Below are 72,089 nucleotides of genomic sequence, written 5' to 3' on the forward strand. Positions count from 1 at the left end.
AGCCCTACACGGCCAAGTTCCAACATACATAAATTCATGAAGTTTATCCGTTCCTTCATATTACAACATGCTCAACTATCCGTAATACAACAATCCAAACATGCTAAGTAAATTAATTCTTCACTCCTATATCATATCATATACACACGGCTACACATCATATACCATAATTCCATGAGCTTCATTCATTTCTACATACTTCAACATGTACAAATCATCCTCAACACATGAAAAGAAGATTTACACTCACCTTTTCCCTTAAACTCCTCTTCTTGGCTAGAAGCGGTTATAGCGACAACGAGTGATTTTCTTGTTCCAACAACTACTCTACGTCGACGAGGGCCTTCCAATTTGTAGAGAAACAAGGAGAAAATAATTTTCCAAAATCAAAATTGAGGCTGGTTTCGGCACCCCCTTGGCCGTTCTCCTTCTTTTTTTTCTCTCCATTTTTCTTGAACTTTCTAAGTCACAAATGATGAGTTGCCTTGTATTTTTATCACACACACACACACACACACACACATATATATATATATATATATATATAAAGGGGGCACATGGCCGGTCATGTGCCCCTATTTTTCCTCCAATTTTTTCTCCAACTTTCTCAATTTTTCTAGAGTTTTCTTTAAGTCATCAAAGATGACTAAGTCTTGCATGGTCATGAATTTTGTCCACACATATATATACATATGGCTCCCACAAGTATATGATGTACACATGTGCATCTTCATGGCTTAAAATAATTGGCCAACCATGGATGGGACCCCACGGCTACTTGGCTTCTATAGTGTCATGAACTAATAACACTTTCCAAATTCCAAGTTCGCCCTTATCATTCCATGCCAATAATAATATTCATAAGTGGCTTGCGCATTAAAACAAAACTGGAAAACGGCCTTGCCCTTAACTTGTCGCAACTAACTCGGAATATCACAGCGTACAAAATGCGGGATATAACAAGAAAATAGACTGTTACAAAGCTTAATCAACGAAGACACAATCTCAGCTCTAACATGGGAATTACAAGGCATAAGAGAAGATATAGAAAGACTTACAAATAATATAGAACACCAGAAGAAAGTCTGTAAATTAAAGATTCCTTTAGGGTAATAAATAACGCCAGAAAAAATAGATACATTAAAAAATCTAGAATACTTAGACTTAAGAATATACCCAAAAAAGAAATATAGAGCATTAAAAGATCATAGCATTATAAAGTGTAATTTTAGTAACGGAGACCATATATTACATAGTGAAGACAAACAGTTAAATACACTAGTAGATTTAGTCATAAACTTTAGTGAAAAAATACAAGAAAATAATAAAGACATTATTAGAATATTAGAAGTAGTAGAAGCATCTCAGACTAAGCAAAAGAAAACTTTCAAAAAATTAGAACAAAATCTTGATTACTTAAAAACAGAAGAATTAGAATTAGAAAAGAAAGTTCAGACCCTAACTAACAAATTTAATCTAGAAAAAGTACTTACAAAGACGGAAATAGAAAAGTTAGTTAAAGTTATTACAGAAAAATCAAAAGAAATAGAACTAAAGACAACCCAAATAGTCTCTAAAATAACGCAACAGGTAGAACTTTTAACTAGTGACATTAAAGAATTAAAAAAGACAATAGAGGAACTAAAAGAAATCACTCTTTCATGAGTAGACCAACCTTAGCTCAAAAGAAGCCTCAAAATTAATAGAAAAGTCTATACCCTTCCAAAGACTATAAAGATAATATACCTAACGCTAAATCGGATCAAATAACACTACAACAAAATATTATGATAATTTCATTAATATTAGAAATAATAAAGAAGATAGAAATAATAGTGCCAAGGTTAGAATTAATAAGTGAACGCTTACAGTTGTTAAGTGAACAAAAAGAGAAAAATAAATAGATCTCTAAAAATAAAGAAGTTGAAGAATTAATAGACCAATTAAAAAAGGTAGAAATAACACCTCAAAAAGAAAAAGTCAAAATAACTAGAAAAGCCCAAAAATGGATCTTCTTTTAACTAGATCAAGAAACGAAGGAGAAAGACAAGAAAAACTAAGAGTAAGTTTTTCAGACAATAGAATAGGTAATAATTTCTTATCAAGAATTTTAAGTAGAAGAACGCCAGAAGAAAATAACCAACAACTAAGTGAGGTAATAGATGTAGACCGAGACATACAGATTTTCCAACAAAATCAATTAAAACTACTAAATCCAAAGACTTTATACAACATATGACAGTTCTCAAGAACATCACAATTATATAGACATTATAGAGAAGAGCAGTTGTCAGTCATAGGAACTAAAGTTACTACTATAAACCTAATAAATCCAGAAGCCTTAAGACAAATAAAAAATACTGGAAGGAACTTAATGCATATGGGATTAATATTAATAGGATTAACTAGAAAAAATTTAGGAACTAAAGTCCTAATAGTAATTTACGATGATAGATGGTCAGACATGAAGAAGTCAATAATCGGAATAACAGAAGTAGATATGACAAATAATGGAGGAATTTTTTATATTAGTCCGACTTTATAATGAATCTAGTAGAATTTGGAAGACATATAAAAATAGGAATACGTACTAAAGGATACGAAGAAATGTGTAATGGTAATAATTTATTAATGTGCGTGGGATTTTTAGGAAAAATGACTAATAATAGTAATACCAAGTTTAAAATTAAAGTAGAAGATGTCGTAGAATTAATGGGAAATAGAGGAATAAATTTAATTAAACCCATAAAAATAAATCCTGAAGAATATGCAGGGTTAGAATGAAAATTAGAAGACTTTAGTAGAAAGAAGATTCTACAGCCAGAGTCACACCTAATGTACACTAATTCTAAAGGAGAGACATCTATAAGATTTACCAATTATAATTATACACCACAAAGAGACATAGAAGAAGAAAGTACTCTAGATGAAAATAAAACTACTGAGTCAACCCTTATGAACATAGAATTAATACGAGAAGAATTTGAAGTAGACATAGCTATAGAAGAAGCAAAAAGACTTTATAAAGAAAATAAAAATATAAGTTTTAGATGTAAAGGATGTAAGTTAGGAGATCTAACAATAGAAGAAACTATAAGTCACTTTAAATTATGTGAAGCTAGAACCGATAATTGGGGATATAGAGTATAACATATATACCAAAAGAAATCGACGCTTTTGATAAAATATTAGAAGATATACAAGATAGTGATGAAGAAATAGACTCAATAATAAGCCAAAAAGAATTAATGGAGTCTAGTGCTTCTAGTTCTAATCCATTTCAAAGAACAACAGGAGAACAATACACAGTAGATACGAGCACAGGAAATGTACCTAGAAGAAGAGTTTTTAGATCAACAGGAGAACCTATAGAAAATATAAAACCATCAGGAAAAAGAATGCCTATAGAAAAACCTATTATTCTCCAAGAAGAAGGTAATAAAGGAAAGATATTAAATATAGCAGCTCATGATCCACAAAGATGGAATTCAGTAATAGACTATTGGAAAGGAATAGTAGTAGCAGACTATATAAAAACTTATAATGATACATATGCTGAAACTATGTATAAATACTTAGAGACATTTTTAGGAGAATCAGCTAAAGTTCTATGGGAGGCATATAAAGAAGATTTTCCGATGTAATTTCAATACTTAGTATCCATGGGAGCGAATCCATATAATTTTACTAATAAAATACATACTTTAATTACAGGAGAAGATCCAAATAGTGGATTAGTAATACTATAAAGAAATGCTTTAATTAAATTAGAGCGAAGTAAGTATAAGTAGCTGGTTTCATATTTAAATTTTTTTAAATGATTATTTTTATTATTGCACAATTAGTGGAAACGCTTTTGATCAAGAACTAGGAAAGAAATTATTTAATAAACTACCAGGAGCTCTAGGAAGAGAAATAGAAGACAGATGGAATAAAAGAGACGGAGTAGTACAAAATCCTAATTTAAAATGGTCAATAGGACATAGAATACAACATATAATGGATATACTACAAGAAAAATGCACGCATATACAAATACAAAAACAATTAAAACAAAATGAAATGAATTTCTGTAAAAGCGTGGTATACACTACTCAGAGTTACGATAAGACAATTATAAAAAGAAAAAGTATAAAAAATATAGAACTCAATATAATAGAAACTACCCTCAATACAATAGAAAGAAATATTATCTTAGAAAATCATTAGCTAGAAAACCCTTTTTAGACCGAAATAGACATATAAGAAAATACAAAACAGATAGAAATTACAAAAATAAACTGGAATGCTTTACTTGGGGAAGGGTAGAACACTTAGCAAATACATGTCCAAAAAGAATAAATAATAAGACACGAAATTCACAGCTAATTGAAGACTTTCAAGAAACCTTAATAAATGTAGATGAATATATGTCGGACACAAAAAGTATATATTCCATAATAAGTGTAGATACGGAAGAAAAAATTATAACAGACTCATCAGACTCAGAAGCAGAAGAATTAATTAATGAAATAGGATTAGAAAAACTAGATCTAGAACCAATTCAAATGGATAATTTGGCAAATATATCAGAAGACTGTAGCCACGACTTTGAAAGAAATAATGGTTTAGATAGTAATGCATATTTCTCTTGTAAATGGTTTCCTAGTAGAGATAAAAGGGCAAAATGTAAAAAAAAAATTATCGAAGGATGTATCATGTGTATAGAAAAAGAATTTAAGACAAATATACACAAAGAAGAAAGACATAAAAAAATAGAAGACCCTACTATTAGTATAAGAATAATGACATTAGAAACTAGAATGAACGAATTAGAAACCAGGTTATATAAATTAGAAAAAGGAAAAACAAAAAGAAGCAAATAGCGAAGATGAAGAAATAAGTTTATCTAATATACAACCGCTAAGAACAATACCAGAAGATTCAACAGCGGAACTAATGAGTATAGAAGACCATGGAGCCCTAGTATGCAATGAAGATACAAAATTAGGAACAATAAAAATACTTGCAAGAATTAAAATAGATGACTATGAAATAGAGACATTAGCATTAGTAGATTCGGGATGTACTAAATGTATAATAAATAAACGAATAGTTCCACCAAATTTAATAAAAGTTCTAGACAAACCAGTTGCAGCCATGCAAATGGATGGAACTCATAATATATATAAACATTATATTCATAAGGCATACATTAGCTTTATCAACACTTGTTCAGAATTTTATAAACCTAGTTATAAAATGGATAAAATATGGGTAAGAGACTTGAATATAAACATAGACTTTGTCATCGGATTAGACTTTATGTTACATAACAATAGAAGTTCCATGATTACAAGAGATGGAGTAATTTTTCTAAAATATATTACTCATACACCAAGAAAAGCTCATAAACCGAAACTAGAATCGGACATAAGAAGATCTCTACTCCGCATCAAATAAACCCGCAAAAGAAAGAAGAGAGTTGTTGTAAAGATTGTCAAGACAACAATACATGCTGTAAAAGCAAAAGAGAAATAAAGAATTTAATTCTAGAAGAAGAAGAAATACTAGACGACGATAATCTAATAGAAAAAAATTATACTTTAATAGACATAGAAATAGAATTATATGATTTTAAAACATGGATAGAAAGGATAGGAGTAATAAAAAAAAAAAAGATTTAGATAATATAATAAGAATACTAGATGAGATAGAAATTATAGGAGAAAAACCTTTAAAACATTGGAAAAATAACAAAATTGTATGTAAATTAGACATAATAAATTCAGAATATATAATTAAAACAGCCTCAATAGAAGCAACTAACCAAGATGTGAAAGATTTTAAAGTACAAATAAAAGAATTATTAAATTTAGGAGTAATAAGAAAATCTACTTCTAAACATAGATCTGCTGCATTTATGGTAAGAAATCATAGTGAGATAGTAAGAGTAAAAGGTAGAATGGTAATAAATTACAAAAGACTTAATGATAACACCAGAATAAATGGATATAAGTTACCGGACAAAACGAACTAATAAATAGAATACAAAGTAAAAAGATCTTTAGTAAATTTGATTGTAAATCGGGATATTGGCGGTACGAATGCATGAAGAAAGTATAGAATGGACTGCATTTACACGTCCCCGAAGGACATTTCGAATGGTTAGCAATGCCATTTGGATTAAAGACAGCTCCACCAATTTTTCAAAGAAAAATGGATAGTATATTTGGAGACTACAAAAGATTTGTCCTAGTATATGTAGACGATATATTAGTATTTAGTAAAGACATGAAAGAACATTTAGGACACCTACAAATAGTGTTTAGATTATTTGTAGAAAATGGAATATTAATTAGCAAGATAAAAATGGAATTATGTAAAAACCATATAAACTTTTTAGTAGTAGTGCTAGGAGATGGCAAAATAAAATTGCAATCTCATATAGCTAAAAAGGCCTTAGAAATGCCAGATAATTTAGATAATGTTAAAGAATTACAAAAATTATTAGGAATAGTAAATTATGCTAGAAGTTTTATAAAAGACTTAGGAAAAATAGCGGGACCATTATATTGGAAAACGGGATCAAATGGTTAAAAACACTTTAATACAGAAGATATTAGATTAGTACAAAAAATTAAAGAAAAAAATAAAAATATTCCGGACTTAAACATGCCCCTAGAAACGAGACTATTTAATTATAGAAACAGATGGAAGCTTCGAAGGATGGGGAGCAGTATTAAAGGCAAAACCAAATAAATATAGCAATAAAAGTGAAGAAAAGATATGTGCTTATCAAAGTGGTAAGTACCGAGAAAAAGGAAATATGAGTAGTATAGACGCCGAAATTTTAGCTGTAATATATGGCTTAAATAGTTTTAGACTGTATATACTAAATAAACCGAAATATTGGTAAGAACATTTGTGAAGCTATAATCAAATTCTATCAAAAATTAATGATAAAAGTAGCGAGTAGACGAAGATGGTTAAACTTTATGGATACTATTTCAATTTATAATTTAACATTCGAACATATAAAAGGAAAAGATAATAATCTAGCGGACCAATTAAGTAGATTAAAAATTACATCTAACTATTTTCTATTTGAACAAACATGAGACCATCAAGTTCTCAAACGAGCAAGGGAAAAGGATAGCCTCAACCCAAGACACTTACAGACAAAAGGTACTAGGTAACCTTCATTTTAGACCTACATCTGTATTAGACAAAAACGCTTTAGAAAGAATACATTTTGGAACCAATAATTTTGTAATTTTTTCGCCATCAAATTTAACTTTTAAGGTATTACCAGAATATGTAATAGACAAACAACAGACATGTTTAGTAGACAATTTGTGGATATCACATAACAAAAAAGACTCTAGTCATTTTGTAGCCACTCTAAATGCACTTTGTCAGTATTTTACAGATAAAAATCTAGATAAGAAATTTAAATTTTATGTTGTAATCCATGGTAGAACTAATGGTATTTTTCAAACACGGATATAAGTTTTAGATTCTATTAAAGATATAAGAAAACCTCTTTTTAAAGGCTTTAATTATTTCACCGAGGCATTAGACTATGCTAGAGGAGTATTGGGTCCAAACTATTATATTTCTCCAAATCTCGGACAAAATCCGATAGAACCCCTCGGTACAATATACAAAAAGACACAGAGACAGGTGATTTTTTGCGATCACTCTACTATGAACGAGACCGTCGAAGACTTAACCGCGAGAAAGAGACACTCATCCAAGAAAAAATGAAACTCTTGGAACAAGCAAGATCATAGAACAAAGACTACAAGCGGTTAAGTTTGAATTAGTACAATCCCGAGTTCTCCATCTCGGACAAAAATGGATGAGACGGGTGTGCATTCCCCAATGAATGCAAATAGATCCACTTGTATCAAATAAAGATACGGCTAGTCCGGTTCAAACGGTAGCCGGTAAAGACTCATCAAATCCGTTAATGGTCGTCACTTTGCCAAAAAGTGAAGATGAGGGATGTTCATCTCTCCGACAAGACGAAGACTACCAAAGACACTAACGCAAGGTGCTATTTCTACCAAGAAAAGCATACTTGCAAAAAAGAAAAAAATGACAACATAGAAAGTGTAGTTAAAGAGACTTTGGAAAAATTTTTCCAAACAAAAGCAGAACAAGACAAGTGTAATTAAGAATCCTAGTCCAGAATTATCTCCAAGTCCAAGGATGTCACCAGTCCATAGTTCAGATGAAGGAGATATGGTAAATTTCCAGAACAGTGCATTTCAAGATTCACAGGACCCAAACGACGACGATTCGGGAATGAGTTTTGATTCTATTGCACTACATAATTTAGACACATAAAAAAATAAAAAAAATAAAAATATATATATATATATGTGTGTGTGTGTGTGTGTGTGTGAAGGAGATAATCAGACAAAAGTAGTGGAGGAAATAGTTATGATAAGACAAAAGACTGAGAGATTCATTGAACAAAAGCAACGGCTAGAAGACATTTGCAGAAAAAGAGAGCTTTATTAAAAGTAGCTAGCCACAGTAAATGGACAGATCAGCAAATGGAGAAGCAAATAAAGTTTTCTTTTGAAAAAGTTCACGTGACAATGGGGCCCAAAGAGCACCCGACTGAACTCAAAAGATTCTTCAACATTTTAAAATCCGAGTTGAAGTCCGCCAAGACCCTATAAATAGCGACATTTGTGGAGAAACAAAGACATCACCAACAAGAGCAACAACCACCTCTCTCTCTTTCAGAAAACTCCAATCCCTTAATAAAAACCTAAAAACTCCTATTGTAAAATAGTATTAAGTTTTTTACTACCTACTCCCTAGTGTGAAGTAGTTTTTGGGGTTCCCCGAAAGGAAACCTCTCTCCTTCTTCAAATCATGTAAGTTTATTTACTATGTTTTACGTACTAATCTCCCTACTATGTAAATTATTTTGTGATTATTATGTTTAAGTAATTATGTTTAAATCCTTTTGTGATTATTATGTTTAAGTAATTACTTCCCCGTCATCATGAATTTGTTATTCTTAGTATATGGTTATTCTCTTAACTTCTTAATAACCTCGATGGATTAACTTTTTGTAAATTCCTAGGTTTAAAAGAGGTCGGTTTAATGTCCAAATGATAAAGGACGATGTTGGTCGTGGTTACCGGGGTGTGGTTAAAGAAGACTGTTATTAAGAACAAAGGTTAAGAGAAAGAGATGAACGGTATAACAAAATTCGTATCGACAAAAACCATAAAAAAAAAAAAAAAAGTTCTTGCTCAAAAATCTTTTAAAGTTCATTTTTTAACAAGATTCATTTTTACTATTCAAAAAAAAATTTAAAAGTTTGGGAGATAGACAGAAAATTAGTTATAACTACATAATAAGAAGAAATTTGGGAGAGAGGAAGTACCGAGTAGGATTGTTAAAAATTTATTTAAAAACAACTTTAATTTCCTGCTTTGTCCTTTGAACTTTTCTTATTGAAAGAACTTATTGAAAAAATTACTACCCTATATGTATATATATGTTTGAAGAACCAATGACCATAAGATGAGATTAACAACCATAAAACAAGATCAATAACCATGAGACAAGATCAAGAACGTCATAAGAACCTCAAGAACATAAGCTTCTAATATTTCTAAGAGTGGAGTCATTATGGATATCCTTTGTATAAGTTCGTATCAATATAATCATGCCAAAAGAAGGAAAAGGACAACCTTAACATACCTCGTCGTCTACTTAACCTCTTAATGTCTATCCTCCCAAGCTTGCAAATCTACATTCAAGATGATTCACACTAAAGTTAAGTCGTTGAACACTTATAAGGTCAAGCTAAACTAATAGGTGAGCTAACGAAAATTTGGACAGCATTTTCCCTATATCATATACTTCCTCCCAACTCCAAACCAACTGCAAAACATCAATAACAACATCAAAAATACCATAGACAAGATATTATATTCAAACTAGACTCAAATCAGTCCCAAAATTTCCTTTCATAACCAATCCAAAACCAATACTTCAACACAACACCTTATGACCTTTTCTCCATAACTATTTTCACTTTTAAGACTTGCTAAACCTTCAAATAAATTCAACATAAGAGATAGAATGAAAAACATACCTTATAGCTTGAAGAACTTCAACTCACACAACTTGCTTCAGGATCAATTCACTACAACTTCAACTAGAAGCAAGAACAATCACCTTCTATGACCTAACATAGGGTTTTAAAGCTTGATCTCCCTTGTGATGGCTTAAGATGGATGGAGAGCTTTTGAGAGAGTATGTAGGACCTTAGGTTCTGATTTTTGGGGGGAAAATGAGGTCCAAGTTAGGGACCATCCCAATAAAACTTAGCCAAAAAAATAACCGACATACATTTCACGATACCAATTCACGGCCGTGAAATATTTCACGGACGTGGATTGGTCCGTGAAATGATTACAGTGACTTCCACCCACTGCCACCATTCCACGGTGGCCCAACACCACTTTCACGGTCTGTGAAAGTGGCCGTGGAATTGCCTACGTCCAATTTTTCGGCGAAATGTATTCTTTCTGATTCATTTGACGTCTAACCTTTGTAATATTTTCCAAACATGTTTTAGGACTTATATAACTATGGGATACACCCATAGTCCCCGTACACAACTTCTAAAATGATTCCCAATACGAACCTTAGACAATTGACTTAAAACAATACTTTAATGTCTACGAAAAACGAGGCCTAACTGCTTCATAGTGGATTCCCCCTTTCTTTGTCACATCCAATCCTTCTTCAAACCGCTCTTTGACCCCTTCCACCAAAAATCACATGGCATTTTTTGACAAGGTCTTCTTCCGCTCTTCTACCAATATACGCTGTTCTTCATTGTTCGGGTCTAAGGAGTTGGCAGGGGCATTAGCAGTTGATTCACTTTCTTGTTCAAATCCCTCATCACCGGAGCTCGGTGATGCAGAAGATTCCTCCTCTTATGACTGGGAGGAATTATGTGGTGGTGATTTTCGGTGAGGTGCAACAGTCCTCATTCTTTTTAAAGGCCGAACATTAGCATCCTCCACCACTTGGTTGGAGGGGACATCGTTTGTGTGGTTCCCCTGCTCTACCCTGGCCCCTCTCTGTTGGTTGGGACCCACTATCTCTCCGGACAGTGTTCTTTGGTGGCTTACCTATTGAGGGACAATGTTAGTCACAAGAAAGTGTAAGGAAAGCAATAAAATAGTTGTTAGATTATTTGCTTGATTGTTGATTTGTTTACAATTGTGCAAGTCGTACAACAAAAGGATGGACCGTACAATATATATCAGGTCGTACAATTTATGAACCCTAATTCTAGTGAAAGGTATGGCCCGTACAAAAATGTACTATCCGTACTTTGTACCGGTCCTCGTAAATAGATTTTGGTGAAAATTGACCTCGAGGTACAAGGAAAAAGTACGGTCCGTACATATTTATACGGCTCATAGTCTCTTCCATACCTCAGGAACTGATAGTTTACCTAATTAATTGTTCCAAGTAGGGTCCAAGTGACGGCACATACATATTTGTACGGCCCGTACCCTGCACCGTACATGACTACTTTCCACAATTTAATTCAAGACCTGCACAACATCACTCCACCCTATATGATGCACAACATACCAATCCTTCCCCCAACTAAAATTTAATTTGAAATTTTCAACTAATGCAAACCTTAAGTTTAAATTTGTATAGACAACCCACAATAGTATTGTTTCATTCACAACCCTACCCTTGCGGGTGAAACAAGGGTAAACAAAATGTCAACATACCTGTGAGTGAAGAACTTAATGTATCAAAAGTGTGAACAATGGAAGATGTACTCCTTTTCAGACTTGTCTCCAACAATTATGTGCTAGGGTTGTAGTGATATATGTGTAGTAAATGAGGAGTAATGAGGTGATGGTATTTATGAGGAATTATGGGAATTATGCGAGTAATAGAAGTTGTATTTGGTCAGTTATGGGAGAAAATTTAGGAGAGGTTTTGATTTTGAGTTGAAATAGGGAGAGGGAAAGTCGGTTAAGGGTTTTTAATCTGTCCCAATTTTCCCTATAAAAGTACAGCCCGTACATTCATGTACGATCCATCCTTTATTGAATTTACCTAGTGTCATTAAATGATGTGGCATTGAATATGTACAGGCCATATTTCTAAACGTACAATTAAAATGGCTATATATTTATTACATTCATCTCGTACCTAGATTGTAAAAAACAGTGGCCATTTTCTCTTACCTTCAAAGTATGGTGCAAACGTATGATCCGGACAATTAAGTATGGCCACACTTTCCCTAGCGTACCTGGATGTCCAAATCCAGTTAGCAGCCTTTTCTTCCCCTCGAGGTACAGTAAAAAGTACGATCCGTACATTTTTGTACGGTGGCAAGTACGGCCCATACTTTTACTGATGAATTTTGCACTTCACCTATTTCACTCCCTTTTCCTGCACCTGCGAATCCTAACACACAAGAAAATGTCAGACAACACAAAAACTATGAAAACAACAAAAATAAACACCTTGGGTTGCCTCCCAAGCAACGCTTGATTTAACGTCGTGGGACGATGGTGGTACTGCTTTTACTTCGGGTCAGGAGTGTAGCCATGCTTCAAACGATGCCTATCAATAATTCTATCACCATCAATGTAGCCATGGTAATGCTTCATTTTTTATCCATTCACCTTAAAAGTTCAAGCCCCATCTCTGGACTTCAATTAAATTGCATCATTGGGTGAAACCCTTACCACTTGGAAAGGCCCGGACCATTTCGATTTTAGTTTGCCCACGAAAAGCTTTAGTTGTGAGTTGTACAGCAGGACATCATCTTTTGGTTGGAAGTCCCGCTTGAGGATCTTTTTATCATGGTAATTCTTCATCCTCTTCTTGTACAAGGTTGCACTCTCGTATGCTTGGTACTGAAATTCATCCATCTTATTAAGTTGAAACCACCGAAGCTTGGTTGCCTCCTTCCAATCCATATTCAGCTTCTTCAATGCCCACATGGCCTTGTGTTCAAGTTCAACTGGAAATTGGCATGCCTTACCAAACACCAGCCTATAAGGAGAATTTCCAGTGGGAGTTTTGAATGCCGTTCTGTAAGCCCAAAGTGCATCATCAAGTTTTCGGGAACAATCGGTCCTATTTGCATTGACCGTCTTGGCCAAAATGCTCTTTATCTCCCGATTGGAGACTTCCACCTAGCCACTAGTCTGAGGATGATATGGGGTGGCCACCCTATGTTTGACACCATATTTTTCGAGTAGTCCCGCAAAATGCTTGTTGCAGAAATGCGAACCACCGTCACTAATGATTGGCTCTTGGGGTGCCAAAACGGGTGAAAATGTTCTTCTTCAGAATGCTTATGACACTTTTCACCTCATTGTTGAGTAAAGCCAGTGCTTCTACCCATTTTGAAACATAGTCAACGGCCAACAAGATATATCTCATACCACATGAACTCACAAAGGGCTCCATAAAATCAATGCCCCAAACATCAAAGGTATCTACCTCTAATAAAAAATTCATATTATCTCGTGCCTTTTAGAAATCAATCCTTGGCGTTGACATTGATCACATGACTTTGCCATCATATTTGCATCATGATAGAGAGTTGGCCAGTAATACCCTCACTCGAGCACCTTAGCTGCCGTGCGATTGCCACTATGATGACCCCAAACAGGAGAGTCATGACATACCTTCAAGATATCCATCACCTCAGATTTGGGAACACAACGCCAAATAATATTGTCATCACACATTCGAAACAAGTAGGGTTCATCCCAATAATATTGCCGACAATCTCTCATGAACTTCCTTTCCTGATACGCCTTGATTTCATCAGGTATAAGGATAGTCACTAGGAAATTTGCTATGTCAGCATACCATGGTGCTACATCACATGACACTGCTAGAAGCCTCTCATCAGAGAACGCATCATTGATTTCAAGTTCTTCCATCAGTCTGGCGGCTTTCTCAAGCCTCGATGGATGATCTGCAACTTGGTTCTCTGATCTCTTCTGATCTTTGACCTCAAAGTCAAATTCTTCCAACAAGAGAACCCAAAGAATTAGCATCAGCTTATCGACTTTCTTCGCCATCAAGTACCGCAGTGCAGCGTGGTCAGTATACACCACCACTTGGGACCCCAACAAATAGGCCCTGAACTTCTCGAAAGCATAAACAATGGCAAGTAGTTCTTGTTCGGACACTGTGTAGTTCATTTGGGCACCGCTCAATGTCTTGCTAGCATAATAGATCGGGTGCATGATCTTGTTGTACCGTTGACCAAGCACCGCTCCGATAGCGAATCTGCTAGCATCACACATAAGCTCAAATGGAAGAGACCAATCAGGTCACACAATAACAGGAGCTGAAGTAAGTCGCTCCTTCAATTCCTCAAATGCCTTGCGGCACTTCTCATCGAACTCGAACTTGCACATGGGATTTGTTATCTTCAAAAAGTCTTTATTAAACCACCGATAGAACTCGGCGTGCCCCAAGAAACTATGAACCCCTTTGACTAAGATGGGTGGAGAAAGCTTTGTAATCACATCAATCTTGGCTTGATGAACCTCAATTCCCTTTTGAGAGATTTTGTGGCCAAGAACAATCCCTTCTTTCACCATGAAGTGACATTTCTCCCAGTTAAGAACAAGTTTGGTTTCCTCACACCTCTTCAACACCCGAACCAAATGGTTAAGACAATCATCGAATGAATCACTGACAACAGAAAAATCATCCATGAAGACTTCCAAAAAGTTCTCAACCATATCAGAAAACATAGCTATCATATAACGTTGGAAAGTGATCGGAGCATTGCATAAGTCGAATCGCATCCGGCTGAATGCAAAAGTCTCATAGGAATAAGTGAAAGTGGTCTTCTCCTAATCCTCTAGGGCAATATTTATCTGGTTATAGCTAGAATACCATCCAAGAAGCAATAGTATGACCTTCTCACTAGCCGATCAAGCATTTGATCAATAAAAGGCATAGGGAAATGTTCCTTGCATGTCGCAGAGTTGAGAGTTCGATAATCCATACACACCCTCCACTCTATAACTGTTCTTGTCAGAATCAGCTCATTCTTTGCATTGGGCACCACTGTGATGCCACCCTTCTTCGGAATACATTGCACCAGGCTAGCCTATTTGCTATCTGTAATAGGGTACACGACTCCAGTGTCTAACCATTTATAATTTCCTTCTTGACCACCTTTTGCATCGGTGGATTAAGTCTTCTCGGATGTTCAACACTCGGCGAACTACCCTTATCGAGTAGAATTTTATGCTCACATATTCCAGAGGGAATCCCCTGAATGTCAGCAATGGTCCACCCTATAGCTCATCGATATTCTCGCAAGATTTTAAGTAACCTCTTTGTCTGCTCATCATTCAGCACAGCAAAAAAAATAACTAGCAATGTTTTATCCGAACTGAGAAACTCATACCTCATATGTGATGGGAGCTGCTTGAGCTCAAGCTTTGGCATCTCAATAATAGATGGTTTAGCTGGAGGAGTTTTTCAATTCTCAAGATCAAGAGACAATGTCTTTGACTGATAAGAATAATATCCCAATCCTTCAAGCGAATTTACAGTCTCCACATATTCCTCCATATCATCTGTATAAAAATTAACCAGAATAGCCGCTAGTGTTTCCCCAAGGCACTCTTCCTCCATCTTGAATTTGACGGCCTCGTCTACCATATCTATAGTATCAATAACCAAAATGCTCTCACAAGCACTTGGTAGCTTCATGCCCTTGCTGGCCTGAAAGGTTACCTCTTCATCGTTCACACGAAAATTGATCTTGTTCTTCTTTGAAACGATGAGAGTCCTTCGTGTGGAAAGGAAGGGTATCCCCAAAATAATAGAAATATCTCTATCTACTGCAAAATCAAGAATCACGAAATTTGCCAGGAAAAAGAAATCACCAACTCGAACAAGCACGTTATCAACTACCCCAGCTGTCTTTTTATTGATCTATCAGCCATCTGCAATCACATGCAATTTGGACTAGGCATTTCCAAACCCGATTGCTTATAGATAGAAAGTAGAATTTGGTTAATTCTAGCCCAGTTATCATAAAGAGCACGTGCAAAATCATGATGGCCCACAATACAATGAACTGTAAAGGCCTCTGGATCCTCTTTCTTCTGAACTCTGGTTGTAGAGATGACAGAACTAACACGGTGAGTGAAAATCATTGTATTATGTTTGACTGGACTCTTCTTCATCAATAAGTCTTTTAAATACTTAGAAAAACTCGTCATCTTTTGGAAGGCATCAAGGAACAGAATATTCATCGATAGCTGCTTCAGTTGATCATAGAAGCGTTGGTACTTGGCATCCTCCGTCTTCTTCACCAACCTCTAAGAAAAGGGAGGTGGATATTTTATCAATTGAGTCAAGGGCCTGAGTGTCCCCATAATCTTATCTTTTCCTTTGTCAATGCTTACATCTTGAGCCTTTGGAATTTTTGGCACAAGATCAATTTCAACCACACTAGGAATTTTGTCTTGCACTTCTTCAACCTCACTTAGAATCTCAAATGACCCCTCTGTATCTTCTTCTTCTATAGGACCATTTTTAACTGCTTTTGCACCTGCACCTTAAAGTAGGTTCCCACTTCGGGTAGTGATGGCATGGAATTTTGCTATTTGATGGCCACCCCCACCTTTTGGATTAGGAATTGTATCACTTGGGTCCCCTTTGTGTAGGGTATTGCTCTCTCGAAATATCTCTCATATATGACTCAAGCTTTTGGATGGAAGCAGTGTGAGAGCCCACAGTTTTAGTCAACCCCTTCAATGTTTTGTAGGACTTTTCTTGGTTGGCTAGCACCCTCTCGAGCATGCTCTTCAGCTTAGAATCTCCTTGCTCATTCGATTGACCCTTTAGCGAAACATAGGGATTGGAACTCCTATTTTTGAAATTATTGCTGTTGTTGTAGTTCCCTTAGATCGAACCACCATAGTTGTTTCACCCATATTGGTTACCTTGCCCATATTGCTGAGGTCTCCATTGATTCTGATTCTGATAAACCTCTTGGTAATTCTGCCTTTGATAACCCTGTTGAGAGTTATTAACATATTTGGCATCTTTGTATTGTATAGGAGGTCCTTCTTAATATGGACCCTCAGGAACTTGGTACATCCCTTTCGGCAAAGTTTGCACATCTCCAACTGCATTTACTTTCTTTGTCTCCTTTTTAGCAAACCTCTTTGTCAGCAAAGTAATATTGGTTGCAAGTTGAGCTAGAGTTTGCTGTGTCTCTTGGTTTGTTTTCACAATATAGTTGATTAACAGAGCCCCGTATGCTACACCATTAGCACCGCCCGAATGCCATTCTTAATTATGCATAGTCAATCTCTCAAGTAATTGAGTGGTTCGGGCATATGTCTTGTTCATGAAACACCCACCGGCTGCATTATTTGCCACAGACTGCGACGTCGGATCTAACCCTATATATAACTTCTCCATCAATATGTGCTCTAGAAAACCATGATTTGGAGACCGCATCAAGTACTGCTTGAACCTCTCCCAAGCTTCATATAATTTCTCTCCCGGAAGTTGCTTGAACTCATAAATTTTATCACAAATTTTAGCTTTTTTGGTTGGAGGAAACTACTTCTTAAGAAAGACACTCACCAGCTCACCCCAAGTATGAATAGAATTGTGGTTCAACATCTCAAACCAATCTCTTGCTTCACCGGCTAAAGAGTATTTGAAAACTCTTAATCGAATTGCATTAGGAGTAACATCATTCTGGATATGTGTCTGGCACATGCCAATGAAATTCTTCAAGTGTTGATGAGGGTCATTGTCGGTAGAGTTTCGAAAATACCCCTCGAGCTTGAGAAATTGGTAGATAGTCACATCAATCTTGCAACTTGCGACATTGACCCTAGTGGGAACAATACCAGATGCATATTCCACCTCTTGCATGTAATCCGCAAATACATTCTCCTCTTCCTCAACTTCCGATGCTGGGGGTATTACTTGCACACCCCTACCACCATTTGCTCCACGTCCTCCTCTTCCAACCATAATCACCTGGTTCACAGAAAACAGCAAACAAGGTGTGATGGAATAGAAAAAGACTTGAAGTAAAGCACACACTATTTAGTAATTTCAAACCGTATTCCTCGGCAATGGCGCCAAAATTTGATACGCTTAAATTACATCTACTAAATGGCGTAAAGCGGACGTTGTCAAATATAGTAACCCAACTAGTTTGGGGTCGAATCCCACAGGGAATAGGGTGTGAAAAGGTTACTATTGTAGTGGAGTACTTACTTGTGATCTAATTTCGTATTTCGGTAAGTTTGTAAAAGAGTTTTGTGTTTACTAACTATTTTGATTGGATTGTAATTACTTGGAATAAAGAAACCAAGGTTGTGTCCCCTTTAGATGAGATATGATGCTGTAGGTGTTACCAAGATATACTTCTAATGGATTGTTGTAGGTATGCACTTAATCTCTAATTGACTTCCTAATATTTCCCAATAGTTAGAAAGTATTTCTCTTTATGATTTTCCCAAATATAAAAGAGTTGAATTCAAGAACGATTAATCTATGCCAAGTAAATTCTTCTTATTCCTAAGTGAGTTTATCAAATAAGGGTTAACGCCCCGAGTTCTTGTTATTTATTCCTACCAACCCTAACTCACTTTCCCAAGCAAAGCAAAGGTTTGTGGCTTTTAGTCAATATTTGCAACCACCAACCAACATGAAAGAATAAGAAATAAATAAATACCAACAACCCATTATACATATATTCTAAAGTAATCACCCTTTCACATCACACCCATCATTGGGTCCACAACCTCAGTAGGAAATTTAGCTACTCATATTACTGAACGAAGAATAGACTAATAAAGAAGTCATTAATGCTTACATTGGAATAAAGATGAAAGAGTAATAATCTTGTTCTCAAAAGCTCCAAAAACTAAGCAATATTCAATGCTAAGGAAATAAGAGTCTCAAAACAGATGATATATGACCCACAAAACCCTAAACAACTATTTATAAAGGTCCAAAATGCAAAAATTACACTATGACCAAACTGCCCTGACGGACAAAGTACGGTCCGTACAATATTTGTATGAGCTCATTTCTTCAATTTTAGGTCAAGAAGTATGCCTGATTGTATGGTCCATATAATATTGTCTTCAGTGATTCATCCATCCATGTACGATTTAATGTACGGCCCGTACATTGTGCCTGTATGTCAACCTCTCAAACTCAGGCCTTCTGTTTCTTGCCATTCCAGGTCCGGTTTCATGAATGGCCCGTACAAATATGTACGGTCCGTACTTCTCAAATTTCAGGACTTCTGGTGAAATTTCCTTGTTTATTGCCTTTTAGTCATCAATTACCTGAAACACATAAAAACGACACAGACTTGCTTATAAACAAGTAAACCTTATTGTCAAAACGCATCATAAGTGTCGTAATTCCACGGCACATCAACAACAACATGGGATGTATATGACTATTGGCTAGTACCAATAATTAGAATACAAGCATGTGACTTCACACCATTCAACGCCTTCTCACTTTTGCAAATAAATACTCAAAATAGCAATGTGACAATTGCAAGCCTCAAAATGTGACTACAGATTACTATTCTCTTACTCACACTCTATTGATTAGCTTATGTAGTCTCATTGTCAACATGTTTTCACATCACATGTGCCCTCAAAAGGAAGAAAGTCCCTAACACACTGACTTCCAACAATTAACTAGGGAAGAAAAAAACTATCTCTCACACTCACAAAGAACCTCAAGTGTCACAAGTATCAAACCATAAGCTTGCCCTTACTTTTCTTTAACCCTAACTCAACGATTCTCGGTTGGAGATCACTGTCATGCCCCAATTCCGCGGTGGCGTGACTGGCACCCGAAGCTAGACTAGGCCCGAGCGAACCACTCTAACTCTGAAACTCTGGGGAGTGACCCCCGACTTAAACTGCTAATGTCCAATCTGGGGATACATAAAAATGCTGACTATCTCATCTGAACTGGGCGCACACCCAAAATATATATATAACTGAGCAAGCCGAGAGAGCTACTTTAATCATACAAAACCAACAACATCCAACAGATATATACAAGCCTACAAGGCTATCACACTGACATACTATGTTCAGGACTCGTCTACAAGCCTCTAGGGATATGTGTGAAATCGTACCAAACAATCTGGAATCAAAAAGAAAAACTCCAAAGGACCTAGCAACTCCGAACAGAAAGGGAGCATACCGATCAGCTGATATCCGATTACGCCTACTCGGGAGGTCTATCAGCCTATCGACCAGTACCTACAGTCATGAATGCAGCGCCCCCAGACAAAGAGACGTCAGTACGAATAATATACCGAATATGTAAGACGAAGTAACACCGGAAATAAAGTAACAAGCTATACTACGATATCTCAAGAAAACATCTGGAAGTCCTCTACCAAGGTTGCCTTTCATCTGAGGCAAGATAACACAACTCTATAGATATAATTCCGTGACCCAAGGGTCAAGCATAGATAACTCCATGACACATATGCTAGGTATAATCAACTCCATGATCCGTAGGTCAGGTAATAACTCTATGGCCCATAGGCCAGGTAATAACTCTGTGGCTCATAGGCCAGGTAATAAATCCGTGGCTCATAGGCCAGGTAATAACTCCGTGGCACATAGGCCAGGTGATAACTCCGTGGCTCATAGGCCAGGTGATAACTCGTGGCTCATAGGCCAGGTAATAACTCCATGGCTCATAGGCCAGGTAATATAAAATGTAAATATATGTATATCGTGCATGTGCTGAAAAACACTGATACGATAACATGTCTCTTCTGTCTCTCTATGAACTCCAGGACATAGGAAGGGGCTGTGGCCTCTCAAAAAGAATAACATAACACTCAGAAACTAGACAACAATATGACAACCTCTGCTTTGACAAATCTTGAGTCATAAGGTTTATCACGCTCTTACCACATATATGGAAACATGCCAAGAAAAGAAGAAACAGCCTTAACATACCTTTTTGGTCTTTTATTACTTAACGTTTATTCTCCCGAGCTCGTAAATATACATTCAAGAGAAATCATAATACTGTTAGGCTTATTGACATATGCCTATCTTAAGTCTTTAAATTAGACTTCTTTAGAATCTGCCGAAATTCGGGCAGCATCTCCCCTGTTTATATCCCTGGCCCGAAATCCCAATCCAACAACCAACAACAATAACAACACCAACGCCAATAACAACATCATCAATACCAAAGTATTCCATAAAACATCCCACACGATGTTTATTCAATTTTCTCAACCAACAAATTTGGTAAACGATCATTTAATAGTTCTACCTTTGTAAATATGCCTAAATCAATACCAATAAAGGAAGATTCATACCTTACCTCTGCTAGAACCGCAATATCTTCACTTTCTACCTTGAATTCCAGTAAAAATTCACCGCAATACAATATTACAATCGCAACTATACACTGTCTAAACCTGAATTCGGAGATTATACTTCATCCGGGCTAAAATTTGATGTTGGGAAGTTGTGGGAAATTTTCAGAATATTTGGGGGATTTTCTGGTGTGTTTAGATGAAGAAAGGGGGGTAAGCCCCCCTTATATAGAGTTCTAGAATCTGCCTGGACCGACTCAAATTTTGCTCAGCGCGATCGCGCTGCCTCCTGGCGCGTTCGCGCTGAGTTGCTGGGTCCTCCTCTGCGCGTTCGCGCTACCTTCTTGCGCATTCGCGCAGGGGTAATTCCCTTTTCTGATAGTCCATCTTAAAATGCTCATAACGTTTGACCCTGATGTATGGTTTGTTGCATTGGAAACTAGACTTCATGAACTTCAATTTAGGCTTTTATTTTACCTCAAAACTCCTCATATTCTAACATATATTCTTCCTCCAAGTTGGACCAAAATTGTCCCCCATCTTTCTCCAAAGTTCAAACAACTTAATTTCCTTAATCCACTTGCCCTCCAATCCTTCCCTGGCTTAATATATGAACTTAAACCCTTATAATCATAAGGTAGGCGCATATATTCTCATATATCCTAGAAGGTACTCCGCATATCAACAATTATACAGCTAACACCTAGCGAATCTTAACGTACCAACTACGAGGTGTAACATTCCTCCCCCCTTAGAAACATTCGTCTTCGAATGTTAAACTCTTAGGATTTCTATGAAAATTTTGCCAGAGTTTCCCCTATAATTGTACCACTACCATCCCGTCACAACAACCCAAAATATACAAAGTTACTCACATCACTACACAACAACGATAACAATGGCCCCACACGACCAAGGAACTATAAGAAGGAAAGCGTTACGCACCTGAAGACGATGACGTCTCTGTCTGAACCTCTTCTGGGAGTGGAAACAAATGTGGGTACCTGGACTTCATATCTTCCTCAGCCTCCCAAGTCATTTCTTCCCTATTATCGTTTCTCCAAAGAACTTTCACTGAGGCTACATCTTTAGTCCTTAGCCTCCGAACTTGTCTATCCAGGATTGCAATGGGAATCTCTTCATAGGATAATTGTTCGGTAACCTGAACATCATCGATAGGCACAACTCTCGAAGGATCTCCGACACACTTATAGAGCATGGATAATGGAAGACTGGATGTACGGACTCTAAATTGGAAGGTAGATCCAACTCATAACCTACCTTGCCCACCCTAGGAATAATCCTATAAGGCCCAATATATCGTGGGCTAAGCTTACCCTTTTTACCAAATCTCATGACGTCTTTCATCGGCGAAACCTTTAGGAATACCCAATCATTAACTTGGAACTCTAAGTCTCGTCGGCGATTATCCGCATAAGACTTCTATCAACTTTGGGCTGTTAATAATCGATCTCGAATAAGCTTAACTTTATCCACCGCTTGCCGGATTAAGTCTGGCCCTACTAATTTCGTCTCTCCCACTTCAAACTATCCAATTAGTGATCTACAATTTCGCCCATAGAAAGCTTCATACGGGGCCACCTGAATACTGGAGTGCTAGCTATTATTGTACGCAAACTTAATAAGAGGCAAGTGATCATCCCAATTTCCCTCAAAATCCAGCACACATGCCCTTAATATATTTTCAAGGGTCTGAATGGTACGCTCAGCCTGTCCGTCTGTCTGGGGGTGAAATGTTATGCTAAGATTCACTTGAGTTCCCAAACCCTCCTGAAAAGATCTCCAAAAATTATTCGTAAACTGCGTACCTCTATCAGAGATAATGGATACAGGAACACCATGAAGTCGGACTATCTCCTTAACATAAAGCTTTGCATAATCCTCGGCGGTGTAAGTAGTCCTGACAGGTAGAAAGTGTGCCGATTTTGTCAATCTATCAACAATTACCCATATAGAATTAAACCTACACAGAGAACGGGGTAAGCCTGAGATAAAATCCATATTAACTACTTCCCACTTCCAAGTCGGGATCTCCATAGCCTGTAATAATTCGCCGGGCTTCTGATGTTCAATTTTCACCTGTTGACAATTAAGACACTGGCCACAAACTCCACTATATCCTTCTTCATTCCATCCCACTAATAAACCTCTTTAATGTCACGGTACATCTTTGCTGACCCAGGATGGATAGAATAGCGGGAGCAATGAGCCTCTACCATAATCTTCTGATGTAACCCCGTAATATCGGGAACACACAACCTACCTCGATACCTGAGGACTCCCTCTCCAAAGAAGCCTGAATGGTGATTCCTTCTTTTGCGGAGCTGTATCCTTGTAATGGGTCAACGAAGGGTCTTCATACTAGCGCCTTTTCACCTCGGCTACTAAGGATGATGTTGCTGTAGTCTGAACAATAACTCCGGCATCCCCTGAATCTATAACTGTGACCCTCAAATTGGCTAGCTGAAGAAGCTCATGAGCCAGCTCCCTTTTTCCAGCCCGTAGGTATGCTAAACTACCCATAGATTTACGGTTGAGGGCATCTGCTACCATTATCGCCTTCCTTGGGTGGTACAAAATATCAACATCGTAGTCCTTCAGCAGCGCTAACCATCGTCTCTGCCGCAAGTTTAGCTCCTTCTGCTTGAAGATGTACTGAAGACTCTTATGATCTGTATAGATATCGATGCAAACGCCATATAAGTAATGTCTACAGATTTTAAGTGCATGAATCACGGCTGCTAACTCTAGGTCGTGAGTCGGATAGTTCTTCTCGTACTTCCAGAACTGTCTAGAAGCGTAAGCAATCACCTTGTCGCGCTGCATCAATACACAACCCAATCCAACCCTCGAAGCGTCACAATCAGACAACATAGCCCTCGGATCCCTCTGGGAGTGCTAGAACTGGTGCTGAAGTTAACCTATCCTTCAATTCTTGAAAATTTCGCTCGCAAGCATCCGTCCATTGGAACTTGGCTGCCTTCTGAGTCAACTTCGTCAACGGGGCAGAAAGAGAAGAAAATCCCTCTACAAATCTTCTATAATACCCTGCTAAACCCAGAAAACTACGAACTTTCGTCGGCATTGTAGGTCGAGGCCAAGTCTTTAAACCCTCTGTCTTCTGAGTATCCACTTTGATGCCCTCATCTGAAATAATATGCCCTAGAAAAGCCACAGAGTTTAGCCAAAACTCACATTTGGAGAATTTCGCATACAACTTCTACCCCTAAAGGACTTTGAGTACCGCACGTAGGTGATCTGCATGCTCAGTCTCCGATCGAAAATAAACCAGAATGTCGTCTATAAACACGATCACAAACAGGTCCAGGAAGGGTCTGAATACACGATCACAAACAGGTCCAGAAAGGGCCTGAATACACGATTCATCAGGTCCATGTATATAGCTGGAGCATTAGTCAACCCGAAAGACATAACAAGGAACTTGAAATGACTATATCTAGTCCTAAATGCTATGTTCGAAATGTCCTTCCCTCTGATCCTGACCTGGTGGTATCCTGATCTCAAATCTATCTTCGAGAAATATCGAGCACCCTGTAGTTGATTAAATAAATCATCTATCCTCGGAAGTGGGTACTTATTCTTAATCGCCACCTTATTCAACTGTCTATAGTCAATACACATCCGTAGAGAACCGTCCTTCTTTCATATGAACAATACTGGGGCTCCCCACGGTGTCGTACTGGGTCTGATAAAGCCTTTCTCCAATAGATCCTTCAACTGTTCCTTTAACTCTTTCAACTCAGCAGGGGCTATCCTATAAGGAGGGTTGGATATCGGCTAAGTATCCGGTAGTACATCTATAGCGAAGTCAATTTCTCGCTCTGGTGGGAGACCTGGAAGCTTATCTGGGAACGCATTAACTATAGGAATAGACTGAAGGGTTGGCGGTTTTGCTTCTGTATCCTGGACCCGAACTATATGATAGATGCATCCCTTCGATATCAACTTCTTCGCTTTGAGATAGGAAATGAATCTACCTTTCGGCGAAGCCGTATTGCCCTTCCATTCCAAAGCTATTTCCCCCGAAAAATACAACGTGACAGTCTTCGTCTAACACCCCACACTAGCATAAACGGAAGCTAACCAATCCATTCCCATAATGACATCAAAGTCGACCATCTGTAACTCTATAAGATCTGCAATGGTCTGTCGACAACAAACAACTACAGAACAACCACGATAAATCTTCCTAGTAACAACAGGCTCACCAACAGGCGTAGACACAAAAAATGGTTCATTCAACAATTTTGGCACTATACTAAATTTTCACGCAATAAGTGAAGTGACATAGGACAAATTAGACCCCGAATCTATCAATGCATAAACGCTATATGAACAGACTGTTAATATACATGTCCTAACATCTGGTAAGGACTCCAAGTCTTGACAACCTGCCAAAGCATAAATGCGGTTCTGAGTACCGCTTGCACCAGAAGCTTCGTCCCTACCTCTGCCTCTACCTGCTGAAGACTGAGACCAGCGCCCAGAAGGACGCACGGATGCTGATGACCCTGCTATAGACCCTGTCAGCTGCGCCATACCACCTAGTCCCTTCTGCGAATAGTCTCGCACAAAGTGATCCGGGCTACCACAACTAAAGCAAGCATTCGACTCTACCACAATTACCACATACCTGTGGCACTGGTCTGCTCCATCCTGAACTCCTTTGCTGCTGCGACCCTGACATACGGGAGCTTTCACCTGGTCTAGATGGAATATAATACCTTGATTTGTATCCCTGAGTCTGAGCTGATGGTGGCCTAAATGGCTTGCCACGGTGCTGGGTCTAAAACTCCCACTACTCTCACCCTGCTAACCAGTAGTCCTAGCCCTCTTATGATACTCCTTGTCCATACTTTCAGCCTCCCGCCGCTAAAGTCGGCGATCCTTGCAGTTCTCTGCAAATGCCTGAATATGAGCAAGGTTCATATTATCATTCACCGCCGCGGTGGTACAAGCCTCAACATAGTCAGGGGGCAAACCTGCTATGAACATGCGAATCCTGTCCCTCGAAGAATCAAAGAAGGATGGAGCATATCTGGCCAAGGAATCAGATCGAAGGCAATAATCTTAGATGCTGGAACTACCTTGCTGCATAGTCAAGAACTGATCTAACCTCGCCTCTCGTACCTCCAATGGTAAGTAATGATCAAGAAAGGCCTCTGAAAACTCGGACCAACGCGCTGGAGGTGCCTTAGGACCCCTGACATTCTCCCACCGCTCATACCATAAGATCGCTATATCACGAAGCCTAAAACTCGCTAACTCTACTGCCTCGGTCTCGGTAGCATGCATGACCCTGAAAATACGCTGACTCTTATCGATAAAGTTCTGTGGATCCTCATCCCGCTTAATCCCTGAGTGCTCTGGAGGGTCAAGTGCTAAAAACTCACGAACCCTCGAACTTTGAGCCCCATCAGCGGTCACTGCTCTAGCAGGTGCTCTCGGTTGTCTCTGTGTTGTCACAATCTAGGTCAATAAATGCACCGCCCTCCTAAGATCATGGTATGTCGGTGCGGGAGGGGGTACTGGAGGTGTTGTCTCCCTCGAGAGCTCCTCGACCAGTGGAGTCATCGATGATGGCTGGGATAGGGTCTCACCCTAGCCCTCAGGCCGGGCCTCAGCTGTCGAGTGTGCCCTACTGCTCCCCTCACCAGCCGTTGTATCACCTCTCCGGTTAGCCACCATCTTCCTAGTCACCGGCATAGCTGTGCACAAGTACGGAAGAGTAAGTTTAACTCAAATCTCTAATGACTTGGCTCTACAAAAGACGATTTAGATCTTAAAGAAAGGCAACTAATTCCTAGTTGCCCTGTAGCTCCCTGTTTATATGATATGGTACACGACACATCTATATACAAGACTCTACTAGACAAGGCTTGCAAACTCCCTAGGACAGACCTGCACTGATACTTAGTTTGTTGCGCCTCAATTCTGGGGTGGCGTGACCGACACAAGAAGCCAGACTAGGCCCGAGTGAACCACTCTAACTCTGAAACTCTAGGGAGTGACCCCCAACTTAAACTGCTAATGTCCAACCTAGGAATATATAAAACTGTTGACTGTCTCATCTGAACTGGGCGCACACCCAAAATCTATATATAACTGAGCAAGCCGAGAGGGCTGCTTTAATCGTACAAAACCAATAGCATCCAATAGATATATACAAGCCTACAAGGCTATCACACTGACATACTATGTTCGGACTCTCGACATATGTGTGTATTGTACCAAAAATACGGAATCAAAAAGGAAAACTCCAAAGAACACGGCAACACCAAAGAAGAGAAGCTCACCGATCGGTACCGATATCCGATTACGCCTACTCGGGAGGTCCGTCGCCCTATCGACCGCACTGCAGGCATGAATACAATGCCCCCAGACAAAGGGACGTCAGTACGAATAATGTACCGAATATGTAAGGTGAAGTAACAGCTGAAATAAAGTAACAAGATATACTCTGGATATCTCAAGAAAATATCTGGAAGTACTCTACCTAGGTTGCCTTTCATCTGAGGCAAGATAACACAACTCTATAGATATAACTCCGTGACCCGAGGGTCACGCATGGATAACTCCATGACTCATAGGCCAGGTATAATCAACTCCATGACCCGTAGGTCAGGTAATAACTCCATGACCCGTAGGTCAGGTAATAACTCTATGGCTCATAGGCCAGGTAATAACTCCGTGGCTCATAGGCCAGGTAATAACTCCGTGGCTCATAGGCCAAGTAATAACTCCGTGGCTCATAGGCCATTAATAACTCCGTGGCTCATAGGCCATTAATAACTCCGTGGCTCATAGGCCATAATAACTCCGTGGCTCATAGGCCGGAGCCGTGTGATAACTCGTGTCCGGGCTAGGTGATAACTCCGTGGCTCATAAGCCGGTAATAACTCCATGACTCATAGGCCGTGTAATATAAAATGTAAATATATGTATATCGTGCGTGCCGAAAAACACTAATACGATAACATGTCTCTTCTCGTCTCTCTATGAACTCCAGGACATAGGAAGGGGTTGTGGCCCCTCAGAAAGAATAACATAACACTCAGAAACTAGACAACAATATGACAATCTCTGCTTTGACAAATCTTGAGTCATAAGGTTTATCATGCTCTTACCACATATATGGAAATATGCCAAGAAAAGAAGAAACAGCCTTAACATACCTTTTCGGTCTTCTATTACTTAACGTTTATTCTCCCGAGCTCGTAAATCTACATTCAAGAGAAATCATACTACCGTTAGGCTTATTGACATATGCCTATCTCAAGTCTTTAAATTAGACTTCTTTAGAATCTGCCGAAATTCGGGCAGCATCTCCCCTGTTTATATCCCTAGCCCGAAATCCCAATCCAACAACCAACAATAACAACAACAACAACAACAACAACAACAACAACGCCATCACCAATAACAACATCATCAATACTAAAGTCTTCCATAAAACATCCCACATGATGTTTATTCAATTTTCTCAACCAACAAATTTGGTAAACGATTATTTAATAGTTCTACCTTCGTAAATATGCCTAAATCAATATCAATAAAGGAAGATTCATACCTTACCTCTACTAGAACCGCAATATCTTCACTTTCTACCTTGAATTCCAGCTAAAATTCACCGCAATACGATATTATAATCGCAACTGTATGCTGTCTGAACCTGAATTTGGAGATTATACTTCATTCGGGCTAAAATTTGATGTTGGGAAATTGTGGGAAATTTTCAGAATATTTGGGGGATTTTCTGGTGTGTTTGGATGAAGAAAGGGGGGTAAGCCCCCCTTATATAGAGTTCACGAAAAAGTAATCTGCCCGGACCGACTCAAATTTTGCTCGGCGCGATCGTGCCGCTCTTCCCCTCATTTCCTCCATAAATCAAAATGTTGATCGTTCGCGACAAGGTGAGTTGGTGGGTCTTCCTCTGCGTGTTCGTGCCACCTTCTGGCGCATTCGCGCAGGGTTAATTCCTTGCTCTGACAGCCTATCTTAAAATGCTCATAACGTTTTACTCTAATGTCGTATTGATGCACAGTTTGTTGCGTTGGAAACTAGACTTCATGAACTTTAATTTAGGCTTTTACTTTACCTCAAAACTCCTTATATGCTAACAAATATTCTTCCTCCAAGTTGGACCAAAATTGTCCCCCATCTTTCTCTAAAGTTCCAACAACTTAATTTCCTTAATCCACTTGCCCTCCAATTCTTCCCCAGCTTACTATATGAACTTAAACCCTCATACTCATAAGGTAGGCGCATATATTCTCATATATCCTAGAAGGTACTCCAGTATCCACAATTACACAGCTAACACCTAACGAATCTTAACGTACCAACTACGAGGTAACAATTACTAAGGACTTTTTCGACTGTAACGTAGGCTTAGGGTTGGGTAGGATACACATTTGGATATAAAAGTGACTACACCTTGCTTGAACACTATATGTGGTCATTTATTTGATTTCTCTTTAATTCCAACATGTTTTTATAATCTTAGCTTGGTAGCTCCTCCTTTCTATTGCCTTCTTTATTTCCCAACCCTCTTTTTGCGTTAATTTGGAATTAAACACACTACAAGCTTCTTCATTTTCAATATACGAAGTGCTACCCTACAAGCTTTTCCTTTAATCACATGGTACCCCACTCCCAATTTAGGTTAGAAGCCTAATTTGAGACCTTACCTTTATTCACATGGCACCCCACCGCCAACTTGGGTCAGCAGCCTAAGTTAAGACTTAATGTTCAAGGAAGGACGGGTTGAAAAGAGGTTGATGTAAAAAGGGTTCTGGCTTGCAATGCGGTTTACAAAGAAAGGGTTTTAAGGCTCAAAAGTGGTAACTAGGGATACATTTGTGCTTTGATGGTCTGTAAAGGTTAAAGAGGTTCCATTTAGGACATTCAAAGATTTCCTAAGTTCATTTCTCCAACAAAACACCGCTAAATATCAGCCTTGATAGACAAACTGGGCAAGTTCTAGTTGATACAAGCAAGCACAAGAGTTATTTCCCAAAACGTCACCACACATGGCACATGCATTGTTCAAGATTGATCAAATTACTTCTAAGACAAGCTCAATTTTGTGCATAATTGTCAAAATAGTATCCAACAGTCACAAAGTGAACCACATGTTGTCACAATTCATCCTCTCATTTAAAAACGCATTAATTTTTGGAGGGGTATACATTCACATGCAAAAGACTAACTACATTGGTACCAAATAAGTCATGATCTCACCCCGACCCTACACGGCTTAATTCCCTTAAGAAAGTGTCCAGCTATTTATCATTGGTAAAAATCGACTCAAACTACAAAAAAATATAGGGTTCAAAAGACCATTAGGATCCTCGAGAAAAGAACCACGGCTAAAAAAAAGACAAGGATATAGCTAATACCACGAAACATGGGCAAACAACACAAAGACACAAATATTTAACAAAACAAAGTAAAAATCATTCTATTTACACAACATCAAATACTAATCCTATCACACAAGATATAGAGAACCCCCACTCCCAACTAAAAAAATATTACATTGTCCCCAATGCATAAGAAATGAACTAAGAGATGAGAACTCCCTTGGATGCTTCAAGCGTCATCTCGAGCAACTTCTGAAGGAGGTAAACCAGGCTCGCTGAGTAGAATGGGTGTCTCAGTAGAAATCTCCTCTGAAATGGGCCCGGGAACCTGGGACTTGGAAGAACTCATACCATCGCTAGTGGAGGACGGGCATCAGTACCCTTCCCCTTCTTTCCCATCAAATCCATGATGGAACACTCTCGAGCTATCTTAGTATCTCGTTCCAGCTCCTTCTCGATCTGAGTAACTGGGTGCTGCGACTGAAATGAGATTGCCAACCCTGCCTATAATAACTTATCTGCTGCCTGGGGAAGCTTCTCAAAATCCTTAAAATCATCATCACCGCACCCCATCTCCTTCTGTTGTTGCCTCCAGGTCACTTCCCACTGTGGTATCTTCTTACGAGCTCTCAACAGTCTCCATATGTTCTCCACTCATACCCTGTCCCGCATCAGCTCCGGTGGTCAAGAATTCAAATAATGGAGTACGATAAGAAAATAAATTGGCCCTCAACTGTACAAGGTCATTTTTGACACCTGTCAAGTGCTCATCCTCACTTGCCTCGATCTTTTCTACCCTTTTTGTAAGGAAATGAGCTACTCCTTAAATTCTTTGTGGGACTCCGCAACTATTTTGTTGATCATATTTAGGATGGTTCTGATGAAATTAGTGACTTTGGAGTCCACCACACCCACGATGCATGCTATCGACCAGAAATCTGCTACTGAATACGGCCAAAGTCCCTGAGAAGGAGCGGCTCAAATGGTAGGAGGGGTGCCACTAGCAGTGGAGCCTACAGCTGTGCTAGTGGAGGCTACTCCAGAAGATGCTCTAGATGGTGTGGGCATGGCGGATGTGGCGGGCATGGCCAAGTTCTCGAACCCGACAGTCAAGTCAATTGTTTGGGTTTTTGTTTTTTTCTTTTACTTTTCGGGGTTTTCTTCATTCTCTAACTTTAAAATATCAACTCTACCATTCAGTGTGCAATCACTATCCACCCGGTGAAAAGTAGGAACTTTTTCCCTTTGGTATATAACGGTGATCAAACAAGGGAATGGTAGGGCCCGAGTAGTCTACCACGCTCTGTCAATGATGTGGTAGTACATAATCCTGCCCATATTCAAATGGGTCCCGATCATGATACATGCAATAAGAACCGCCTTAAGAAGGCCTACCAATGTTTCATTTTGTGACGGCCAAAATCGACTGCTGATGAATGATAGCCAAAACTTAGCTTTGGTGTTCGGGATAGCCTCTTGAATTGGTGTGTGCCGCTGAATCCAAGGTGGAGTAGTACCCGGAGCAGCAATTAGTTCATCCACCCACGCTCGCTGACTCGCAATGTTGTCTTTTTGGATCTTTTCTCGTACTAATGGTGTGGTGACCCATGGTTGCTAAAATAATGGTGGTTGATCCCCTCATAGTACAAGGAAACACTCACTCCCCGAACCACAGTACCTCTAATATATTCTTTCTTTTTTCCTATGGTCACTACTAGACATGCATAGAATTCCCTCACGAGTGTAGGAACAAATACACCTGGAGGTTTTGTGAAAACCATCTAGTTCCTCTTCTTTAATTGCTCAAGAATGCGAGGAAAGGATTCCTCTAATCCCCTCAGGCTGACTTGTTTTTTGAAGTTAAAGGTGCGCTTTTGATCATAGCGCTCCTTTATTCCATCATCGTTGAATCGGAGGCCATCTTCATACCGAACCCGCTTTTCCAATTCTGCTCTAAGGAGTTGAGCGGTGGCGTCACCTTATCCCGTAGCAGTGGTTGCAATTTGTGGTTCGATAGGAGGTGAGGATTTCCCTTCCACATGGGTCTAATTCCCCTGCTCTTCAGACTGAGCAGGGGCTTTCCTTTTCTTCCCATTTTCTTCCCCGCTTTGGACGTATTCCTTTGAGCGATTGCTTTCCTACGAACCATGCTGCACAAGTATCACCCATCAACATTTTGAAATGAAATGAAATGTAAATTTTTTTTGTTGTTTTTGTTATAAAAGAAAGTAAGGAAATCTTTTGGTTGTTTTTGTTTAAAGGAATGCGCAAATAAAAAGAGAAACTCTAAATGATTCAAATGTACAGGGAAAAGACTGAAAGCATGGCAAGTTACAGCAGAGGAGAGTATGCGGTCGCATAAGGAGTATGCAGTGCCGCATGTGGTGAAATGCGATCGTATTCACCGAATTCAGCCCCACATACACGATATGCGATGTTGCATACTTGCCACAAACTTATCAAATCCTCCTACAATTCCTACTTTAGTAGTCGAGTATGCGAGGCAAAATACGATCGCATTCATGAGATGCGACGTCGCATTTTGGCTGCATACTCTGGCATTTATAGCTCTACACTGTCAGATGGCCTAGGAAATGCGATGTAAATGTGACGTCGCATGCCCAGTATGCGTCCGCATACTCAGTTTGTGACCGCTTTTGCATCGTCTTCCCCATATTCAAGCGCAGAGTTCAATTTTTGAATCAATCAACCCCAAAACCACCCCCAACTAGTTTCCTACCCACGATGACATACGATGACATTCATTAAAGTAGTGCACACATAATCAAAGAGACAAGATCATTGAAAATCATCAAACACAACACCTCCCACACCCCTACCTAGAATGACACCATAATCATGATTTCATGCTCAAAAGCTGTGCTACCCACACAATATTCACACAAATAGATCCCTAAAAGGTTGCTACTCATGCTCATCAAGTTAAAACTCCACAAAATTGAGATAATCATGGTACAAGAATTCACATACCTTTAGGGTTGAAAGAAGACTAGATTCTTATGAAAATTGTGGTTCTTAGAGGGTGAAAGTGAGAACTCAGAGGGAGATGGGGCGTTTGAAGGACGGTTTAGGCAAGATTATCACTTAAAACCATCGATTTGAGAAAGTGGGAGAGTGTAACTGTTGAGTGCTTCGAAGAGGGAAAGTGAGGAATTGAATTTTAACTTCAGAATTTATACTGTCCTATGATATAACAAGAATACGGTCGCATGTGAGGTATGCGGAGTAGTATACTCATCGCATCTGACCCTTACCTAACCTGATGCTATCAGCTGGAATGTGGTCGCATTTAGGACTGCATTTGAAATGCAACCCCGCATACTCCTCGCATGCTCAGCCTTTTTACCTTGCTCACTGGTCATTTATGGGACGTAAATACGACGGCATTCTTGACCGCATTTGGTCATATGTGGCCACATTTACGTCGCATACGCGACATTTTTGGGTGCTTCAAGCTCTCTTTTTCATCAGTGTTCCATGCAACTTTTCATCCTACACACTTAAACAAACATTAAAAACATAAAAGAAAAGTAAATGCTTGGGTTGCCTCCCAATAAGCGTTTGATTTAATGTCACAACACAATGGTGATACCTTTTTTTATGATCAGTCGAGGTAGATCACCTTAATAAACTTCACTTCATTGGGCAAGCCTAAGTAATGCTTAACCCGTTGCCCATTCACTTTTATCAGTTGCTACTAGGGTAGGCTATCTTAATGGCACCATATGGAAACACTTGAGTGACTTCAAAAGGACCCAACCATTTTGACTATAACTTTTCGGGGAACAACCGGAGTCTTTAGTTGAACAACAAGACCCGATCCCTTGGGCTAAACTCTCTCTTCAGGATTTTCTTGTCATGGAAATACTTCATGCGGGCCTTGTGGAGGGAAGAGCTCTCATAAGTTCTAAGTTGGAATTCATCCAGCTCATTCAATTATTCCATCCTCAAGTTAAAGGCATCATTCTAATCGAGATTTAACTTTTTCAATGCCCACAAGGCCTTGTTCTCAAGTTCCACCGGGAGATGACATGCCTTCCCAAACACCAACCGATAAGGCAACATGCCAATGGGGGTTTTATAAGCGGTCTGGTAAGCCCAAAGTACATCATCGAACTTCCTTAACCAATCGGTTCTAGCAACATTGACCGTTTTGGATAGGATGCTCTGATCTCCCTATTGGACACTTCAACTTGTCCACTTGTTTGGGGGTGATACGGCATTGCTACCTTATGCTTGACCCCATATCTTTCTAGAAAAGTTTTGAACAACCTATTGTAAAAGTGAGAACCTCCATCACTAATGATTGCTCTAGGAGTGCCGAACCTCGAGAATATGTTTTTTTTTTTTAAAATGCGGTTACACTTATACCTTTATTGTTCGGAAGTGCTACGGCCTCCTCCCATTTTGATGCATAGTCAATCACCACGAGGATATATTTGTAGCTATTGGAACTCACAAATGGACCCATTAAGTCAATTCCCCAAACATCAAACAATTTTGCTTCAAGAATCAATGTCAACGGTAGCTCATGTTTCCTTGAGATGCCCCCGTGTCTTTGGCATTGGTCACAAGATTTCACATAATCATGGGCATCCTGATAGCTAGTCGGCCAATAATAACCACTTTAAAAAATTTTACCACGGTCCTTGAACTACTATGATGACCACCAATGGGGAAAGAGTGACACGCTTCGATTATAGGAATCATCTCAACTTCGGGGATGCACCGTCTTATTATGTTGTCGGCACAAATTTGAAAAAGATATGGCTCATCCCAATAAAACCTTCGGGCATCACTCAAGAACTTTTTCTTTTTGTGAAAGCTCAAATCTTCCGGCATGATGTCACAAGCATGATAGTTTGCAAAATCGGCATACCATGGAATCATGACATGTGAACCCGCCATTACTTGTTTGTCCGAAAAATATTCATTAATTTCAAGCTCATCCATTAGTCTCCCTCCTTCTTCTAGTCATTACAAATGATCCGCCACTTGGTTCTCACACACCTTTCTATCTTTGACCTTTAAGTCAAACTTTTGCAAAAAAAGGACCCAACGTATCAACATATGCTTAGCATCTTTCTTTGCCATGAGATACCAGAGTGCGGCATGATCAGTGTGGACAATAACATGAGTCCCCAGCAAATAGGCTCAAAATGTTTTGAAAGCATAGATGATTGCAAGAAACTCTTGTTCGATGATGGTGTAATTCATTTGACCCCCATTGAGAGTTTTACTTACACAATAGATGGGGTAGAAAATCTTTTAACGACTTTGGCCAATAATAGCTCCCATAGAAAAACCACTTGCATCACACATAAGTTCAAATGGTTTCGACCAATCTGGAGCAACAATAATAGGTGTTGAAGTGATATTTTATTTCAAACACGCAAAAGCTTTGAGACAAGCATTATCAAACACAAACTTGGATTCTTTTTCCAACAATTTGCTAGCCACTTTGGAGAAGTATTTGATAAACCTTCTATAAAATTCGGCATGGCCTAGCAAACTTAGAACACCTTTGATGGTAATGGGAGGGGAAAGTTTAACAATGACTTTGATTTTGGCTTTGTCGACCTCTATTCCCTTTTTCGAGATTTTGTGCCCAAGAACGATGCCCTCTTTCACTATAAAGTGACATTTTTCCCAATTTAGAATCAAGTTGGCTTCTTCACAGCGTCTCAACACTTGTGCCAAGTTTCCCAAGCAATGCTCAAAGGAGTATCCAACTATGAAGAAGTCATCCATGAAGATTTCAATGGATTCCTCCACCATGTCGGAGAATATGGAAATCATGCATCGTTGGAAAGTGGCGGGAGCATTACATAGGCCGAAGCGACTTCTTTTGAAAGCAAAGCATAAGGACATGTGAAGGTCGTCGTCTCTTGATTCACGATGGCAATAATGATTTTATTATACCCCGAGTAGTCATATAGAAAGCAATAGAAGTCCCTCCTCGCAATCCTATCAAGCATTTGCTCCATGAACGGTATTGGGAAATGATCCCTTTTTACCCAATGGTTCGACTTCCGATAATCCATGCAAACCCTCCAATCGGTGATTGTACGAGTTGGGATTAACTCGCTCTTCTCATTTGGCACCATAGTAATACCACCTTTCTCGGGGACACATTGAACCAAACTTACTCATGGGCTATCCGAGATTGGGTACACAACGTCGGTATCCAACCATTTGATGATCTTCTTTTTCACAACTTCTTGCATGGGGGAATTCAACTTTCTTTGATGCTCAACACTAGGGACCCAATCTGCATCGAGTTGAATTATATGAGTACAAATGCCAGGAGGAATTCCTTGGATATCCGCAATAGACACTCAATAGCCTTTTAGAACCTCCACAAAATAACCAACAATCTCTCAATTTGTGGTACTGTCAACCGGGTGGACACTATGACGAGAAAGGTGTTGTTTGGCCAAAGAAACTCATACCTCAAATGTGAAGGGAGAGGTTTGAGATCTAAAGTAGGTGGTTCAATGATTGATGGCTTTGCGAGAGGAGTTTCTCGATTTTTTAAATCAAGATCAAGCTTCTTAGGGTTGTAATTGTATGACCCCAATCCAACCAACGCATTAACCATATCCTCGAATTCTTCATAGTTTTCCCAATCATAATTAATCAAAACCGCCATCAATACTTCACTAACATACGCATGTGCAATGGTGGTCTCTACGGCCTTATCAATAGTGTCAATAACCGACACAACACTCATATCCGCTAGTTGTTTCATTGACTTACAAAATATGGAATGTGATTTCCACATTGTTCATTCGAAATTTGAGGTCACCTTTTCCGACATCAACAAGAGCTCGTTCGGTGGCTAGAATGTCGTCTCAAAATAATGGAAACATTGAAGTCAACCTCATAATCCAAGTTAACAAAGTCGGCCAGAAATATGAATCGGTCCACCCTCATAAACACATCAAGAAGAATCTCCACCAGCCTCTTTACAGCTCGATCCACCATTAGTAGTTGTATTGTTGTGGGTCGGGGAGTTCCCACACCTAACTTGTTGGATATTGCATATGGCATCAAGTTGATACTTGCACCAAGGTCACACAAAGCTTTTAGCGAATTTATATACCCCAATAGTACATGGAATAGTAAAGGCCCCGGGACCTTTTTTCTTATGAACCAAAGCCTTAGTGACAATTGAGCTACAATGATGTGTAACATCCACTGTCTCAAAGCTAGCTTGCCTCTTTTTGGTAACGAGATCTTTTATAAATTTAGCATAGCTCAACATTTGCTCAAGGGCTTCTACCAATGGAATGTTAATTGAGAGTTGCTTCAATCTTTTGATGAACTTGATAAATTTCCCCTCATCTGCTTTCTTTGCTAACCTTTGAGGAAATGGCAGGTGGCTTTGAGACGGGTGTTAACACCTCTAGAATCTCTTTATTTACGGGTACCTTTTCAATGACAATGGGCTTTTCAACACTAGCCCGCTGCTTTTTGGGAATGCTCTCTTCTTCTACCACAATAGGTGTCTCATCATCAACCACTGCATCTTCTTTCACCAAATTTTCTTCCCCAAGTATCTTGTCACTCCTAGTAGTGATTTCCTTGAAATCATGTTCACCATCATTCCTCGGTTTCATCATCGTGTCACTAGGAAGTGTACTTTTTTGCCTTTGGCTTAGGTTTGCTGAAATTTGGCTAAGTTAGGACTCCAATTTCTTAATAGAAGTTGAGTGAGAGCTCATAATTTTCCCCATGTTGTTCATACCATCCCTCATGTTCTTCATGTCACCTTCCAATATATATACTATATATATATATATATATATATATATATATATATATATATATATATATATATATATATATATATATATATTATATATATATATGACAAAAGAGTCGGTTGACTCAACTTTTCTCAACACCTTTGATAGCATATCTTTAATCTTTGAACTAGCGAGATCACTAGTGGATGTTAACTTGAAATTTTTTGGCTACCCTTTGGTGGGACATATGGATAAGAGCTTAGGTGATTGTTGTAATTATTATTGTAACCCCCTTGATTGTTATCCCTCCAATTTGAGCCTACTTAGCCTTGTTCCAACCATTTATAACATGATTATATTCCTTGACAAGGATTCATTCCCGCCAAGGCCCTTGATTAGGACCTTGGTAGTTAGGGTCGGGAACCACTCGCGTGATTGTTGACAAAATGGGCTTCCTCATCATAAGTTTGGTTGCATTGTTCCTCTTGAGAGCCTCCTTCACAAGACCCTACCGCATTAACCTTTTTTGAACCCGCTCCCATTACATGTTTTGTGAGAAGCTCCATTTGAGTGATTAAATTTTCCACTGTTTCATCTCTCTCCTCTTCCTTCTTACTTGCCTCCTGAGACTTATTTAGAATCATCAAATGTTTTAGAAGGACCTCCTCATCTATTCCCGTGCATCAACGGAAAAATTTTCGCTTCTCTAGTACTCCAAGCCTCATTCGTCTCGGTTAACTTGTTGAGTAGAGTACTCACCACATCGAATGAATTGTCCATAACGGACCTATCCGCAATACTGTTAGCCACCTACTTATTAACCGAGTCGAGTGACCTATAAAATGTTTGGAGGAGAACACTATCGGGCAACCCATGCTTAGGACAACTCTTGATCTTCTTTTTAAACTGAGTCCAAGCTCATGAAGAGCCTCATTTGGAAGTTGACAAAAGTTGTTGATTTTATCACGGAGTTGCAACATTCGAGATGGAGCGAAAAACTTCTTAAGGAATGTTTCGGTCAATTCCGCCCATGTAGTGATGGACCCGAACGGAAGATCATCCAACCATGCGGTAGCTTTCTCCGTGAGAGAGAACAGGAAAAGCCTCACCTTGATGGCCTCGCTCGAGACGTTAGGTTGAACATTGGTGGCACACACTCCAAGAAAGTTCTTAAGGTGCTTATTTGGGTCATCAGTGGGTAGACCTCTGAATAGGCCCTTGGTGCTGAGCAGATGCAACATGGTGGTGTTGAGATGAAAACTTGCGTTTCCTTGAAGTGGGGGAGGTCGATAGCATTTGCATACCCGTGTGCCCCCACAAGTCCATCGTCGTATTCGGAGTCAGACATTTCACCTGAACAACACAAATAACAAAACAAGTGATAGAAGAAATAAAGACTAAAGGTGGAGTTTTACACTAATCAGTAAATTTCTAAAAACGTATTCCCCGGCAACGGCACCAAAATTTGATACGCCCAAATTACACCCTTTAAAAGATGCAAAGGGTCGTTGTATCAAATATAGAACCCAACAAGGTTGGAGTCGAATCCCACAGGAAATACGACGAAAAAAATACAAATTAAATGCAATGCTCAACGTTTGGTCTTAATTTCTAGGAAAGGGGTAAAAATATTGTTTGTTTGGTAAATTATTACACTAATTGTTGGAGAAGTAAATGATTGATTTTACAAGATTAATAAAAGGACTAGGGTTGTGGCACCACCAGGAAAGAAATGTAATGAGGAATAAACTTAACTTAAGAAATGTAATGAGGAATAAACTTAACTTAGTTTAGATTCCTAAATGTAATTAACAATCGGCTAATTAGGTTTATCAAAAGTGTTCCAACCAATTTGATAAATTTCATCACTAAGCTTTTCCAAGCCTTAAGATGTAAGAATATGCACAGCCATTTTTAGTTTCAAGTTAGCGATTCTATTCCTAGCTCTAGCTATTACATAGGGTTTAAAGCCCAAAATCCTTTCTAATAACTCTTTTCCTACTCCTTATCTTCTTTTCCAAGCAAAACAAAGGTTTTAGGCACTATTAATGTTGGCTACCATTAAATGTCAGTCAGTTTGAAGAGTTACTAGAAAACATTCATGGCAACTAAGTAACTTAAGATAATATTCCCAATCACACAACTACACCATTAGGTCCCACAAACCTAACTAAAGAAATTAGCTACTCATATTCAATAAGATAAAAGCAATAATAAATAAAGTATTCATGTGCTTACAAACTGATTGGAGAAGAAAAGAAAGAGAATATCTTGAAAGTTCCCACAACAATGATTCCTTGTCTTCAATACTAAATGGTAAAATAATGTTCAGAGTAAAGAATGTCCAATGATGAGCTCAAAAATCTAGACAAGTTATTTATAGGAAAAGGACAAAAGGACCAAAAATGGCTTAAATGACAAATTGCGCCAACTAGATGTTGTCACATCAGGAGTATGCGGTCGCATTCTGAAGCCCTAAATCTTGAATTCACTCTCCCGTGATTTATGCGGCCTTAGTTGCGGCATGGCATTCTTGGTATGCACCCTCGTTCCCCCGGAAACACCGCATCTTCTATGATTTGTATCTCTTCACTGTTTTGCACAGACTTCAAGTATGCGGCCGCATATCGCGTATGGGGTGCCGCATATGCGTCGTAATTCCCTCCATTTTGTCAAGCTCACTGGTTGCTCGAATGTGAGTTTGGGGTCGCATTTGAGAGTTTGGGTCGTCGCATTTGTCACGCATTCCAGCTCGTTTTGTCACTCTCTCTATTCAGCATATGCGGTTGACTTGCGATTGCATCTGGACTTTGTGGTACCGCATTTCGTCACATTTGATGATTTCTGGCCTTTTTCTACTATTTTGTTCCCTTTTTGTCCTTAGACACGCGATATCCTAAAAATATGAGAAAACAAAATAAAAACAGAGAAAATACTCAAAAGACTCCTACAAAGTATAAGCAGTGGATGCAAATACTCCTAAAATTCACGACTTATCAGGCATTTAAACGTTTCTCCTCTTCATTATTGTGGAAAATGTTTCTCCCTCTTTTTCCTTTTTCTTGAATTATTATAAATTCATAATAGACTTAAAAATTAGAGGCTTTGCTCTTTTAGGTTCTTTTTAATTTTTTAGGAAACTAAATTATATAATCATATTATCCTTTTTAATTTATTTACGAAATTAATATTATATAATTATATCTATTAGTATACCCTTTTCAAAGAAGAAAGATTGATCAATCTGTGCATGTAATTGTGTCATGGTCTAAGCCAAACATTTATACAGTATAATTAATCATCAATATATAATATAAAGCTAGGCATAAACAAGCTGATGTGGCACCTCTCTATGGCCTAGAATGCTATTTATATTTTTTTTCTCTTTTCTTTTTGAATTTTAATTACTCATTTCTCTATTTATTTTATTTTTTAATAGATCAAAAAAACTTTTAATTCAATAAACGGACTTTTTCCGTTAGCTTATGAACGTATCTTTATTACTCCACATATGAACCCAAAAGATACTAATTAAATTATCTTAATTATCACGTTCCTCCTTCATCTTCTTTCTTGGATTTATATTTCACAAATCAATGGTTCCTTTTCTTTCATCAAGATTCTATTCAATCCTAAAATCTTAATAGTTTCTTGCTTTTACATAGTGGCAGAGTAATAGAATTTGAGCACCTATTTTGATATATTCAATCTCTTGCTTGACTTTTTTATCATGTTCTTCAATTTTATCATTTATGCACTTGTATACATGCATTAATATCTCTTGTCATGATATATACTCTAAAATTTTGTTGTGTTATACCTGGTTAAATGTGTTGTCATTGTTTAGCTTGATTTCTCTCTCATACTGTTACAGTAAGAGTAAAGGGCATTAAAATTTTGGACGCTTTGCATCAAAATACATTTATATCTATTGCCTTTCCTAAAGCACCCCAGAAATGTTCATTTACTTTTAGGCATAATATATTTTGATTCTCATGGAAGTTGTTCACAAAAGCTGATGGGATGAGTGGGGATCATTGTTTATACAGCTATATTATTGAGCAGAAAATGATTTGCCGATTTTCAAAAAAAAAATATCTCAGCTATTTTCAAAGTCTTGGAGCCTATATCAAATATGTAATAAGGAGATTAATTAGGAGATAAATGATGAGTTGCTGGATTATGCATGAGTAAATTAATATATATATATATATATATATGCAGTTCTATATGTCAGTAATCATGGAAAGTTTAAGCGTTATTGTTATGGGCCTATATGTGATAAGTTTGTGTTTACATTAATAGGTTCATTGAGACAAAATTATAATCTCAAAATTGATAAATCTTGGTGCATTTCTAAAGTCATGGCTTTTCATATTGTGTTAAAATATTGTTTCTATATTAAAATGTTTCTATTTTTATTAAATGAGATGTTTTTAAAATTTCAGATGGATGCCACATCTAAACTTTTTAAAATAGTATACAATTAAGATCTTTTTTTATAACGAATCACCATAATAATTAATAAAAGTGGTTATCATTTATTAGTGAAACGGTTTAGGAATAAGAAGATAGGATGGTGTACTTAAGAGAGTAAAAGACACTAGATGTTTTAAGACTTATTTTAGTCATTTTGTTATTGTGTTTCCGTGCTTATGTTTTTTTTTTTTTTTTTTTTAATTTTTATATTTAATTTAGTTTTGCTCTTGAAAATTTAAGTTTTGCAAAATGCTTATATGTCTAGATTATCATTTGAAAAATAGACTAACAATAACTTACTTTAGATTTCGGAAAATATATTTGTGATTATTTTAGTGTTCGGATAACAGAAGAAATTATATAAAAAATTTAGGGCGGTCTTTTATGACTGTCAAGAGCGGACAGATTCACTAATCGGGCTAATAATTTACAATTAAAAAGGAGATAGAACGGAAGGATAACTTACCATGCTCAAGTAGCTGAACCGAGAGTATGGTTTTTCCTTCTAAATAGAGATTTCAGCACATTTATTTATTAGACCAAATAAATAACAGTAATGCTTCCATAACGTAGGAACGTGTCCTGTTCAATAAATACGAAATGGTAACTTATTTTTTCATTAATTACCAACTTAGCCAACCTTTTCGTTAATACAAAAAGCCTATAGAATTTGAAGAGTCTCTTAAAAAAATAATGCAGGCTAATCAATTAATAAATATGTAAAAAGGAAAACTCAAAGAACCTTGATCAAAAAACAACTATATAAAGGCAACAACTGATTTTCATTTACCTCAAGGACGCTTTTGGTTGAGCATATTCTTTTTTGATCATTCATTTTCGCTTTCTTTCTTTTTTCCCCTACTTTCATTTCCTTTAAAGAAAAACCTGCAGGAAATATATAGAGTTGATGGATGCCGAAATCGAATAAACGCCAAATTCAACTCTCATTACCTTCAAATTTCATTTCATGGACGACGAAGACCACCATCTCCACTTGTGACATTAGCTGAGATTCGTGAGCTATGGAGAGGAGAGGGTTGATTTCTCCTGAAGGCAGATTTTATAAGATTCCCACTAATTGATTCACTTTTTATAGCGTGTTACGATTATAACTTTTTTAAATGAATAGACAAATAATAGTATTCATCATATAACTATTTTTACGCAAAGAAAAATTGTTTTGAGGGAGTAACGACCCGCTTGGTCGTTATGTGCGTTTTGACCCTTTTACCACCGTTGACCCTTCCCCCGAGTTCCTAAACATATTCGGTACATTATTCGTACTGACGTCCCTTTGTCTGGGGGCGCTGCATTCATGCCTGCAGGTACTGATCGACAGGCGAATAGACCTCCCGAGTAGGCGTAATCATATATCAGCTGATCGGTGAGCTCCCTTTCTGTTCGGAGTTGCCAGGTCCTTTGGAGTTTTTCTTTTTGACTCCAGATTATATGGTACAGTCACACATATCCCTAGAGGCTTCTAGACAAGTCCTGTACATAGTATGTCAATGTGATAGCCTTGTCGGCTTGTATATTGGATGTTGTTGGTTTTGTACGATTAAAAACCCCTCGCTTGCTTAGTTATATATATATTTTGGGTGTGCGCCCGAGTTCGGATGAAGACAAGGCATTTTTATATATCTCCAGATTAGACATTATCAGTTTAAGTTGGGAGTCACTCCCCAGGGTTTCAGATTTAGAGAGGTTCGCTTGGGCCTAGTTTGGCTTCGGGTGCCAGTCATGCCACCCCGGAATTAGGGCGTGACAAACTTTGTATCAGAGCAGGTTTGTCCAAGGGAGTCTACAAGCCGTGTCTAGTAGAGTCTTATTTATAGATGTGTCGTGCACCACATCATGTAAATAGGAAGCTACGGGCATTTAGGGGTCGGTTGCCTTTCTTTTAGATCTAAATCGTCTTTGTAGAGCCAAGTCATAAGAGATTTGAGTTAAACTTACTCTTTCGTATTTGTGCACAGCTATGCCGGTGACTAGGAAGACGGTGATTAACCGGAGAGGGGATACGGCGGCTGGTGAGAAGAGCAGTAGGGCACACCCGACAGCTGAGGCCCGGCTTGAGGGCCAGGGTGAGACCCTATCCTAGCCATCATCGACGACTCCACCGCTCAGGGAGCTCTCGAGGGAGACAGTACCTCCAGTACACCCTCCCGCACTGACAGACCAAGATCTTAGGAAGGCGGTACACTTATTGACCCAGATTGTGACGACACAGAGACAGCCGAGAGCACCTGTTAGAGGGTTCGTGAGTTTTTAGCACTTGATCCTCCAGAGCACTCAGGGATCAAGCGGGACGAGGATCCACAGAACTTTGTCGATAAGCTTCAACGTATTTTTAGGGTCATGCATGCTACTGAGACCAAGGCAGCAGAGTTAGCTGCTTTCAGGCTTTGTCATATAGCGGTCTTATGGTATGAGCGGTGGGACCATGCCAGAGGTCCTGAGGCACCTCAAGCGTATTGGTCTGAGTTTTTAGAGGCCTTTCTTGATCATTATTTACTATTAGAGGTACGTGAGGCGAGGTTAGATCAGTTCTTGACTATGCGACAAGGTAGTTCCGACATCAAGATTATTGCCTCCGATTTGATTCATCGCTTGAGATATGCTCCCGTCCTTCTTTGATTCTTTGAGGGCCCGAATTTACAGGTTCATAGCGGGTTTGCACCCTGACTATGTTGAGGCTTGTACCACCGCGGCGGTGAATGATAATATGGACCTTGCTCGTATTCAGGCATTTGCACAGAACTGCGAGGATCGTCGACTTCAGCGGCGGGTGGCTGAGAGCATGGACAGGGAGTATCATAAGAGGGCTAGGACTACTGGTCAGCGGGGTGAGAGTAGGGGGAGTTTTAGACCCCAGCACCAGGGCAGGCCATTTAGGCCACCATCAGCTCAGACTCAGGGATACAAATCAGGGTATTATATTCCATCTGGACCAGGTAAAAGCTCCCGTGTGTCAGGGTCGCAGCAGCAGAGGAGTTCGGGATAAAACCGGACGATTTGTGAGGTGTATGTGGTAATTTTGGCAGAGCGCATCGCGGACGTTGTCAGTTTGGGTCGAATGCTTGTTTTAGTTGTGGTAACTGGGATCACATTGTGCGAGTGCTTGTCCACGAAGGACCGGGTGGTATGGCGCGATCTATAGCATCGGTGCATCCTTCCTTGGGCGCGGGTTTCGATCTTTAGCGGTAGCGAGGGCGAGAAAGGGGCGGAGCTCGGTGCGGGCGGTACTCAGAACCGCATCTATGCTTTGGCAGGTCATCAAAACTTGGAGTCCTCGCCAAATGTTGTGAAAGGTATATTAACAGTCTGTTCATATAACGTTTATGCGTTGATAGATCCGGGGTCCAATTTGTCCTATGTCACTCCACTTAATGCAAAAAAATTCGGTATAATGCCAGAATTGTTGAATGAACCATTTTCTGTGTCTACACCTGTCGGTGAGCCTGTTATTGCTAGGAAGATTTATTGTTACTATTCTATACTTGTTTGTGGTTGTCAGACCATAGCGAGATCTTATAGAGTTACGGATAGTCGACTTTGATGCTATTATGGGGATGGATTGGTTAGCTTCTGTTTATGCTAATGTGCGGTGTTAGACGAAGACTGTCATATTCAACTTTTCGGGGGAAACAGCTTTGGAATGGAAGGGCAATACGGCTTCACCGAAAGGTAGATTCATTTCCTATCTCAAGGCGAAGAAGATGATTTCGAAGGGATATATCTATCATATAGTTCGAGTCCAGGATACAGAAGCAAAACAACCAACCTTCAGTCCACCCCTGTAGTTAATGAGTTCTCAGATGAGCTTCTCGGTCTCCCACCAGAGCGAGAAATTGACTTCGCTATAGATGTACTACCGGATACTTAGCCTATATCCATCCCTCCTTATAGAATGGCCCCTGCTGAGTTGAGAGAGTTGAAGGAACAGTTGAAGGATCTATTGGAGAAGGGCTTTATCAGACCTAGTACGTCACCGTGGGGAGCCCCAGTATTGTTCGTAAGAAAGAAGGACGGTTCACTACGGATGTGTATCGACTATAGACAATTGAATAAGGTGACGATTAAGAATAAGTACCCACATCGAGGATAGATGATTTATTTGATCAACTGCAGGGTGCTCGATATTTCTCAAAGATAGACTTGAGATCGGGATACCACCAAGTTAGGATCAGAGGGAAGGACATTCTGAAGACAACATTTAGGACTAGATATGGTCATTTCGAGTTCCTTGTCATGTCTTTTGGGTTGACTAATGCTCCACCTATATTCATGGACCTGATGAATCGTGTATTCAGACCCTTCCTGGACCTGTTTGTGATCGTGTTTATAAATGACATTCTGGTTTATTCCCGATCGGAGGCGAGCATGCGGATCATACGCGTGCGATACTCGAGTCAGCCAGAGGAGAAGTTGTATGCGAAATTCTCCAAATGTGAATTTTGGCTAAACTCGGTGGCTTTTCTAGGGTATATTATTTCATATGAGGGCATCAAAGTAGATACCCAGAAGACAGAGGCTGTGAAGACTTGGCCTCGACCTATGACGCCAACGAAAGTTCATAGTTTTCTGGGTTTAGTAGGGTCTTATAGAAGATTTGTAGAGGGCTTTTCTTCTCTTTCTTCCCCGTTGTGAAGTTGACTCGGAAAGGTAGCCAAGGATCCGATGGACGGATGCTTGTGAGCGGAGTTTTCAAGAATTGAAGGATAGGTTGACTTCGGCACCGATTCTAGCACATTCGAAGAGGGATCCAAGGGCTATCTTGGTCTATTGTGATGCTTCGAGGATCGGATTGGGTTGTGTATTGATGCAGTTCGACAAGATGATTGCTTACGCTTTTAGACAGCTCAGGAAGCACGAGAAGAACTATTCGACTCACAACCTAAAGTTAGCAGCCCTGATTCATGCCCTTAAAATCTGGAGACATTACTTATATAGCGTTCATGTCGACATCTATACAGATCATAAGAGTCTTCGGTACATCTTCTACGAAGGAGATAAACTTGCGGCATAGGGCGGTGGTTAAATTCTTTGAAAAGACTACGATGTTGATATTTTATACAACCAGGAAGGCAAATGTGGTAGCGGATGCCTCGGCCGCGAAATTCTATGGGTAGCTTAGCGTACCTACGAGCGGAAGAAAGGAGGGCTGTGAGCTTCTTCGGTAACCAATTTGGGGTCGAGTTATAGATTCGGGGGATGCGGGTTACTGTTCGGACTACACAACATCATCCTTAGTAAGCGAGTGAAAAGGGCCGGTATGAAGACCGCCCATTGACCTATTACAAGGATACAGCTCATTGCAAAAGAAGAAATCACCATTCGGGCTTCGGAGAGGAAGTCCCTAAGTATCGAGTAGGTTGTGTGTTTTTGATGTTGCGGGGTTACGTCCGAAGATTATGGCGGAGGCTCATTGCTCCGTATTCTACCCATCCTGCATCAACAAAGATGTACGCGACATTAAAGAGGTTTATTGGTGGGATGGAATGAAAAAGGATATAGCGGAGTTCGTGGCCTAGTGTCCTAACTGTCAACAGGTGAAGATTGAACATCAGAAGCCCGATGGATTATTACAGGCTATGGAGATCGTGACTTGGAAGTGGGAAGTAGTTAATATGGATTTCATCTTTCGGGCTTCCCTGTCTCGAGCGTAAGTTTAATTCTATATGGGTAATTGTTGATAGATTGACAAAATCGGCATTTCTACTGTCGGGACTACTTACACCACCGAGGATTATGCAAAGCTTTATGTTAAGGAGATAGTCGAGTTCGGTGTTCCTGTATCCATTATCTCCGATAGGGGTACGCAGTTTGTGGCTAATTTTTGGAGATCTTTTCGGGAGGGTTTGGGGACTCAAGTGAATCTTAGCACGGTGTTTCACCCCGGACGGACGGACGGTGAGCGCACCATTCGGACCCTTGAAGATATGTTAAGGGCATGAGTGCTAGATTTTGGGGGAAATTGGGATAATCACTTGCCTCTTATTGAGTTTGCATATAATAATAGCTACCACTCCAGTATTCAGATGGCCCCATATGAAGCTTTATATAGGCAAAAGTGCAAATCACCAATTGGATGGTTTGAAGTGGGAGAGACGAAATTAGTAGGGCTAGACTTAATCCAGCAAGCGGTGGATAAAATTAAGCTTATTCGAGATCGATTATTAATAGCCCAAAGTCGACAGAAGTCTTACGCGGATAATTGCAGACGAGACTTAGAGTTTCAAGTTAATGATTGGGTATTTGTAAAGGTGTCGCCGATGAAAGGCGTCATGAGATTTGGTAAAAAAGGTAAGCTTAGCCCTCGATATATTGGGCCTTATAGGATTATTCGTAGTAGTGGGCAAGGTAGTTTATAAGTAGGATCTACCTTCCAACTTAGAGTTTGTACACCCCGAGTGTTCCATGTATCCATGCTCCGTAAGTGTGTTGGATATCCTTCGAGAGTTGTGCCCGTCGATGATGTTCGGAGTTCAACAATTATCATATGAAGAGGTTCCATTGCAATCATCTGGATAGACAAGTTTGGAGGCTAAGAACTAAAGATGTAGCCTCGGTGAATGTTCTTTGGAGAAACAATAATAAGGAAGAAATGACTTGGGAGGCTGAGGAAGATATGAAGTCCAGGTACCCACACTTGATTCCACTCCCAGAAGAGATTCAGATAGAGATGTCATTGTCTTCAGGTGTGTAACGTTTCATTCTTATAGTTCTTTGGTCGTGTGGGGCCATTATCGTCGTTGTTGTGTAGCCCTGTGAGGCACTGTATATTTTGGGTTGTTGGGACAGGATGGTAGTGGTACAAATATAGGGGAAACTCTGGCAAAATTTTTGTAGAAATCTTAAGAGTTTAACATTCGAGCACCAATGTTTCTAATGGGGAGGAATGTTACACCTCGAAAAAATTTCACGTCCTTTGCATTGTAAGTAAACTAAAGTAAGCTCGGAGAGGTCATGGAACCCTTATAAGGTTAATGAGTACTCTTAACAAGTGTTAAGCAAGTGTCTAAAGGTTCCGGGACCAAGGAAATCGAAGAAAATAAATTTGTCAAAAATTTTGAAAAAAAGTTGTAGAATTTTAGTCAACTTTGGAGCGGTATATCTGGTGTTTCAACAGCCTAAAATGAAGTTCGTCGAGTCTAGTTTTCAAAGCAATAAATCGCTTGTCAATACGACATCCGAGTAGAGAATTATGGACCGTACCAGTTAGGCTGACAGAGTGCAAACGCACCTACGGTGCGCGCGCCGCTGACAAGAATCAGCGTCGATGCAAAGAAGACTCTAGGTCGATCCAAACCGACTCTAAAGATCTAGAAAAGGGTTTTACCCATCTTTTTTTTTCATCTAACACCTCTAAAACATTCCCCGACCCTCTAGAATATTTTCCCAACTTCCACCCATGAAATTTCAGCCCAAATCAAGTGGAAACGACCAAATCTTCCATCAAGAAAGTCAGAAACTACAAGAGTAGCAAACCTATGGTGTTGTCTAGTGATTGAGGGTGAAGTTGAACTGATCCAGCCGTGATTCTTGGGTTGTATGCACTGCTTAAGGTATGTATAATACCCCTTTGGTCATGTGTTAGCTTAAATTGATATTGGTAAAGTTGTTTGAGGCTAAACACCGCAAGACTACATCGAAATAAGTTAAGTTAAGCCACTGTTTTTTAAGGGCTGTTTTGAATATTTAAATATGACTTCTAATGTTTGTAAATTGTGGATTATAACCTGAATATATGATCACTACAATTATTGGGGATATTCATGTGTTAGTGGGAAAAATAGAGAAGAAAATATATGAAATCTACGAATAGAAAGTAAAGGATGAGGCGTAGGAGTGTGGATTGTTTTGGAATACATTTAAGGATATTTTGAGCTAAATATGATATGGTATATATATATATATATTTTATTTTTTATTTTTTATTTTTTATGAAGGGTGTAGGCTATTTTATAAAAGGGGAGTTAGGGTTGAATGACGTTTGTTATTCGTTAAACGAGCTTGCCGCTCGATATAATTCTTAAAGTAATCGAAGAGGAATATATTGGATTATATAGTAGTTATTGCCATTGTTGAATGTTGTTGTTGTTGGGTTGTTTGATGACCCTTAGTAATCTTTGGGATGTAGTATAAACAAGGGAGATACTGCCCGAATTTTGGCAGATTCTAAAGGAGTTTAATTTGAAGGCTTAAGATAAGCATATGATGATAAGCCTAACAATAACATGATATCTCTTGAATGTATAATTATGAGATCGGGAGAATAAACGTTAAGTAATAGAAGACCGAAAAGGTATGTTAAGGCCGTTCTTCTTTTTCTTGGGTGTTTCCATATATGGTAAGAGCGTGATAAACCTTATGACTCTAGATTTGTCAAAGTCGAGCTTGTCATATTGTTTTCTAGTTTTTTAGTGTTATGTTATTCTTTACGCCCACATCCCCTTCTTATGTCCTGGAGTACATAGAGAGACGGAAGAGACATGTTACGGAGTCGGTACTTTTCAAGACACGTACGATATACATAAAGTTACATTCTATATTGCACGGCCATGGAGCCACGAAATTATTACCCGGCCTATGATCCACGGAGTTATTGCCTGGACTATGAGCCACGGAGTTATTACCTGGCCTATGAGCCACGAAGTTATTACCTAACCTACGGGTCATGGAGTTATTACCCAACCCGGGTCGCGGAGTCGATTATACCGCCGGCTTTATGAGTCATGGAGGTTATCTATGCCTCGACCCTCGGGTCACGAGTTATATCTATAGAGTTGTGTTATCTTGCCTCGAGTATGAAAGGCAACCTAGGCTGAGAGACTTCCGAGATGTTGTCTTGAAATATCCAGAGTATAGCTTGTTACTTTATTTCGTTGTTACCTTGCCTTACATATTCGGTATATTATTATCGTACGTCCTTTGTTCTGGGCGCGCATTCATACTGCGAGGTGCGGTCGACGGCGAATAGACCTCCCGAGTAGGCGTGATCATATATTAACCGACGATCGGTGAGCTCCTTTCTCGTTCGGAGTTGCCGTGTCCTTTGAAGTTTTTCTTTTTGACTCCAGATTGTGAGTAGGTACACATATCCTGAGGCTTCTGTAGACGAGTCCTTTACATAATATGTGATTGTGATAGCCTTGTCGGCTTGTATATTGGATGTTGTTGGTTTTGTACGATTAAAGCAGCCCCCTCGGCTTGCTTAGTTATATATATATTTTGTGTGCGCCATTCGGATGAGACAAATAGACATTTTTATATATCTCCGTTAGACATTATCGGTTTAAGTTGGGGGTCGGCTCCCCGGTTTCAAATTTAGAGAGTGGTTCTCTCTCGACCTAGTTTGGCTTCGGGTGCCAGTCACGCCACCCTGGAATTGGGGCATGACATGATTGAAGAATTTCTAATACTTGTATTGGTATCATAAATAATCCTCTTCAGGTTGAGATTATCAGTGTACTTGTTATTGAGCATATTGATAATTTTCAAAGAGACCATCTCCATAGTGAAACTGTCAAGGCCTTCTACTAAGTACCATTGAGCAACAAATCTTGCACAACGTAGCTTCTGTCTGATTATTGTTGTTACATTGAACTGGTTTGGGAAAAACCAATATAAAATTACCATTGATGTCCCTAATGATCCCTCCAATTCCATCTTGCCCTTTCTCCTTGTTAAAGCTACCATCCACATTTACTTTTTACTTTTCCATATATGGTTTTGTCAAGTAATATGATGAATAGTTACCTTGGGTTGTAACCTTTCAATGTTATTGCACATATTGGGCCAATTCCCAGTAATGGTCATTCTAGGATAAACACTTTTCAAAGTAGTAAGAGTATTCCATACTACTTTATATTCCATTCCGTTATGGTACATCTTCTTTTGGTCTCCAAATTTACAAGTTGTCCATTGTTTCCAAATTTCTCAACTACTGAAGACTAGAAAAATCTACTTGATCATCTTGTGAACATTGTTATTGGTTTTAATATTCCTTACCAGTTGTTAAAAATTCTTCTCATGGGACCAGGTTAATGGATTATACCATTGCAGCCCCAAAGTATTTCCATATATATATTGTTGCCTCTTCTTGAGTGGAAGTGTTCTGAATGGAGTCATTAATAAGGTTTCTAAAATAGAAACAATCAGTATTAGTGTGAATTCCAAATCTAGCTATAGCCTCATTAAAATGCAATTTCCCTTGACAAAGCTTTCATGCTACGAATGAGATTAAAACGAATAACTTAAGCCACAAATTGTCCAAAAACATTCTTTTGCTTGGGAGTTCTGATCATGTTCCAAGCAGTCTTGTTAGAATAATGTCCATCCTTAGTGATTGTTCAAATAGCATCATCCTCCTAGTCAGGCCCAACCTTAATGCTCTTGATACTCTACCAAGATATCAACGGGGAAGGACACTGAAGATAAAATCTTTTCATCCCGTTCCTATTCACGCCCAAGTCTTTGACACATAGTTTCTAGAAGACCATCGCGATGGCAACGAGAGGGGATCATTGCCAAAGGATAATGTTTGTCCACCTCTCCCACTAAAAATTTCAATTGCCAATATTTTAAGCTCTGCTTCTAAGAGTTTCCAAAAATGCATTTCTTCTGTGCCACATGCTTGTTAGCACATTACTTATTTTTCATGAAATATGCCTAGAGAGATTGTTTAGTTCTCAATCTCCACCACCTTTTCATAACAAGGGTTTGGAGATATCAAACAGACTCCTAATACCAATACCACCTTCATCCTTTGTATTACATAGCTAGGACAAAGAACTCCAGTGATATTTCCTCCTTTCAATAGTATATCCCCAAAAGAATCTAGCCATATGTTTCTCAATGAGGTTAAATGCCCCCTTAGAAGGATTTAAAGCAGACAGTGTATAAGTTGGGAGTGATTGAAGAAAACTCTTAATAAGCACTGCCTTGCCTTCGTAGGTGAGCATTTTTCCTTGCCATCCATTCATTCTTTCTACCACCTTAAAAAACATTCCATCAAAATACTCAATATTTTTCCTACCAAAGTATAAAGGGCATCCAAGATATGTGAAAGAGAATGGTTTATCGATTTAACCAGAATACTATCTCAGCCTATTGATCCTGTAAGGGTCGATCTTAGGCCCAACTAAGAAGAAACTACATTCTTTATTGGCCTTTTGGCCACAACCCCTTTCATATTTAGAGATCTGTTTCATAAACAACTTTACGGACTTTGAATTTCCACTTTGGAAAAGAAGAAAATGTCATCTGCGTAAGCAAGATGGTTAATCTAAGGCCCTCTTTTATTCATAGTAAAATGGATAAACCTATTGTCATTGTAGAGGTTATTTAGAGATCTTGATAAGACCTTAGTTGTTAAAATAAATAGAGCTAGAGAAATAGGATCCCCTTGCTTAAGGCCTTGAGATTATTGGAAGAACACATGCCTAGTACCATCGATAAGAACTGATTACCAAACACTAGAGATGATCCTTCTAATAATATCAATCCATTCACTGCTAAAACCTAATTTGTGAAGGACATTGAAAAGGAAGGACCATGAGAGCCTTTCATATGCCTTAGCCATATCAAGTTTGATCACTAAATTTATCCCTTGATTAGGCATTGAAATATCATGAATTATCTCCTGGGCAAGCATAATATTCTCTATGATCAGTCTTCCTGTTACAAACCTACTCTGGTTTTGAGATATAAGCTTGTTGAGAATAGGATTCAGTCTCCTACCTAGAAGCATCAAAATGATCTTGTTAGTACAGCTTCTATGGTTGATAGTTCTAAAATCTTTGAAGGTGGATGGAGAATCAACTTTTGGTATTAAGCCTAAGCAAGTGTCTATGTAGAACTTAGTCAACCCCTTTCCATTGAAAAAATCACTTACAAAGGTCATGATATCCTTTTTGATAATATTCCAGCACTATTAGAAAAACATCCAATTAAAACGATCAAGACCTACGCTAATTTCTCTGCTCATACTGAAAATAGTCTCCTTAACCTCCTCTTCTTCTAGGGTCTTTGTAAGGTATTCATTTCAAGAATGAACACAGTTCAAGACCTCTTTGTTTTATGATTAAGATTAAAGAAACTTTTGTAGTGTTTGATAACAACTTTAGCAATCTTCTCATCTCTTTAGATCCATACATCTCTGTGGTTTTTAATAGTATAGAGGTGCAGTCTACTTCTTCTGTCTCTCAAAATACTATGAAAGTATTTTGAGTTGTAATCACCTTAAGTCTTTTGTCTTAGTAGATTATCTTGCAACCCAACCATCTCATATATTCTGCATATCCTTTATTCAGCTCCTCTCTGTGTTGTGCGTTGTCGTTGTGCAGATCCAAGTCTTCTAGGATAAGGATCTTAGCTTCCCAACATTCACTTCTTTATGAATATCCCGGTGTTAACCTTTGACAATTGATTTAGTCTGGAACTAAGCAGTTTCAATTTACTTTGAGGATTCACATAAGATTACCTTAAATATTGGTATCCTATATTTGTTGCACCACCTCCATGAATTCTAGTTCTTTTGTCCAGAAGTTCAAAAATCTGAAATACTTAAAGTGGTTCTGTTGAGCATTGTGAGATTTTGGTAACAAAGATCGAAACTGTTACGGCTGTGTGACCACATTGTGATTGAAAAGATAAGCCCACTAATCATTTATCATAATCCTACCCTAACTTGCTTCCAAATTCTCTTCTTGGGTCTTCAGTTGTTGCACCAAGTAAATCTTGGGCCACTGAAACAAATGTCTATGAACCCACATGCTTCCATAATACTTATAAAATTTGTACTCTTCTTTACGTATGGTTTACCTCTCCAAGTTTTTCAGATGGGTCCATGATGATATTGAAGTCTCCCTCCTATAAATCATGAGCCATCAATAATAGTTAATGTTATCAAAACTATCCCAAAGTTCCCTTCTTTTTATAGTAGAATAGTAGCATAAAGCTGTGATAATAAATGAACCCGAATCCGCACTACTATCCTTCATCTTGAGAGTAATATGTTGTTCTTTGTCTTCTACTATCTTTGAATGATACATATAGTTTCAAAAGCACCAAATCTTTCCTTTAGAATTGGAAACACAATGTTAATACCCAAGGAATATTCTCAGTAACCATCTATCTTACCCTATCCACAAAAGGTTCAAATATAGCTATAAAAACCAATTTGTTGACCTCGGCAAGTAATTTAAGTCTGTGAATTGCCTTTCTTGATCTCACCCTCCCTATATTCCAAAAAAGTGTAATAACCATTAGAAACTAGGTGATGGTGAGATTTGTCCGCTATTTCTTCTTTTATGAGAAAAATTAGCCTTAGCTTTGTCATTGTCATGCTTATAACCTTTTTTGTTTTTGCTCCTTCCTCTTGTGGTTAATTCTTTGTTTTCTCTTGTTCTACACTATAATCTATCTTTTCTTTAATACTGTCCTTATTTTCAGACTGCTTCCTTCTTCTACTTCTGAATCTGCTTTTGCTTTTTCTGCTAGTGTTTTCCTCATTGTTTTTTGTTTGATCAATGTTGTTACTCTAAAATTTGGATTCTAATGATTCTCCTTTTCCCTGTTTATCCTCCTTTCCTCGTATATATTAATCTGTTTGAATATTGTGGGGTGACTATTCACAATTGAGTTCAAGAAACAAGTCAATGGCTTTTATGTTTTTTATCTCTATTTGTAAACTGTCAGAGTGTTCTTCCTCATCTATTATGTCCATGATATTCTCGGCCTCCACTACTTTGGTGTTCTACATAGTAGTTTGTTTATCAGCTTTGAAGTTGGTCTGATTGTTGTCCTCTTTAGCTTCTGTATATCCTTTTCTATCCTCTTCTATAGTATTACTAGTGAAAAGCTCCGCGCTTCGCGCAGTTTTGTAAAAGATATATATTTTCTCTTATAATTATGAAAATTGGATATAATAAATAAGGGTATATGTATGATGTCTAAATTGGTCTAAAATATTTGTTTCTACAAAGGAAAGGAAATTTTACAATATAAATGAATAAAAACTAAAACTAACATGCTAATAAATAAAAAAAGATAGATTTACTGAAAAGAAAGAAAATATGGACAAAAAGGGAATAAGAGTATAAAACGTGGTTGCTAGCCTCAAACCCCTCTCTCTGTGAGTGCATCGACTTGATACCACAAAATAATTACAAAATTCAAAAACACCAAAGTGGCCTAATAATTTGCAATTACAGAACCGAAAAAGAGAGAAAGAATAACATAATATAAAAATAATTTTACTTTCAGTAATGACTAAGACCACTATTTAAAAATGTATCAATTTTGTTTTTAAACATCATAATCCATTTGGAGTGTAGTCTTATGCCTTATGAACTTATACAGATTTGCCCTCGTTCAATTGCGATATCTAGCTGTTTGTTCATTCAACATCACCATTCACCATTGATGCAAAAATATTCATCTTCAACGAAATTTCATGAATGATATACGCACAAATTCCAGACATACTAATATCTACTAACCAACAATAACTGTCACGACCCAACCCACGGGTCGTGCGGGCACCTACTATATTACTAACCTAGTAGGTGAACTGTTATACCCCGTACTTTGTACGTTGGAATATTCTAAGCTGGTTGCGACAAGTTATGGACAAGACTTTTAATTTTCGATTTTTGTTGATTTTTGTTTCAGTGCACGAGTTGCATATTCATCTTTTTATTGGCATGGAATGTTAAGGGTAAAATTGGAATAAGAAAAATTTGGGGTCAAAAGTGAATTATGGAAAGTTAAGCATTTTATGAGAATTTGGGGCTAGAAGTGAAAATTTGGAAATTTGACATTTCATGAAAATGGCCATATGTGGCCATGTGTTGGATGTGGGCCATAACCCACATGTGATAATTATATATGGTGAGATAAGATGACAATTTAGTCATCTTCATCATTTTAACACCTAGAAAAATCAAGAAGCTTGGAGAACAACCTAGGGGCCATTCGGCCATGGCAAGAAAAATGAAGACCATGAATAGTGATCCAAAAAAATATTTTCTTCTAGCTTTTCTACTCATTGAAAGGTCCTCGTTAACGTGGAGTGGTTGTTAGAACAAGAAAACCGCTCGTTGTTGTGTTTCACAAAAGCTAGCCGTGGGAGAAGTTGATGGAAAAGGTAAGATTTAATCCTCCTTTACATGTTTTATGGATGTTTTGAACGTGTTATAGTGTATGGAAATGGATGGAAAATCATGAAAGGTTGTATGTTGGAAGTTGTGGCCGTGAGTATATGTTGTTGGTGTAAGCATGATGAACCAATTTTATGTAATGTAATTTGATAGTTGTGGATGTTGTGGCGTGTGGAAATGAATGAAATTCATGAAAATATGGATTAGGGTGTTTGGCTGAATAGGTGCATGTGTGTAGAGGTGAAGAATCAATTTTGTTTAGCATGTTTTGGTTATTGTTGTTGTGAATTCTATGTGATGAAAATGAAGGTATTGAATGGTTTAAGTTGAAGTTGTGATTGTTGTGAGTTTGGCCGTGTATATGTAGTGTTATATAGGGATGAAGGACTAATTTCATTTGGTATGTTTAGGATGTTGTGTTGTAGATTCTATGTTGTAAAATGAAGGCTTAATGGTTCAAAGTGAAGTTGAAATCATGTGGGCTGTTTTGGAACCTAATGTGATCTTAATATGGTTTCTTGTATTTTTGAGATTAATGTTGTTAAAGTATGGATTGTTAGTATGGTTTATGAATTTGGAAGAAAAGAAATGTATTGTTGTTGTTCTTATGGCATTTGGAAGTTTCGGGTTTCATTATGTAGTGAATGGGCTGATTTGGCTATTTTGTAGATTGTTGGAAGCATTCTTGAATCTTGTTTAAATGGTTTGGATTAATACTTGAACGTATGAACATTGATGTTGGCTTGATCGTATGCGGTTGATTTGAATGAAAGTGGAATATCATCGAATTGTATAGAAAAGAGTTATTAATGTTAGAATGCGTTTGGAATTACTTATGGATATTGTTATTATGATTGTTGGTATGGTTGTTGTTGATATTAGCCGAGTTGAATTCTCGGGGTGTTGAATTTATAGGGAAGTGCTTTGCCCAAATTTTTGTAAATAAAGTGCAAGCTTAAAATGGGATTCCGAGGTGCCTATGACTAATGTTTGGTGTCTAATGACGTGTTGTAGATTTTGAGAAGCCGAGACTTGAGTTTGGATTAGCTTAGGAGGCAATCAAGGTATGTAAAGCTTACCCTTCCTTCTTTTGGCATGTCTTAGATATGGCTAAGTTATGATATGTTATGAGCTTCGGGGGTAATTCTATTCTCAAAAATCCGAGTACGTTTATGAGTCGTATTTGCTTTTGATGTTGGCATCCTTATATGGTTAAGCTATGGTTTATACGTCTTTTGTATGACTAAATTTCAAAAGTTGCATAAAAGTTTGGTTTTTAAAAGAGTTTTGTTCCTAAATGATTCAAAACTACAAAAGTCCGTAACTTTCACGGACGAACCGGATCGCTTCGATATCTTTGAAAAATGATTCTATGACGTATAAGGACTATGATTTTCATGGGCGGGGCCCGACTTGAGTCGACACCTTTCCGTGGGCCCCGCAACTTTTCTTATGTACTTCTGACAATTTTTGAAAGGATATGATATGACTATTATTTCGATTTCAAGTACAATCAGTTTACTTATCTTTTGAGTTTGTAATAATGATTTGATAATATATGATAGCTATGATTTTCGTAGGCGGGCCCGGATTGGGTTGACGCTCGTCCGTGGGTCCCGCGATCTTCTTTCGTATAATTCTGATGGCTTTTGAAAGAATTTAATATGACTACCTTTCCGACCCCCGAGTATGATTATATATTTGTCTGTTGAGTCCGAAATAATGATTCGTATACTTATGATTCGATACGTAACTATGGGTTTTGAAGTTCGGTTTGGTATGTTTAGAGTGATATTCGGAAGAAAGTCTGATTTGACTACTATTTTGGCTTATACATAATAATGTTTGATTACTCTATTGAGTCTTTGTGAATGTTTGGCATTGCATATGATTTCCTACGATTACCTCGTCGTTACGTTATTACCTCTTTCGCCGAGTCCCGGGCCGGTTATTATCGTGCGCACAATCTGAAGTATGATGTGATTCCGAAGTATGATGTGATATGCGATATTGACCGCTGGACTTTTGACTACGGTATGTGATATGTGATATTGCCCGCTGGACATTTGACCGCGGGGCCGCGACATCGACCGCGGGATGTCGGTTCGGAGATATAAACCGCCGGATATTTTGACCGCGGTATGTGACATTGACCGCCGGACTTTTGACCGCGGGATGTCGGATTCGGAGATATGAAATCTTCCGGGTATGAGGCGTTATGGCGCCGGCGGGGAGGGCGACCATGTTCCGTCCGCCGGGTCCCATTACGGACCGTATGTGATATGTGATATGATATGTGATGATCTGATGATACGATATGATATGTGATGATATGACGATATGATTTGATTTACCGAGTCCCGCCCCAAGGTTATATGGAGTACGGTATGTTTATGATTATTATGTTATTTATGGATCGGGCCGTACGTTCCTCGGCATTCGGTTAATGTCAGCTCATATGATATGTTTGATTTTCCGTATATACGAGACAGAAATGTTTTTCAAAAGAAAGCTAAGCATTTTGGCATTCGGATTATCCTATTTGCCTTACGAACCCCTTATGTATGATTTGTATGTCGGATGTTAGTACTTTGGTATTCGGGTTATTATGCTCACTTTATCGTACTCCCGACTTCGGTTATGATTTCGCTTTTACTGTATTTTTACGCTTTGCATACTCGGTACATATTCCGTGCGATCCCCCTTTTCTTCGGGGGTCAAAGTTTCATGCCGCGCGGTACCCACGAGATGAGTAGGTGATGTTAGCGAGAAGATGTTCCGACTGGATTGGCGAGCTCCATTTCCTCCGGAGTCTTGCCAATGTCGAATGCTTTTGTATAGTATGCAGAGTTATGTTAGAGACTTTGCGACGATTGTGGTGTGTGTGATACGTCACTTTTGTAAGCGGCTATCGCGTAAGCCGATGTATTATTATTCATTATGCTGCAGATTTGTTTTGTAATCGGCTATGTAAGCCGATATATCAGCACGCATTATGTTACAGGTTCGCTATGATTACAGATTTTATTTGATTTGAAAAAGACGAAAAGTATGATGTTTTTTTGAAAATTTTCCTTCTGCATTTTGACACGTTCTTGCGGGCGATGATTATGTGTATTACGAAAGTCTAGCGGGTTCGCTCGGCCCTAGGTAAGGGTCGGGTGCCCATCACACCCTATCGGATTAAGGGTGTGACATGAACCCTTACCAACTGAACCCATCATTTAAAACTATTACGACAACCATCTATAAAAATTACAGAATTAAAGGAAAACTTCGTACAGACTGTTACAAATACAATATATCTGAAAAGAAGTTCCCGAGATCTGTGTCAGAACGGTACAAGAGCTCCTATAATATAGGAAGACAAAATAAATGACACGACCTCGGCCGAGAGTGAGATGAGCGAGGTTGTGGGAGAATGTCTAAATCCACACGGCGAAACTTCAACTAAGACTGCCATATCTACACCCAAAGGGCGTAGCAAAGAGTAGTATCGACACCACACGTACTTCTAAGCATTATAGGTCGACTAAGATTAGTTCACGCAACACAACATAAAGTCAATAAGATAAACATATAAGCCAATGAACCTCAAGATTCTCAATAAAGGTTACTACATCCTCGCTACTTACTTTTCCACTCTCACTGTTCACTTCTTTTACTTCCAAAAGTCACGGGTATTCTACTCAATCACAACCGTTCCCTTCTTTTCATCCAACATATCAACTCTCGTCTCCACACTCATCATATACTCTAACTTCTACCCTTTTTATCCGCAAAGTTTACCTATTCAATTTTGCTTACTACAATACGATGCACCTAGGGAATGGGACACTATCTGAAAATCCACTACTACACTTATCATATATTAAGCACCCCTCAGTCACGACCTGACTAGGGGGCCATGACGGGTACCTAGAGCTGACTACCGAGCACCGCATATAATTCTAGCCTTCATACCCATAAACATACAAACTTATCTCTCGAAGTAAACTTACTACGAAATGATCACCAACATCTCCTGAATTATACATATAAATACGCATAGGCCCATAAGGCTACAAAAATGCTATACAGAATATACACTGATAAGATCACATAACATCTACTATCTACGCATATGTACCTACGAGCCTCTACTAGAATACTGAGATCATAAGGACGGGACACGACCCCGCCATGCCCTAAATGTATACACAAAAGGATATACCAATGAGCGGGAACTCCGGAGCAGTGGAGTGCTCCTGTACAGCTGCTGGTAAGGCTCCTAGGTGTCCGGGCCGTCTACTTGTGGGCATGAACACAACGTCCATAAAAGAAAAGTACGTGAGTATGAACAATGTACTGAGTATGTAAGACATATATGATAACATAATAAGGAAGTATAGAAAGCATAAGAAGGAGGGATAACTGTAACTGCTTGCCTCTTGAGGCAGAATCATGCATGCTCACTTTCACCTTTAAAACATATCACACATACATACATACATAAACTGTCTGAATCAATAACATCATTAGCCCGCGTCCAGGCCTCCCACGTCCGGGGTGATCATCTCACACCGCCCACTAGTGGTGCTGCCCGTGCCATATAGACACGGTGTTATCATAAGCCGCCCGCCTTAGCGGTGCTGCCCGGCCATCTAGGCACGGTGTAATCATCATGTACTTAACTTGAATCATGCATAAGAGCTCAAATAAAAGTTGTAACTCTATCGGAGTGACATAAGGTTGGTGACCTCCGATTATATTATGGAATAATCATGATAGTCATGTCTCACCTTGAAAGAACTAGCATTATAAGGAGAGACTACCAACAATGAATAACATCAAGGAATCATGTTAAAATTCATGAACATCATAATAGTATCATATCATGAGCTTTAAAATCTCTGTATATAGATTCATAATCGTCTTTATAACATATCTCTTAGCTCTATCTCATGAGAAGCTCTTAGTAATCATGGACTTGTAATTTTTGAAATGTAAGGAAGCCATGGAAAGATAGAGGAAATCTTGTTATAGGAATTATGCCTTAGGAAAGAAGGGCTAGCCTTACATACCTTCACATCTCCTCAACGACTAACGTTCTCCTTCCAAGCTTACGATTCTACATTCAAGGGAATTCGTACGAAGATTAGATAACCGGAACATACTTAGGCCTTAACTAAAACAACTAAGGGCTAACGAAAATTGGGCAGCATTTCCTTTGTTTCTACAACTTTCTCCATATAATCAACAACTCCCAAATATCATTAACAACACCCAAGACATCATAATCAATAACTTCTTCAAGTTAAACATTATTCAATTCTTACAATGCCCTTCCAATGTCACCCATATCCATAACCATGACATAATACCATATTCATCCTCATATAATACTCCTTTAACATCATTTACATCATTCACAACAAGATTACACTCATGGTATGTCAAGAACTATGACTCAAGTCAAGCTACCATTCAAGAATTCCACTATTTCCATATTTGGACTTCATACTCTACTTTCTTCCATAATACAAGTCTTTCAACTACTCAATAGTCTTAGTAACATGAATTTAAATGTGAAACTCACCTTTGATCACATAGGAATGGTCTTTGGATGAAAATACTCCACTTGAGAAAAGCCCAACTTCACCACCCAAGAGGTTCTTGGCTTCTATCAACTCTAGTGAACATTCTTTCACTTGATTTCCCTTGATTATTGGTGTTGGATCTTTAATCTCTCTTCAATTTGTGTTGGTATGGTGTATAGAATATTCTAAAGGCTTCAAGAGGTGTGGAGAAGGTGAGAAATGAAAAATAAGAACTTGGGACTTATATTTATAGTTGCAAAAATCTGACCCGTAATAATTTTATACCGACACTTATACGGTCCGTATAAGTGATTGTATAAGTCCATCATAGATTGGTCCATACTGTAACTGTTATGCGGACCACTATACGGACCATATAAAGTTATACGGACCGTATAGTTGGTCGTATAACTCACCCTTTTCCGAAAATGCTCTCGTCGATTCGTTTGACCTCCAATCCTTATGGAACCTTCTTAACACTTGTTTAACACTTCATTAACAACCCAAGGAACCTTATAACTCATCATCAACACCTTACTAAATAATCGTTAGCTCGATAATTATAAAACTTTTCCAAAACACAACTTATACTTCACTTTCCTTTGACGAACTTAGTCTCACCAATTCATATAACTCCAAATTATTATCGCATACACTTTAAAGCTACTAAATATACTTCTTATGGTCATAAGAGCTCCATGTTCACCTTATCCTTACATTAGTCTACTCACAGTACGACAACCCCAATTTTCGAGGTGTAACACCCTCCACACACTATCTCAACGAAATCGTAAAGACGAATAAGTAGTATCAACGGCAGTAGTACACATATGTACAACATAGAAATATGAAATGTAGTGCAATGCAGAATGCGATGCAGGGGCCCAAACACACTGTACATACATGCTATCTGATGTCATTGCTCAGTAGTCATGACCTGCAGGGGACCCATGGTGTCCATGTATCACTCGTTTCGGAATACACCTCGGATCCGAGCACAACCCTCCGCTCCGAAACGAACCTCAGACGCGGGACCAAATCATATACATATTCCACGTATTCCACTCAACGGCCATAAGGCCAGGTAACACAATGCCCACACTCAGCCTTGCCTGCTACAGGTATTTCCTCATAAAACCATGCAATGCAATAAACTGATGCAATATATATATATATATATATATATATATATATATATATATATATATATATCAAAACCAATCATAAATCCTGCCCTTGATGGCGTAATGCCAATCCCACTCATTTTAGTTATTTCAATACAATTCTTTTGTTTCCAAGGAAAACAGCCATGTGAACATTTAACACAATCAGGTATAAAGACGGATATCACCCACTTCTAAGGCTGCATAAATTAAACATGAAGTACCCCCCCAGTAATAACAAAACTTTCTATTAATAATAACTCATTATTACCCTAGCTATCATTTACACAATATTTTAGTCACCTTAAGGAGTATGTCCATCCAAACTCCATGTCCGAAGAACTAATCATGCAGTCTCCCGTCAACTCTAAGAGTGTGTAAGATTTGCTAATCAAAGTCTAACTCAAGTAAACTATAACCTACCTTGTTGACGAACAACTAATCGAATCTCCATGAATTGCTCATCTTCTTGGCCTTCATCCGAATCCATGAGCGATAATATTCGTAGGGAATAGTGGGGAGGAAATTAGGAAGGTTTCTTTTTCTTGGTGTCAAGGGGTTTTCTTTCCTATGGAACCCTCGGAGAAGCCCTTGAGAGCCTTTTGTTGAAAAGGAGAGGAAAATAAACTAAGTAACCAAAAATGGGTACTGCCCTGCGTGGACCGCTGTGGCGGTAGCTACGCCGCTATAGCGGTACCGCTATGGCATTCAACTGACCGTTATAGCGGTCCGCGTCTTTTTCCTAGCTCAAAATTTCTAATTCTTTCCGAAATTAATTTTTTCCACTTTTAACCCTTAAATCACATCATAGAGCTTATTATTTACGACCCTAGACCTAGATTGGGCACGGGTTCGTGGAATATTAAATAACGACCGGACGGGTCGTTACAAAGAGATACCAATTAAACTACCGTTCGTCCCCAAACGGGGTGCGCTGAGGAAAGGGTCACCTCCGTGGGTCATACACTATGAGAAATAGGATTTCGAGTCATTGCTATGAGGAAAGAATGAGCGACAAAACAAAACAAAATAAAAAATTTCACTCCCACCGCTATAGTGGTACCGCTGCAGTAGTCGAAATGCCGCCCACTTGTGGTCATCGGAAACGAGAATCAAAAATAAAAGGGGGGGGGGGGGTGAACTCAGTTCACCCCTCCCACTTTCCTTATTCCCTCATAATTGAAAAACCTCTCCACTGCCCACGAAATTCTTCCCCCCTTATACATTTTTCAACCCCTCATTTCCCTCCCCACTCCCTTATAACCACCCTACCCCCTTCCATTTACCAAAATACTTACACAAATTCTGAAAAAGCAAAGGTTTCCTCTATAACCCAAAGTTCATTTTTCTCTTGCCAGGCTTGCAAATCTCTCACTGTTTCAAGGTATGGGCTCTCCTTAACTGATCTATAACTTGTCTATACCTCTCCACTACCCACGAAATTCTTCCCCCCTTATACATTTCTCAACCCTTCATTTCCCTCCCCACTCCCTTATAACCACCCTACCCCCTTCCATTTACCAAAATACTTACACAAATTCTGAAAAAGCAAAGGTTTCCTCTACAATTCAAAGTTCATTTTTCTCTTGCCAGGCTTGCAGATCTCTCACTATTTCAAGGTATGGGCTCTCCTTAACTGATCTATAACTTGTCTATGGCTTCTTATTTTGAAAATTCCATGCTTAACTTGCTAGATTAGGAAGGAATTCGATTTTCTAAACAAAAAAGGTTTTTGGTTCTTGGGGAGAGTAGTTCTTTGGATCATGGAGGGTTAATTCACCTTCATAATGTCTTAGCAGCACTTTATATTGAAGATTTGTTAAACAGAGGGTAGTCTTCATGTTGGGGTGGGTGTCTTGTTATGGTGCAAATTTTTGGTGTTCCTGCTCAAAATTTTGGTAACTATGGTAGTTGAAATAGGGTATAACAAGTTACAAAAATCATGCATGCTATCATACTACTTGATCCTTAACAAAAACGGGGAAACCATGGTGAAAATTTTGGGTTTGGAACAGGGTTGGGGTAGGAATTTTTTGGACTGGAGAAGGTGGGACCGCTGCGGTGGTCCTTCCACCGCTACAGCGGTACCGCTGTAGCGATGGAACCATCGCTGGGAGCGGTCTATCGAGTTTTGGAGGTGGCCGCTATAGCGGTGACTTGCTCGCTATAGCGAGCCCGCTACAGCGACCAAGCACCGCTGTAGCGGCCCTCTTACCGCTATAACGGCTTTGCTACAGCGGCCATACTACCGCCGCAGCGGAGCTGCTTCAGGCAGTATCAAATTTTTTGCTTTTTCTACTATTTCATGCATGGTCTATCATCGCTAACTCCTTGCACCACACTATTCTAACTCTTCTTTTCACTTTTTCAGGCTAACTCTCTCACTTTACTATGGCGGACCAACAACAACAACAACAAGGACCACAGGCACCCGCTCCCTCCTCCCATACGCCAAGTTCCCCAACCATGCTTGGAGGCGTTATATGGAACAGCAGACCAAGGGCCTGCTTAATGAATGGGCTTTCATTATGGACCGGGTTGAGGAGCTGGCCCGAAAATTCTATCAGACTCTACACCGCATTCGTTGGGGTCCGTTAGTCGAGGAGCCCGGGAATATCAACTGTAACTGGGTCCGGGAGTTCTATGCTATGCTCCCTACTGTGGATTGGACTGTTCCGGAGCCGCAGATTACCATTCGAGGGGTTAACATAAAAGTGGGTGCTGAGGCCATTAATGTTGTTCATGGGCTGCCCAACCCTTCACAGGATGAGTTTTGGGCTAAGGACATTAAAGGAAACAGCCTGTGGTTGGTGAAGATGTTGGTACGAGAATCAAAGAGAAAGAAGGCTACTTGGGTTGTCTCACGTTTGGCTATAAAGAGCAGACACTTTACTCCTGAGGCTCGGAGGTGGCTAAACCTCGTTGCCCGGCGGGTTCGCCCTTCGAGCAATACTACTGATGTCACTTACCCGCGGGCCCTTGTGGTGGCTTGTATTCTGGATGGTGTACCCATGAATGTGGGTATGCAGGTGATCGAGGAGTGTCGGGGTTTTATAGCCAAGGCTGGATCGAGCTTGATGTTTCTCTCCCTGATTACCTAGCTCTGCCGTAATGGTGGGATGCCCATGGAGAATGGGGATCGCTATGTGGAGTTCGATGTCGCTTTTGACCCTTTGAAGGTCAAGGGATCACAGGGCAGGGGCAAAAGAAAGAGGACTGGCTCGGATGACAGCGAGGACAGCGGTGGGCCATAGGACGGGAGTCAGTCACAGACCCCGGATACTCTAGAGTGCATGGAGGCTGATATGGCTACGGTGAGGGCGGCCATGATGGGGTTTGCACGGCCTTCCATGGAGGCCGGGTCGTCTAGCGGCGGCTGGTGCCCAGCTATTTCTACTGCGAGCGAGATGAAGGTTACATGGAGACCCAGCCCAAGATGGAGCAGGTTGTAGATGCTTTGCAGGGCGCCTATGGATCCTTGGCTCAGGCCCATGTGGATCTTCGGGATGACTTGAACAAGGAGAGGAAGAAGAGACGGACTAGGGACAAGCTTTTTGTGAAGATATGGAAAGGCATCAAGAGTATCTTGAAGGCTTTAGTCCCGAAGGTGAAGCCTCCCAAGGTGACTACCAGAGATGCCTCCCAGTTCTCCTTCCTCAGCGAGTCCGGACTTGGCAGCGAGGACTCTAGTGACTCGGAGGATGGTGGCGACGAGGTGACTAGCCGTGGAGTGGCTTAGAGATCCCCCCATCCCCCCTTTACCAGCTTTGGTTAGCATTTGCCTGTGTTGGGCTTTGATGTTTAGACAATTTTTTGTTTTGGTTGTGTTTTGGCATGTTTGGATGATTTTTTTTTTGTTTTGATGCGGGTGCCCCTTTTTAAGGGAGCTCGCAAGACAATTGTCCAAGTTGGGCGGATGTTTTTATGAATGCGTTTGCTTTGGAAACTGATTTTTCCTTGACTTGTTGATGGAACAAATAGGTTGGCAAAACAGGGAAGGAAGAAAATTGCTACTGGTCAAATGGTACCGCAATGGCGGTCACTAGACTTTTATAGCGGTACCGCTATGGCGGTGAGTACGCCGCTATAGCACCCCTCGTAGAAACTCTGGGTCCGCTATGGCGGTCTGATGCCCGCTATAACGATCCCGGCGGTCCCCGTACCGCTACAGCGGTGCTACAGTGCCAGTGGCTGAAATTTTCGGTACTCCAGCTCAGATCGCGTAGGGGTTTACTTAAATGATTAGCGCGTAAAACATGGTTTTCACCCACGAGTATGACTGCGCTATTAACTTTCTAATAGTCCCAGAATCAGTACCCAGTCTATAACACCAACATTACCACAAAATTTCTTTTCGTTTGGTCACACAAATAATTACTCACCTACTCATAGAAGGTCTTCCTTGAGTCGAAATAGAGAGATACCAATTAGAATCGACAGATACCAATTGGCCGGTCAAGATACCAATTGAATCATCCAGATACCAATTGGATCCAACTAGGAGACGGCGCATTGGGATAGCAAGATAGAATGAATGAAGGGAAACTTCTAGATGTCCTATAGCCTCTTGCGGACGGGTACGGACGTCATCATACCATTCCACAAGACTCTACTAGACATTTGCTCTTGTACTTGTGAGACCGGTAACCTAGGCTCTGATACCAACTGTCACGACCCAACCCACGGGTCGTGCGGGCACCTACCATATTACTAACCTAGTAGGCGAACCCTTACCAACTGAACCCATCTTTTAAAACTATTAGGACAACTATCTTTAAAAATTACAGAATTAAAGGAAAACTTCGTACAGACTGTTACAAATACAATACATCTGAAAAGAAATTCCCGAGATCTAGTCTAGACAGGTACAAGAGCTCCTATAATATAGGAAGACAAAATAAATGACACAGCCTCAGCCCGGAGTGAGATGAGCGAGGTTGTAGGAGAATGTCTGGTAAATCCACACGGCGAAACTTCAACTAAGACCTGCAACATATCTACACCCAAAGGGGCGTAGCAAGAGTAGTATCAGTACACCACACGTACTGGTAAGCATTATAGGTCGACTAAGATTAGTTCACGCAACACAACATAAAGTCAATAAGATAAACATATAAGCCAATGAACCTCAAGATTCTCAATAAAGGTTATTACATCCTCGCCACTTACTTTTCCACTCTCACAGTTCACTTCTTTTACTTCCAAAACTTACGAGTATTCTACTCAATCACAACAGTTCCCTTCTTTTCATCCAACATATCAACTCTCATCTCTACACTCATCATATACTCTAACTTCTACCCTTTCTATCCGCAAAGTTTACCTATTCAATTTTACTTACTACAATACGATGCACCTAGGGAATGGGACACTATTTGAAAATCCACTACTACACTTATCATATATTAACCACCCCTCCACACACAATCTCAACGAAATCGTAAAGAAGAAAAAGTAGTATCAACAACAGTAGTACACACATGTATAACATAGAAATATGAAATGTCGTGCAATGCAGAATGCGATGCAGGGGCCCAAACACACTGTGCATACATGCTATCTGATGTCATTGCTCAGTAGTCATGACTGGCAGGGGACCCATGGTGTCCATGCACCACTCGTTCCGGAATACTCCTCGGACCCGAGCACAACCCTCCGCTCCGGAACGAACCTCGGACGCGGGACCAAATCATATACATATTCCACGTATTCCACTTAACAGCCATAAGGCCAGGTAACACAATGCCCACACGCAGCCTTGCCTGCTACAGGTATTTCCTCATAAAATCATGCAATGCAATGCAACGATGCAATATATATATATATAAATCAAACCAATCATAAATCCTGCCCTTGATGGCGTAGTGCCAATCCAACTCAATATATTTCTTTCAATACAATTCTATTATTTCCAAGGAAAAAAAGCCATGTGAACATTTAACACAATCGGGTATAAAGACGGATATCACCCACTTCAAGGGTTGCATAAATTAAACATGAAGTACCCCTCAGTAATAACAGCACTTTCTATTAATAATAACTCATTATTACCCTAGCTATCAGTTACACAATATTTAGTCACCTTAAGGAGTATGTCCATCCAAACTCCATGTCCGAAGACCTAATCATGAAACCTCCCATAAACTCTAAGAGTGTGTACGATTTGCTAATCAAAGTCTAACTCAAGTAAACCATAACCTACCTTGTTGATGAACAGCTAATCGAATCTCCATGAATTGCTCGTCTTCTTGGCCTTCATCCGAATCCATGAGCGATAATATTCGTAGGGAATGGTGTGGAGGAAATTAGGAAGGTTTCTTTTTCTTGGTGTCAATGGGTTTTCTTTCCTATGGAACCCTAGGAGAAGCCCTTGAGATCCGTTTGTTGAAAAAGGAGAGGAAAATAAACTAAGTAACCAAGAACAGGTTACTGCCCCACGTGGACCGCTGTGGCGGTAGCTACACCACTATAGCGGTATCGCTATGGCGGTCCACTAACTGCTATAGCGGTCCGCATCTTTTCCCTGGCCCAAAATTTCTAATTCTTTCCTAAATTAATTTTTTTCCACTTTTGACCCTTAAATCACATCATAGAGCTTATTATTTACGACCCTAGACCTTAATTGGGCACGGGTTCGCTTAATATTAAATAACAACCGGACGGGTCGTTACAATAACTTAAGAAAGGCAGTTAAATGAGAATATGCAGTATACAATGTTGAAACAAAGGCCAAAAATATGTCCTGTATGGAAGAAATGGTAGGACAGAAAAATCAAAGAATAAGTATATATGTGAAGAACCGATTATCACTTTATATGTGCTCATGTAATGATAGGAAGGTGAACATGTGTAATTATATTACCTTTTATGATCATTACCTTTCACATTTTATGGCTGAAGCAAATTAAACGTACTAATTTCATAATAAGTCTAGAAGTCTTGACTATTACACTTGAATAATCCCTGAGCCTTTCACGTGCTATATTCTTGTTGCAGAAGTTAAATATTATTTATTACTTTATAATTGCACCATTATGATTGTTGCAAATGTTACACTTTGAAAGGAAAAAAATAACTAAACATATATTTAATAGGAAAAATGAAAAGAAA

The 72,089-nt window shown here is 39.1% G+C and overlaps 1 protein-coding gene and 1 non-coding gene across 2 annotated transcripts; one reads left to right on the forward strand and one right to left on the reverse strand.

Annotated features, from left to right (window-relative positions):
• The first annotated feature begins 17,503 nt into the window (after window positions 1-17,503).
• Window positions 17,504-17,610, forward strand: LOC132035661 (small nucleolar RNA R71). The gene has a single exon (XR_009409382.1). It is a non-coding gene; the product is annotated as a small nucleolar RNA R71 (small nucleolar RNA).
• Window positions 17,611-54,540: 36,930 nt separating this feature from the next.
• Window positions 54,541-56,588, reverse strand: LOC132035076 (uncharacterized). Its single transcript, XM_059425394.1, has 3 exons — window positions 56,514-56,588; window positions 55,899-55,946; window positions 54,541-55,005 (listed from the first exon to the last, which is right to left on the reverse strand). The coding sequence occupies exons 1-3, from the start codon at window positions 56,586-56,588 to the stop codon at window positions 54,541-54,543; spliced, it is 588 nt and encodes a 195-aa protein (XP_059281377.1).
• Window positions 56,589-72,089: the final 15,501 nt, after the last annotated feature.

The sequence above is a fragment of the Lycium ferocissimum genome, chromosome 10 (assembly GCF_029784015.1).
Source record: "Lycium ferocissimum isolate CSIRO_LF1 chromosome 10, AGI_CSIRO_Lferr_CH_V1, whole genome shotgun sequence".
NCBI classification, from domain to species: domain Eukaryota; kingdom Viridiplantae; phylum Streptophyta; class Magnoliopsida; order Solanales; family Solanaceae; genus Lycium; species Lycium ferocissimum.

Coding starts and splice junctions, on each gene's coding strand:
- LOC132035076 (XM_059425394.1), bottom strand. CDS start 56,588: ATGAGGAAAACACTAGCAGAAAAAGCAAAAGCAGATTCAGAAGTAGAA. Junction 55,947..56,513: donor GCAGTCTGAAAATAAGGACA/GTATTAAAGAAA, acceptor CATGATTTATAG/GAGGGAGACTTCAATATCAT. Junction 55,006..55,898: donor CATCTGAAAAACTTGGAGAG/GTAAACCATACG, acceptor TTTTTCTAATAG/TGCTGGAATATTATCAAAAA.